The sequence below is a fragment of the Mustela lutreola genome, chromosome 12, assembly GCF_030435805.1.
Source record: "Mustela lutreola isolate mMusLut2 chromosome 12, mMusLut2.pri, whole genome shotgun sequence".
Taxonomy (NCBI): domain Eukaryota; kingdom Metazoa; phylum Chordata; class Mammalia; order Carnivora; family Mustelidae; genus Mustela; species Mustela lutreola.
The window spans coordinates 100,305,259-100,377,347 of NC_081301.1; the positions used below are offsets into that span (position 1 = coordinate 100,305,259).

The 72,089-nt window shown below is 42.2% G+C and overlaps 1 protein-coding gene and 1 long non-coding RNA gene across 2 annotated transcripts; both read left to right on the forward strand.

Annotated features, from left to right (window-relative positions):
- Positions 1-16,887: 16,887 nt before the first annotated feature.
- Positions 16,888-18,504, forward strand: LOC131812401 (uncharacterized). Its single transcript, XR_009346333.1, has 3 exons — positions 16,888-17,102; positions 17,840-17,897; positions 18,443-18,504. It is a non-coding gene; the product is annotated as an uncharacterized LOC131812401 (long non-coding RNA).
- Positions 18,505-18,743: 239 nt separating this feature from the next.
- On the forward strand, positions 18,744-22,751 carry LOC131812680 (spermatogenesis-associated protein 31E1-like). Its single transcript, XM_059142509.1, has 2 exons — positions 18,744-19,028; positions 19,263-22,751. Exons 1-2 carry the CDS (start codon positions 18,860-18,862, stop codon positions 22,721-22,723), a joined length of 3,630 nt encoding a protein of 1,209 aa, XP_058998492.1. The 5' UTR covers positions 18,744-18,859; the 3' UTR covers positions 22,724-22,751.
- The last annotated feature ends 49,338 nt before the right edge of the window (positions 22,752-72,089 follow it).

Genomic DNA, 72,089 nt, shown 5'->3' on the forward strand with positions numbered 1-72,089 from the left:
GCTCAACCAACCGCATAAAGGTTGCTGTGAAGGCTAGCAGGGGAAGAGGAGAGCTGTGATGGGAGCAGAAGGAAGGGTCCGTGCGAGCGAAAGAGTCCGCGGAGTGGAGGAGCTGTAACAGCTCTTGTAAGAGCTATAACCACTCTGAGCGGTCCCCCGAGCCGCGGCCTTCAGCCTCCAGCCGCCTGCAGCTTCCAGCGGCCCCGCCTTCAGCAGCCCAGAGCTGCAGCCTCCGGCAGTTGTGCTGATGATGGTCCCGAGACACTGGCGGTCCAGTGGTCAGCAGTCCCAATGCCTGCAGCCCCTAGAGGCCAGCGGTCCTGAGACCCCAGTGGTCCAGCGGCCCAGTGGTCAGCGGTCCCGAGACACCAGTGGTCCAGCGGTCAGTGGTCCCCATGCCTGCAGCCCCTGGACTCCAGCGGTCCCGAGACGCCAGCGGTCCTGAGATGCCAAGGGCCCCTAGCCGCCAGCAGCCTCACCGCAAAATGCTTCGCCACCCTGAGCCACGAGCAGCCTTGTCCGCAGCGGTGGCTTCCTCTGGGTGGCAGCCTTGACAGAGTGGCATCGTCTGTGTCATCCGGGTTGTCCTCCTTGTCATCGTCGCTGTCATCATTGCCTCTTTGTCGTCGGGAGCAGCCTCGTCTGGGAAGCGGTCTTGTCCAGAATGGCCTTTTCTTGGGAGCGGCTCTGATCATGGAGCGGCCTCATCTGCGGAGCAGCCTCATCTAGAGCAGCCTCATCTGGGAAGCAGTCTTCTTCAGAATGGCCTCTTCTTGAGAGCGGCCTTGTCTGGGGAGCAACCTCATGGAGCAGCAGCCTCATCTTGGGAGTGGCCTCTTCTTGGGAGCGGCTCTGATCATGGAGCGGCCTCATCTGCGGAGCAGCCTTGTCCGGAGCGGCCTTCTTGGGAGTGACCTTGTTGGGATCATCGTCATCGCCTTTTCGTAAGAGACTGCCCTGACCGGTCAGTTTGATTTTTGATGCTTGGCGCGAAATAAAGTTTTGCTTGACCTTCACTCTGTATCAGTCTCATTCCTTTGATCACAGACCCTAACAGTGTACTGTGAGGGACTCACTGAACTTTAGGCCCAAAGTGTATCAGAAGCGACAGTACAATTTAAAAGGCATGCATTACTTAATAGATATTTTATGAAGACTATTTCTTTTCATCTCCATAAGAGCTCTAAAAATAAGACAGCATTTCCACTATGTGAGCAAGAAAGGTACTTCCAAGATTTGGAAGCTCTGCGCCTGGGTGATGAATTCAGATCTGCCTGTTCCAAAATCCTTATTCTTCCCACTTTCCACTGTCCATTGGTGCATTAATTTAGTAAATAGTACAGAAAATACAAAAGGGGAGTGCTTTGCTTCTAGGATTATTAGGTCCTGAAGAAGATTTTCTGTTTTCATTGGATTCTTACTACTTAACCTCTCAGATCTGAATTATAAGTGCAGACTTCTTATCTTCACTGTGAAATTACTGATAGTTTTTGATCAAAGTCAGTAATTCTACATTGTATCTTTTGAAGTACCTAGAACTATGATGACAAAAGAATAGACTTGACAGATGCACAGAGAGTCTTTCAAGGAATACGGGTAGAAGGGAAAAGGAATCAATAATAATTTGACCAGGAAAATCTGTCTTAAACAACATATTTTGTGTAGATATACTCAGTGTAATTGAAATGCCAGTTATTCCCAAGTAAATATATATATTTAAAGGGATCCCAGTTGAAACACCAACAGGTTTTGATCTCCCGTTTTTGTTTTAGTGAGTGATGAAGTCCTTTAGTCAAGCCAATTTAGAAGTTCCCATGGGGAAATAGACCAAATTTTTTTCTTAAAACAACAGAGAGTGACATTGCCTACCAGGTGGTGAACATTTACTCCCCTGTCCCACCTGCAAAATGCCTTCATACTATCCCAATGTTCCCCAAAGTCCTAACCCATTCCAGCATCACCTGTAAGTTCCATATCTCATCCTCTAAATAATCCATGTCAGGCACGAGTATGACTCTGAGTAGAGGCCACACTCAGAAAGACTCCATCTGTGGACCTGTGAAGAGAGAAAATAGCGATCTTCTTCCAGAATAGCATGGTGAGGCAGGTACGAGATAGACATTCCCACTTCCATAGAGGGAAACTGAAAGGAATAGAGGGGTCACCAAGTGAGTCCAAGCTCAGCAAAGCAAGTTCCATTAAGGCTTGGAAGATCCTCTGAGGCTTGGTGCCCTGTCCCCAGGGCCCTTGGGGTGACCCTGCTGGCCTGGCCCTGAGCCTCTCTGACCTGTCTCCATGTCCACATGTGTGTCTTTGGAGTCATTCTTCCTTGTTCCTGAAGGACAGCCCTTGTTTTCCGCAGGTAGCTCTGGAAGCCCACTTCCTGCTTCTAGAATCTCACAGGTTTTGGACAGCCTCCCTTCATTTCTTCCTGTCTCTCTTCTTTCAGGAGAAGCTGGTGGTGTTTCTGCTGATACAACATTCTGTGAAACTGTGCTGGTCTGTGGTGTACATCACGGGGCACCCATGCCATTAGACCCTTCCGGCCAAACCCCATCTCTGTTCCTGGCTCTGCTGAGATGTTTGAGTGGGTCCATGGGGCCCAGGCTCATGTCTTCAGCAGAAGGTTGCCCAGCCTCATGCTTGGCCCTCTCTCCTGAGTGTCCTTCATCAGCCACAAATGGCCTTGTTTTCCCACTCCCAACTGGGATTGGCTTGGGACCTCCCAGTCAAGTGCTAGTCTGTCTTTGCTGAGCAACCCCTCCTCAATTTATCTCCTTCCTCACACATTGCTGCGAGCTGAGTGGAGCACTGCTTGGAAATCTCTTCAGTTATGCTCAGGATCTCCTCAGCTAAATCTCAGCTAAACCTCTCCATATTTGCCACTCATAACTTCTGTTTTCCACCGAACAAAAGAACACAGTTCAGTCGAGTTTTCTGCCACTTTGCAACAAAGATGATCTTTTCTCCAATTTCAGATAAAATGCTTCTCCTTTCCTTTTAAGACCTCACCAGAAGCACCTTTAACATTTGTATTTCTGCCAAGATTCTGGTCATCAACAACTCGATGCTGAGGATGAGAAACTTTCTCTGCCATGCTTCTTCCTGAGTTGTCACCAGAATCCCCCTTAACATCCATTCTTCCTTCCCGGTTCCGAAGCCACTTTCCTCAGGCGCTGCCATAACAAACGGTCACAAACCTGGTGCCTGAACAGAAGTGTTAAGGTTTTGACAGGGTTAGGGCAGGCTGTTCCTTCTGGAGGCTCTGAGGCAATCATTTTCCCCACACTCTCCTGGTTTCTGAGGGCTGCCAGCAAACCTTGACATTTCTTGAACTGTTGATACATTGCTCCCATCTCTGCCCCTGTCTCCACGTGGCATTCTCTTTTGTGTTTCTGTGTGTCCTTTTCTGCCTCCTAAAAGGACAATCTCATCTGATTTAGTGCCCATGCTAATCTAATGGGATCTCATCTTGATTTTTTACTGTACTAATATGTTGCCCAGACCCTACTGCCAATAAAGTCATATTTCAAGGTTCTGAGAGGATAAGAACTTTGAGGGTCACTCTTCAACCCACTAAAGTAAATTAGACTTCAAGCAAACTATTAGTAAAACAATCAAACAACAAACAAACAAACAAAAAACTTGTCCAGAGCTTGCCCATGCAAGATAACACTAGGGCTTGTTTCTCCTGCTGGGATTTTCTGAGCGAGCTCCTCGAGCCTGATTTGGCCCAATGAAAAGTCTTGCTATCCACACAGTGATTTAGACTGATCCTTCCCTTCCATCAGGTAAATTACAATTTTTGTCTCAGGCTCCCAGCATTGAATTTTCCTTTTGCTTTGGCTGACTTCTGGAGTGATAACACTGCAGAGCTGAACATACAGTTGCTGTTGTGTGCATCAGGCTGTATGGCTCCCCTAAGGGGTTTCTGGGAATCATAGCAGCCAATCTCATTCACGTTTTCACACCATTGTTAGGGTCCATAATCAAAGGAGCGAGACTGATACAAAGCAAAGGTCAAGCAAAGCTTTATTTCAGGCCAACCATCGAGAATCAAACTGACTGGTCAGGGCCATCTCTTGCAAAGAGGCGACCCCTCCTCCCAGCCTCAGAGATTAACTTTTATAGAGGTAGTTTAGCTGGGCCATAAACAGGTGGCCAATGAGATTGCAATACACAGAGAACACTGCATAGTCGTGTTAGGTCACACACACAGGCAGCCAATTGACTTACAATTCACCCTAGTAGATATATGCTTGCCCCACTGATTGGCTGTCTCAACCTGGCATAACCCTGTATCTGGGCTTTGCAAGTAAGTTCCTCTGGGAGGGGCAGGGTCAATCTAAGTTTACTGCAGAAACAACAAAATGGCTCCCCCTAAGTAGGCCCTTACACCATGTTTACTACTATTGTCTATTTACTACTTCTACCAATTTGCTGCATTTCCATCAACATAGAAAGTCTATTTCTCCCTCTCTTAGTCTCTGTGGCATACAGGAAACCTGTATCCTAATCTTCCCTTTTGCAGCACTGATGTGACTGGAAAGTCCCTGAAGCAGACCTCCGGGCCTCCTGCCTCTTCCTCCTCAGATCCACCAGTTATGAAGATGTCCGTCTTATGACAGACCTTATTATGAGATCCAGTGCAATACTTGTAGCTTCAGTAAAGCCAGTTTAAAAAGAACTTTAATCTCTCAACATTTTGTGAGATAAGCAGCTGATTGTCTTAAGGATTCTAATACCAAAGGTTGCATCTTACTCCATTGTGCTGTTACTAATGTTAATGTTATTTACAGTGGTGTTTGTTTTCTGATACAAAATCAGTTTTAAGAAACTTATAGTTAGGGGTATAAAAATAATTTTGAGGGCCAACTTCCTTATATCTGTCTTTCCTCAATTCTCTGTACATGTAATATGTATATACCAAAGTGCAGCCATGGGGCGCCCAGGTGGCTCAGTCCGTGAAGTGTCCAACTCTTGATTTCAGGTCAGGTTATGATCTTAGGCTTATGAGAGCGAGCCCTATGCCTAGCCCTGAGCTGGGCATGAAGCCTGCTTAAGATTCTCTCTCCCTTTGCCCCTTCCTCTTTCTCCCTTCCTCTCCTTAAAAAAAAAAAAAATGCAGGCACAAATGTCATATACTGTACTTATCTGCTTCCAGACTCAGAGCTCTGTTCTTTTATCCCAACCAGAGCTGTTTCCATCTTGTCCAGAGCCACATGACTATCAATGCAGCATTTAGGGGGGACTCCCTGAAGATGGTGGGTGCTGCAACCTTCCTTCCGTGAGAGCAGTGTCAGTAGTGTTTGATGCATGAATAAAGTATGTGCGCATTCGGCTTTGATACAGGTTGAGAGAAGACGTGAGAATGGGTGCTGCACCCATTCAATGGAATGAAACATAACAGTTTAAGGTAACTACTACTACTACTAGGGTCCTGCTCGATAGTAGTTGTGGGTTGAGGACACATATGAGAATTGTAGCAAAAATGAGTGGTTTTGGTTTTGAGCTGCTAGAACGATTGTTGGAAAGACTCCTATAATCCTATCATGAGCCACCAGTCCCACCGTGTACCGCCCTCCCTTGTCCTTTTATGTGAAAGGGAAAATAAGCTTGTAATAATGAAAAAAAAAATTGTTTTGGAGCTACTATTTCTTGCAGTGGAATGCAGATCCTAATTAATTCACTGACATTCTTTGCTTCTCTTTCAAGAATAGTTCTTAAGCTTACATAGTAGTTACTGAAAATGTCAATATAATTTCCCTATAATTCTTCCTGAGATGTATATGAATAAAACCAATCAACATTACATTGTATAAGTGTGTGCAATTTCCTTTAAAACAGCCATGCAAAGCCATATATTCTATATTCTCATATAAAACATCAATAAAACAAGTTCTATGTAATTAAAAGACAAAAAAATATTAAAAACTAAATACATATAAGAGTGTGGGAGGTGGAATAAGTTGGTAAACTGTTCTCATTTTTCAATTTAGATAAATTGAATTTTAAAAAGAAATAAAGGGAAAATTTGCCTTAAAACTGTTTCTACCTGTGGGGCACCTGGGTGGCTTGGATGGTTGGGTGTCTGCCTTTGGATCGGGTCATAGTCCCAGGGTTCTGGGATCACGTCCCACATCAGTCTCCTGGCTCAGTGGGGAGTCTGCTTCTCACTCTCTCTCTGTTCCTGCTGCTTGTGTGCTCACTCTCTATCTTTCTCTCTCTCAAATAAATAAATAAAAATAAAATCTTTAAAAAAAAAAAACTGTTTCTGCCTGTAACTTTTAAATAGCTTTAGTTGGGCTAAATTTGAATAGTAAAAAACTTGGAAATGTCCTGATTAAGTGCTTTTTTGTTTGATTCTAATTAAGTGTTCATTTGCTTGTGATTTTCACATATGGGCAGGTGTGTATTTATTAATTGCAAAATCGCTGTTGAACTGGTGCATCTGAAAATGTTCAGGGAAGACCCATGGTTCGAAGAAAGAAGAACTTTTCCAAGCAGTGGGCTTCATTTCATCCTTTCAAGGGACAGTCACCCTGCTGTTTTGGGTTTTCTCCCCCTATGTATGTGGTGATGTCACCTCCAGCTAGAAAGATACTACACAATGATGGTGAAAGTATATTCATGTGTGTGTGAATAAAAGGACAGTGCCAGTGGAGCTGGGTCCAACAGCTGAAAGGCTAAGCTGTTTTCTCTCTCTCTCTCTCTCTCTCTCTGTGTGTGGTCGCTGCATGGAGAAGGGCATGTCAGCACATTTGGCCACATGTTTCACAATGAAAACACAAACTAAATGCTTTTTAGAATAGTCATATCATTTAAAATATGGACCATAAAAATACAAATAAAAGTAAAATAAAATAAATTTAAAATGGAATACAACAAAGTAAAATGTGGACCAAGACACATGATGACTTGCAGAGGGAACATGCATCAGCTTTAGTGATTACACCCATGAGTGTGAGTGAAGGAGCACAGGGCAGAATTGAGGAGATTAAACCCAGATTTATTTTTTTCAGCCTTTCTCACTCCACAACTCCCTCCCCCAGAGAATCCAAAGCAGACTTAATGCACAAAAACCTTCCTATGAATAAAGGTGGTTACTACCTAAAGACAAAATGTCTGATTTACCAGGAAGATCCAACTATGAACATGTCCACACCTAACACAGTCTCAAAATGCATAAAGCAAAAGTTAACAGAGCTAGGCCCAGAAAAGGACAAATAAGGAGACCAACCACCACCACAAAACAGGCAAGAGATAAGCTTCGAATCCTGACAATTTTAACTGAGATATTGTGGAAGAGAAGTGTTCTCAGAAGAGGAAGGGTATGTGAAACAACCCAGAGAGGAGCTTATACACTTATCTGGAGCCCTGATTTTTGAAACTGTCACCAGGGACACCTCCGGATCTCCCAATCTGGAGTCCAACTGGGATTGCAATTGTCACCCCACAAGACTATATATATATTTGCACACTTTAAAAGTTTCTGCCTGAGAGTCTGACTTCCAATCAGCCTAAAACAAAGTGTTAGATTAGATTCCTCTCCTTGGAACACTGACAGGTCTTGAGGACAGATCAGAAATAAATCAGACAGTTTAGACAATCACAAAGTTCCCTTAGGAGACAACTAAGAACCGGGACAAGGGTAAGTGAGAAAGTTCATCTCCCACACATGGCAACTTTTCATCACTGGAAAAAGTAGTTGTTTTGCCAAATATATAAAAACACAGAAGTCAAGCAAAATGAGGAAATAGAAACATGTTCCAAATAAGAGAATAAGACAAAACTTCAGAAAAACGTTAATGATATGGAGATAAGTAATCTACATGTAATGAACTCAATTTGATAGTCATAAAGATGCCCATGGAACTCGGGGGAAGAATGGAGGAGCACAGGGAGAGCTTCACCAGCAACAGGGAGTGTGTGAAAGAACCAACCAGAAATGACAGGGATGAAGAATACAGTAATTAAACTGAAAACTACACTAAAGGTGTTCAGCTTAAGACAGGATGAAACAGAAGATAGTCTCTGAGGTGGAACACAAAGCTGCCCAAACAGAGCAGCAAAAAGAAAAATGAATTCAAAATGTTAAAGATAAGTTAAAAAAACTTAATGTCATATCAAGCAGGATAACACTCAAATTAAAGAGGTCCTAAAGGGAGAGGAGAAACAGAAAGGTGCAGAAAATTTATTTGATAACAAATAGCATGGAGGACAAGGGGATATGGAGAGGAGAAGGGAGTTGAGGGAAATTGGATGGGGAAGTGAACCATGAGAGGCTATGGACTCTGAAAAACAATCTGAGGGTTTTGAAGGGGTGGAGGGTGGGAGGTTGGGGGAACCAGGTGGTGAGTAGAGAGAGCACGGATTGCATGGAGCACTGAATGTGGTGCAAAAACAATGAATACTGTTACCTGAAAAAAAAAAAAAAACTTATTTGAAAAAAATCATGGGTGAAAACTTTCCTAACCTGGGGAAGAAGACACCACACTGAGATATTCAAATCAGAAAAACAATAAAAAACACCCCCAAACACCTCAAATAATAAATAAAATACATCTCAAAGACCCCAACACCAATCCACATTATAATTTGAGTGTCAAAAATTAATGATAAAAAGCAGCAGCAGAACAGCCATTTATTATGTGCAGGGAAATGTACCTAGTAGGCTACCAGCAGATTATTCAGCACATGTTTCACAGGCCAGAAGAGAGCAGTGTGACATATTCAGAGTGCTGAGGAAGGCACCTCAGTAGCACAATTGGTTAAGTGTCCAACTTTTGGTTTCTGCTCAGGTCATGATCTCAGGGTTGTGGGATCGAGCCCTACCTTGGGCTCCCTGCTCAGTCTGCTTCAGTTTCTCTCTCTTTCAACCCTCTTCCAAACAAATTGTTAGGGTCCATGATCAAAGGAATGAGACTGATGCAAAGCCAAAGTCAAGCAAAGCTTTATTTCACGCCAAGCATAGAAAACCAAACCGACCGGTAGGAGCCATCTCTTATGAAGAGGTGATGACAACAACCCCAACAAGGCCGCTCCTCAGACGAGGCCATTCCCTGGATGAAGCTGCTCCCTGGACGACGACCCCGATGAGGTCAACGACTACCCCATCAACTACCCCAACGACTACTACTATTTCCCCCCATGAGGCCTCACAGACTAACCTTTATAGAGGTGGTTGAGCCTGGCCCACACACAGGTGGCTAATGAGATTGCCACACATGGGGAAAACAGCACAGTCCTGCTCAGTGGGCAAAACAGGTGACCAACTGAATTTCAATTCACCACAGTAAGTATATGTGTGCCCCACTGATTGGATATCTCCATCTGGCCTGGTCCGGCCCTATATCCGGGGTTTGCAAGTAAGTTCCTCTGGCTAATGAGGCCCTCATACAGGCCCTCACATTCCCCCCTTTTCCTTGGAAATTAGTCAAATCCTTGACTTTTCAGCCAGTTCTATGTTCTCCTGTTGTAAGGGGTTATATTGAGCATGTAAGACTAACATTTTTATTGCTCTAATTTTCTTTTGTACAATTAGGGCATTTATGATGCAGGGGCTAAAAAGTAACAGTAGTGCACAGTCGGCTGATGAGTTAGCCATTCACCGCTTTGTATAATCTTTTCCATTTTTCCCAATTCCGTTCATCTAATTTCCTGCTTATACTTTACATAATCAGGTAACAATATGAGCAACAATAAACTCACAGTTTTTTTAGTCTTAGCTTTAGTCCACAGTCAGGGGGTTCCGTCAGCTGTAGCTTCCATCTCTGAGGGGCGTCTTTGTCCTCAACTCATTTGACATGACCAGTGTGAATCCAGGCCCTAATGCCTTCTACTTTTACTGCCATGGGGGTGGTCAGGATGACAGTAAATGGTCCCTTTCAGCGAGGCTCCAAGTTTCCCATTTGACAGCAACATATCCAAATCAAGTCCCCGGTGGTTCCACCTCTGTCTCTGTCCCAGTGTGGGCAGTCTAGATCCCTGCATGGGCTTTTTTTTTTTAAAGACAGACTGTAATGCCTGCAGTGATTGGAGTATAGACGGATCAGTCATTTCTGCTAGGGCAACCTCTTGAAGCCAAGGACAGAGTGGGGGGCGGGGTGTGTCTTCCGAACATTATTTCAAATGGGGTCACCTTGTTTAAATGGGGGTGTACATTGTGCCCTAAGGAGGGCGAAAGGAAGGAGATCCCCCCATCCACCACCAGTCTCCAGAATTAGTTTTGTCAAGGTCTCTTTAAGAGTCCAGTTCATTCTCTCTACTTGCCTGGAACTCTGGGGCCAGTAGGCACAATGCAGTTTCCAACTAGTGCCCATGGCTTTGGCCAATGCCTGTGAGACTGAGCTCACAAATACAGGGCCATTGTTTGACCCAATCGCAAGAGGCTGCCCAAATCTAGAAATTATTTCTTCTAGAAGCTTTTTGGCTACCACTCCTGCTGTCTCATGTTTGGCGGAAAAACCCTCTACCTGGCCTGAAAAGGTATCTACAAAATCTAACATATACTTGTGCCCATATTTTCCGGGTTTCATTTCTGTAAAATCTATTTCCCAATAAATTCCTGGTTCCTTACCTCTTTCTCTTTTCCCTCTTCCTATTTTAGTTCTTCCCACATTAACTGCCTGGCATTGAGCACATCTATCAACTACATCCTGAACCATACACCCTAATTTAGAAACCTGGAATTGCTTGTCTATAAGTTCCTTGAGTTTGCGTATCCCCAAATGAGTACCCTGATGTATATGGTCTACTAACTTCTTATCTAGTCTTCGAGAAAGAATTATTTTTCCTGCTTTAGTCTTAGCCCAGTCCCTTTCATAGTCCAATTTAACACATTTTTTTAAATACTTTAAACCTTCTTCTGAATAGTTCAGTTTCTCTGGTAGTACTGGAGATGGGAGTGTAACCAGTTCTTGCACTATTTCTTGGGTTGCTTGCTTTGCAGCTTGATCTGCTAAGTGGTTTCCTTTTGACATCAGATAAGTCCCCTTTTGGTGTCCTAGGCAATGCATAACAGCCACCTCTTTTGGGTCCCAAATAGCCTGGAGGAGGGCCAATATTTATCCTCTGTTTTTAATTCCTTTTTCTTCTGCTGTTAATAGGCCACTTTCTTTATAAATAGCCCCATGTATATGGAGAGTAGCAAAGGCGTACCTGCTGTCCATATAGATGTTGGTGGTTTTACCTTTGGCCATCTGCAGTGCCTTGGTGAGTGCAATCAGCTCTGCTTTTTGTGCTGATGTTCTGTGTGGCAGGGCTGCTGTCCAGAGTTCCTGCTCAGGAGAAACCACCGCAGCCCCCACCTACCTCTTTCCATCGGCCATGTAGCTACTCCCATCTGTGAACAGAGTCATCTCAGCATCCAGGAGGGGAATGTCTCTGAGATCTGGCCTTATTCCTGTGACTTGGGTTAGGACCTACCTGCAGTCGTGTGGGTGGTCAGCCAGCTCCTCTTGCAGCAGCGTGGCTGGATTTAGCACCACTGGGATCCAGAAGGTCACTCTTGGTTCATTGAGGAGGAGGGCCAGATACCCTATCACTTGGGCGTTCATCATCCATTGGCCTGGTGGAGTCTGGAGAAGGCCCTTGATAGTGTGTGTGGTCGTTATGATGAGATTTTGACCCAAAGTCAATTTACTTGCATTGTTGACCAGGGCCGAGGCAGCAATTATGTGGAGGCAAGGGGTGGGGGGAATCCAGCTGCTACTGGATCTAGTTTCTTGCTAAGATAGGCCCCTGGCCTTTGCCAAGGCCCAAGAGTCTGAGTCAAAACTCCTTTGGCCACCCCTGCATTTTCATCCACATACAAGTAGAAGGGCTTGGTAACATCCGGGATGACCAATGCTGGGGCACTCAGTAAGGCTGTTTGTAATTCCCAAAATGCTCCTTCGGCCTCAGCTGTCCACTCTATCATAGCGTGCCTCCCTTTTGCCAGTTCGTAGAGAAGTCGGGCAATCTCTACAAACCGCGGTATCCACAACCTACAGTAACCCACTCTCCCAAGAAACTCCCTCACTTGTCAAGATGTGGTGGAGCGGGGGTATCGGGAGATCACCTGTTTCCTGGACTCAGACAGTGAATGCACTCCTTCATGGAAATCAAAGCCTAGATAAGTGGCATGGCTCTGACAGAGCTGTGCTTTCTTTGTTGATACCCAATACCCTTTTACCTGCAGAGTCTGTAAGAGAGCTCTCGTTCTCCACAAACATGACTCATAGTCCTCAGCGGCTATTAGCAAGTCATCAACACACTGTAACAGAGTGACTCCCAGGTTGGTGGTTCTGTACTCACACAAATCCTCATGTAGGGCCTCATCAAAAATGGTGGGTGAATTCTTGAATCCTTGGGGAATTCTTGTCCAGGTGAGCTGGCCTTGGAACCCTTCCTGTGGGTCGGACCACTCAAAAGCAAAAAGGGGCTGAAATTCCCTTGCTAAAAATATGCAGAAAAGCGCATTCTTGAGATCTAAGATGGCATACTCAGATCTTTCCAGGCCCAGGAGGGAGAGTAGGATATAGGTACCATCGGGTGGATATCTTCAACCCGTTTGTTAAATTCCCGCAAGTCCTGCATGGGTCAGTACTCCCCAGTCTCAGCTTTTTGATGGGCAGCAAAGGTGTGTTCCATGGAGATTTGCAAGGAACTAGGATCCCATCTCCTCAGAGGCAGTTAATGTGTTTTCTGATCCTTCCTTTGTTCCCTGGGGGAGGGGGTATTACCAAAGGTGAACAGCTATAGCCATCACCTTTAATTGCACCACCACTGGAGGTTGTCCCCTGGCCAAGCCAGGGGGCTTCCCTTCTGCCCAGACCTCGGGAAACTAGACCTGTAGGGTTTGGAGTAGGCTCCTCCCGCTTTGTCTCCCCTGGTTTTGAGACTGGCTTGTAAAGGAGGTATTTATCTACTGTTGCCATAAGCACCTGTACAGTGGATTGTCTCAGGGTTACATCCATGTCTCCTTCCAAGAACTGAATGCCAGCTCATAACTTGTGGAGGAGATCTCTTCCCATCAAGTTATATGGGGCATTAGGGAGGACCAAAAATTGATGTTTAATACTCCTGAGGTCAAATTTAAAGTCATTTCTGTTGTCCATTTATGTCTCTCTGTGCCATTTGCTCCTTGTACCCAGACTTCCTCTCCAGATATTTTCCCCATAGGTTTAAGTAATTATGAAAATTGGGCTTCTGTGTCCACCAAAAAATCAATTGATTTCCCCTACACCTCAATTTTTACCTGAGGTTTGGAGAGGGTCTCCAAACCATGGCTCCTTCAGTATCTGGTGGCGATCACTGCTGTCTTCCTTTTGGGGGCACTCCCTGGCCCAATGTCCTTTTTCCTTACAGTAAGTGCACTGATTTGAATCTAAGTCTTCCCACCTGCCTTCTCTGTCCTTAGGCTTTCCTTCCATTTACTATCCCCTACCTGTCTCCTCCCCACCTCATGTAATACGAAAACCTTAACCAGTTTTTTCGTCTGTTTTTCATCCTTTTGTGCATCCCTGTTAAACACCTTTTCTTCTATTCCCACTAATTCAGTCAGATTCTTCCCTTCAAATCCCTCAATTTTCTAAAGTTTCCTCCATATATCTGGGGATGACTGACTGGTAAATGCAAGATTCATTGTCCTCTGATTTTCAGGTGCCTCAGGGTTGATTGGGCTATACATGTTATAGGTTTTGATAAGCCTTTATAGGAAAGCTCCTGGAGACTCATTCTTACCTTGTCCCACGGTACTAATTTTAGATAAATTTATGGGTCTCCTTGCAGCTGCACAGAGGCCTCCCATTAAAGTCTGGCAGTAGAAACGTAGGCTCTCCTCACCTTCATCGGAGTTTGGATCCCAGTCAGGAGGTTCCCTTGGGCAGTAGTCTTCCATTCAGTGGGGATCGAGGTCCCTGCCAAGTCTCTCTCTTATCACCTTATGGGTTTCTCGCATGATGCGATCCCTCTCTTCTGCATTAAAGAGAGCCATAAGGAGCTGTTGAATATCCACCTAGGTAGGTTGGTGGGTAAGAAAGACAGTCTCCAAGAGACTTATTAAATCCTGAGGGTGGACAGAAAAAAGATTTGTGTTGGGTCTTTTAGTTATTTGTGTTAGAAGAGGAGAAAGGGATATAGATTAGGTGGTGGCACCCTCTCCCATCCGATAGAGCAACCTCACGGAGAGGCAGCATTGGAGCCAACAGTAACAGTGAGGTAAAGAGAGGCAGAGGGGGATAGAGGAAAGGGGAAAGATCAGGGCAGTCTCTCTGCTTGGTGATCCCATAGGCTGACCCCCACTGTGTATGAGCTGGACTGGTAAGGGTGTCTCAGGACCGAGAGTCAGGTTTAGGGTACAGATGATGGGGGGATTCCACATCCTCCACATCTGATGGAGGTAGGACAGTCTTCTTCCCTGGCTCCCCCTCATCTGTCTGTTCTGGTTTTGGTGTTTTGACCTGCCTTAGAGGAAGAGAGATGATTTCATTAGCAGGGGGAATGTGGGACTTGAGCCATGACAGTGGCTCTTCTATCAGATATTGCCAGGCCACAATGTATGGTACTTGGCCTCAATGTAGATTGAAGACCTCACTCAGGGTAGAATAGATCTGAGCCTAGGAAAACGTTCCTTCCAGCAGCCACCTTGTGGAGAAAGTGGGCCACTCTAATTGGCAGAGTGTTTTTAGTTTTCCCAGGTAAACCATGTCACCTGACTGGGTGGCTTTACCTTAAAAATCCTTGAAATGTTCGAGAACAAGACCTAGGGGTGTCACAGGTACCTTACTCCCCACTTGTCCCATTTCTCCAAATACAACAAACAACACAACAGACAACAAAAAAACAAGGCAAAGACAACCACAGGCCCAGCGATCCCCATCCAGATCCTGCTACTGGTGGGGACTTTCTTGGTCCCCTACAAACCAGACAATGGACAACAGAAAAACAAGGCAAAAACCACTGCAGGCCCAGTGATCCTTACCCAGAACCTGGCACTGGTGGGGACTTTATCTCCTGACTGCCTAGGGGGAACTCAAGCCCCCTGACCACCTAGGATAACTTGAACCCCCTGGTGACCACCTAGGGGGAACAGAACCTCCTTACCATCCAGGTTAACTCGAACCCCCTGACCTCCTAGGGGGACACGAACCCTCTGACCATCCAGGGGGACTCAAACCCCCTGGTGACTGCCCACGGAAACTCGAACCCCCTGACCATCCAGGGGGACTCGAACCCCCTGACCGCCCAGGGGACTTGAACCCCCCCCATCATTCTACCAGCAGAGGGATGGGGCATCCCCACATCCACTCCAGCCCTGGGGAGCATGGCTGCATCCACTTCCTCCCGGTGTGCTGTACCCTGGAGCTCCACAACCAGTCAGACATACAGGATCCCAAGATCTTACCTCCAGAGGCTTTTCCCAGAAATTCTGTTGCTGGATCAGTTCTTATCATTTGATCCAAGATGAGCCCCCAGTGTTAGGGTCCGTGATCAAAGATATGATACTGATGCAAAGAGAAAATCAAGCAAAGCTTTATTTCATGCCAAGCATCAAAAACCAAACCGACCAGTAGGGGCCATCTCTTATGAAGAGGCAATGATGACGACCCTGGCGAGGCCACTCCCTGGACAAGGGCACTCCCTGGACAACGACCCCGACAAGGCCGATGATTACCCCAACAGCTACCCCAATGACTACTCCCCACATCAGCCTCACAAACCAACCTTTATAGAGGTGGTTGAGCCTGGCCTACACACAGGGGGCCAATGAGATTCCAACACACAGGGAAAACTGCACAGTCATGCTTGGTGGGCATTACAGGTGACCAATTGAATTTCAATTCACCACAGTAAATATATGCGCACCCCACTGATTGGTTGTCTCCATCTGGTCTGGCTGCCCCTATATCTGGGGTTTGCAAGTATGTTCCTCTGGCTAATGAGGCCCTCATGCAGGCCCTCACAAAATATTTTTCAAAAACAAGAAAAAAAAATGCTTGCTGACTGCAACCTGCCTTTTTTCCAGAGTGCAAAAAGAAAAACATGCAACCAAGAATTCTCTACTCAGCAAGGTTGTCATTCGGAGTTAATAGGGAGATTAAGAATTATCTAAATAAACAACTAAAGGATTTTATTAACACTAAACCTGCCTTATAAGAAATGTTGAAGGGACTTATTTAAACTAAAAGGAAATGACATAATTAACAAGAAAATACATAAAAATAAAATCTTAAAGGCAAACGCGACATACAGTGTATGTACAACAGAGGTAGTGGGTAAATCACTTATAAAGCTAAAGTGAAGACTAAAATAGTATGTTTAACTAAAACTACAACAATTAGTTAAAAGATTTATATTTAAAAAAGGTTGTGACATCAAAAACATTAAACATTTGGTTCCCCACAGTATAGAACTTTAACAGTTTACATCAATGAAAAAGTCATCCACACAGAAAGTCAATAAGAAAATATCAGTCTTAAATCAATCATGTATACTGGGGTTAATGGATAAAGATATCACACACATCAATACTATTCAGCCATAAAAAATAATGAAATGGTGATGGTCATGGTAACATGGACAACCTTGAGAATACTATGTTAAATAAAATAAGAGAAAGACAAATACCATATGGTTTTACTTGTATGTAGAATTGAAAGAAAAAAAGAAACTCAGATTCATAGATACAGAAAAGAGACTGGTGTCTGTTGAGGGGAGGAACTTGGAGGCCTGGGAGTGTGGAGGGATGGAGCCGCAGGATGGGGGGAGGAACTGCTTCTCTTCTGTCCCCTCCCCCTCCCTCAGGAGCCCTTTGTGACCAGACAATAACTCTGTGATGTGGGCATGGGGCTTGTGTCTGCACCTCCACACCCAGGGCTCAGTTGCTTGAGGGCAGCAGTGCGATTGGTCACTAATGTCTGATGAGGAAAGAGATGGAGAATTATCTCTTCCCTCAGGAATTCTTTATTGATGGTTGGCTGAGCTCCAGTCCTACTATTTGGGCAGTTAATTCCATCCTTGCCCTCGTATGTGGAATGGGGCTCTTCATATTCTTACTTTCCTATTTCTATCCTGATCCATCCTCACCACCAGGAAAGAAACACAGGAAGAGCAGGAAGGTAAGGAACCCTCGGCCCAGACCCAGCAAAGTGTGATTCTATCTTCTTTTCTATTATTCCTTCCACTTTTCTGAGTCAGTGGAGAAACTCCTGAAATAGGAAAGAATAGAATGGGTATTCTCAGGAGAGAGTAGTAGTCCATTCAGGACAAGCCAGACTCAGCAGGGGTTTGAGGGACACAAGGATTTCTCCCAGAAGATCTCGGGCTGGAGTCCAGGTGTGGTGGAGGGGTCCAGGACAGCATCCCAAACACTGACTGGTGGCCGAGGACCAGAGGCTAAAAGCTGCCTCTCTAGCGGAGGTCAGGCCCCTGAGCACCAGGTCACCAGTTGCTGTCCCAGGACAGGTGTTTCAGGTGAATGTTCCCCTTCTGGGCTGATTGAGGGCAGTACTGAGCCCAGGAGGTCCCAAGCCCCAGCTAGAATGGGGCTCTGGCCTTGGAAAGTGGGGTCCTATGTGAAAAAGTCTAGCTGCACCACCTGGTCTGGGATAGTGTGTGTTTCTTGAGCAGAGGAACAGTGGCAAACTTCTCACATAGAATATCCTTCTGTAAATTCTTCAAAGAAGGAAAACTGGAAATATTTGTATCCATTTTGAAAAGGAAATGAGTAAAACTAAAGGAAATCACAGTTCACCCCCCCCCCCTTAGTTAAATGTAGGAAGTCACACTACTCATGAACAGTGAGCACCTGCTGCTGGGGCGGGGGTCACAGCCTCCCCGTGTTCTCTTATCTCAGTACCAAGCAGGGACACGGAGAAGGAGCAATAGAAGCCAGAAAAGCCAGACTCTGAAAGGTGAGCATCCACCACGCACCCCTGCATGCTCCAGTTACACTGTGCCCGCTGCTCTGAGGCCAAGCCCCACCATCTCCAGGACACCAGGACCTAAGCCCATCTCAGGAAACAGAGCCCTGGGGTGGCGGGTTGGTAGCTCCTGGGAGGGAGAGCACAACCCAGAGGCTTCCCAAATTTTGCGCCAGAACAAAGCCCTGAGGGACTGGAAACAGGTGTCACCCAGCAGGGGCCCCAGGGCCTGGACTGGGGCAGGACCTCCTGCTCCCACTGTGGACAAGGTGTTCAACTCAGCTCAGATTCCTCTGTGATGCCATGCAGTCCTTCCTCCCCCAGCAAGGTCATGAGTGAGAAAACACTTTGGAAAAGACAAAACAATCCCCAAAATGAACCCTGTAATCACCGTGTGGGCATGTGGCCTTGGACAGTGCTGTTTGGGGCTTCCCAGTCCAATCCCCCAAAGGTCTCCCTTAAAGGGACATTGTACCCAGTCTCCTGTAAGACTCCTGGGCCCTGCTTTCCTCTGTGACCTGGTCTCCTGTTTCCAGTTTTCAGAAATTTCCTACAGGATCTGGAAGAGGTTCAGGAACTGTTCTCCCTTCTGCAAAGGTAAAGAATCTGCTCCCTTCTCCCCTGGGTGTGCCTCCCTGAGTCTATGGTGTGACCCCTGGGGCTGCAGGGAATGGCCTCTGGGGCTGTTTGGGGGGCTGGGAGGAGCTGTGGGACAGATTGTGACCAAAGCCCCGGGCTAAGGGACAGCAGGAGCATTGTGATGTGGGTGTGGGGCATGGAGGGACAAGGGGTACCCTCCCAGCCCCAGGCTGCTGCAGAGACAGCTCACACCTCCTGTCTCCCACAGACACCTGGCAAGGCTCTCTGACCAGGGGGGCTTTCACCAGTCCTTACGGCAAGAAGTCCCTGGGCAGGTGCGCCGAGGGGCGCCAGCTGGAGCCCGTCAGCCATGCATGGAGTCTGTGGAAGACGCTGCTCCTGCCATGGCCTCATCACCTGCTCATGTTCTGCTGACAGGGCCCCCTCAGCCTCTGGCCTCCACCCTGCCAGCGAGACCTCAAGAAGAGCAAACTAACTTAAAAAAAATCCTATCAGATACAGTGAGAAAGAACTTTCTTCCAGGTAATTCCTACTGGGACTCTCTCATTCTAGTCGTCTCAGGCCTTGGCCATGCCAGCTACCCCATTTTATCCTTTTCCTGGTGGTGGGAAAGTACCAAGTCCTTGTTCTTGCCGGGCACATTACAGCACAAGTGCCAGCAAGAACATGTGTCCTGCCACCCACAAGATGCCTCGTTCTGGGGTGGCCTTACTAACAGGCAGATAGATACTCATAACCCTTTGTTTGTCAATCCAGATGTCCAGAAGCTCCTTGAACTACTAATCAGCAAAAGGGTAGAACTGAAGAGTTGGAAGGAGAAAGAAAAGGTTGGGTCAGTTTTCAAACAGTGGTGCCCAGACAACCACATCAGCTTCTGGGGGACTCTGTGGAAACTGCTGGGTGTTGAGCAGAAAACCACCACCCCACCATCCTTCTGGAACGTGAAAAACAAAGCAGAGCCACTGGCCCAACCTCAGCCGTTCTCATCTCCCAAAGTCTTTGAAGACCACTTGCAATGGAAATGTAGCCAGCTCTTCTGGGGTCTCCCCTCTCTGCACAGTGAGTCCCTGGTGGCCACTGCCTTGTTCTCTACTCACTCTCCTCCACTACAGTCTCCATCTGTTTTGTTCAATGGAACCTCTAATTGCTTGTCAGTTCTAAACCAGGATCAAATATCTTCCCAGTTTTCCCATGCTCCACCATTGCTCCACCATAGGATCCAACCCCAACACTCAACACTAACCTTGCCCCAGCCCCAGGTCCCCCTTGCACCCTCTGTCCCAATAAGGCCACCTTCTCTCCCATCCCAGGGGAGGACCAGTGGGGTATCTTGTGCTACATCCCAGAATAAGACACGATCCTTCATCCCAACTAAAATGCAACATCTGGAGTGGCAACAAAGAGCAAGGAAGGGGGAAGTGCCAAAGCAACAAGGAAGGGGGAAGACTTTACCCACTATGGATAAAATATCTCCAAAATTCTTTAGCCAAGTCCCTCCCAAGCTTCTGGAGGACCACCAGGCCTCCTGTGCCCACAGATCAGGTTCCACTATTCAAGGGGACTTTGTCATCTTTAATATCCAGAAGCCACAGCTTCAGAGGAAGCTCAGCAGGGATAAACAGCAAAGAAGCTTGCCCCACAAGGTTCAGCTGTCTCTGGATCTGAGGTGGCCTCAGGATGAATCCCCGGGGATGAGTCAGGCACAGAGAGAGCAGGGGCTCTCAAGGCCCTTTGTGTTTAAGGGCAAAAGCAGCCAAGCTACATGGAGGACCAGGTCCAGATACCACAGGAAGTATCAAGCAAGATTCCAACTAGAGAATAATTTTGGTAAGGGTCAATGGCAGTGTCTGAAGAGGACACCAACAGGTCTCTCCAGGATCTCAGCTAGGTTCCCAGTGAAGGTTCTGGGAATCAACTCTGAGAAGGAGTTTGGAAGACCTTTGATAGGGGCCTTGGAGGGTGATCCAGGAAAATACTTAGCCAGGGGCCCAGGTAAGAAACATCTAGAAAAAAGTTTAAATGTTCATTTGCACAGGAAATTGGGACAGATCAGTGAGGGTCTGATCCCTGTGACTGTGCGTCGATCCTGGTTTGTGGCCAGCCATGCGTTTCCCAAGTCCCAACTTCACATGGCTATCAGAAATTTAGCACCCTTGAAGGATCGGAAGCCCTGCATAAACACCTCTCATGAGCTGTCTTTCCTTTGCCCTAACACACAGCAGAAGCTGGAAACACACATCGTAAGTTTTCGAGTGAGGTGTAAGTGGGACCTACCTCTCCAAACTGTTGAGCCCATAGATCTCAAACTACGTGAAGCTCAACACTTGCCCTTTCCCCAGTCCCCCTTTCCATGCTCATCCACCTTTGTACCTGGGGCCCCCTCAAAAGCCAAATTTTACAAGTTCTTGGGGAAACCACCTCAGCCTCATCCAGGAGAGAAGGGTATAACTGAAAAGTCTGATCCCACTTCAAGGAGTCCCCTGCCTGTTCCCTCACTCATATGTGAGGAAATTCAGCAGGCCCTGGGAGGGACTTCACCTGGTGATGGCCATCAGTCCTCAGAGACGTCTTTATCAAGACAGGAGGGCAGATCACCTTCTCAGGCCTCCATTCTCAGTCTCCCAAACAGAGCCCTGCACAGCAAGACTGTTATGGGGGCCAAGAAACACAACCTGGAACCAAGTCCAAGTTTAGCAATGGCCAGGAATGAGCTAAAAGAGGAGAGTGGGGGTCAGGCCTCACCAGACATGGTAGCAACACTGAAGATAAAGCTCAGGTCCCAAACTCCAAGGTCTGAAAGGGCCACAGAGGTGATGGAGGCCAAGAAGGCCCCTTCTTGGAAAGTTATCTTAAGACCCAGTGGGCTAGCCAACAAACCAGCCATTTATGTGGATCTGAGGAGATCAGGATATCCAGATGCTAGGAAAAGCCCCTCACCATCTACAGTGTTGGTTGCTCAAGATCCAGAGGAGGTAAGCCTTAAAACAAAGGTTAGTAAGGTTGAGCTCCAAGAGAAGATAGAATCGGAGAACCAGCCTGAAGACCCTACCACTGGTATGCTTTTTCAAGATTCTCCCAATGACATCCTCCTTCCAGACTTTGCCACTTGTGTGCTTGTTGAAGACAGTGGCACCAATGTGCTTCTGCCAGACTCTCACATGAATGCTGTCCTTGCTGCAGACAGCTTGACCACTCAAGAGTCATCCTCCTGTTCCCAAACGGAACGTGCCAGTGGAGAGACACCAGCTTCCCTGGTGTCACATAACCTTAGTTCAAGTGGATCGAGCAGTGAGGGGCAGCAAGAGCCCCGTGGACCAAAGGTTGAGGAACCAAGTGACAGCCAGAGCAACAGTGAGACCACTGATGAGGGAAAAGACCAGAAGAGACCCAAACCAGAAGAGAATGAAGACAGGTGTGTAGAACCATTGGCAATCAGGGCTTCCCAAGCTAGCGAGATAGGCCACCCTCCCCAGGTCGGAGGATCAGGAGAGAGCCTCGGGAACAAATACCTCTGGCTCATGCCACCAGAAAAGGGACATGTTTTTCCGGAAAGCCACTTTAGACAAAAGATGAATAATTTCCTGCAGTGCCTTAATCCCAGCAAAAAAAGCAAAGGACTGGAAAACCCCCTTCAAAAAGGCACGCCAGCATCGTCTCCTGCCCAGAGCTGGGTGCCAGTCCAAAGCAGATCAGTTATGGACAACAGGGCTGCCGAAACTCAGACGATCGTGACTTCTGTGGGACAAGTCTTGGTGGAAAAATTGGGACTCCACCAAGGAGTTCGGGCCTCAGAGATCTATCAGCACAAGGAATTGCAGGCCCCAGTACACAGGCATTCTTGCCCGCACAGGGCTTTTGCCTCCACAGACCAGAAGAGAATGATGGGAGGGATAGCCTCCAATCAGCAAGGTACCCCCAAGGGTCATAGCTGCCCTAACAAGAGCCAGCTGACCAGAGACAGGAATGGCGAATGGGAAAGCCTCCCCAGGGACCTGGGGCTCCCAGGCAGACCCAGCCAGCACCAGCTGATGGTGGCAGGTGTCTCAGGTCGAGTTCACCATTATCCTACATGCAGTCTTCAAAAATATGTCTCAACCTATCAGGCACAGAACACTTCACACATCTTTCCTGGTCAGAAAGATTTCCTTCAAGAAAAAATTGAGTATATGCAAAGAAAGCCCATTTTTTCTCACATTAGCACATCCTCTGTGTGCTAATGACTTCCCCATGCCACAATGTTTATTTCTCAAAAATATATGTTTTTTTTTCTCATGAGTGGTGCTGGACTTTGTGTATGCCCTGCTTGGGGGGGGGGGGGAGGGTCAGGGTTTTCTCTCTCCGAGGGCCTGCTTTGGCTTCTAGAAAGAATGGGTCTTTGGAGGGCCAGTGACCTTGGGGTTCACCCCCACCCCCTTCCTCACACACCTTCCATTTCCATGACAAGTTGAACAAGACCCAGAGTGGGACCTCGCTCTGCCCATCTTCTCCTGCTTTCCCTCCACCTGAAATTTGTGTGGCTGTACGGAGGGTCTGCTTAGGCAGAAACCCTGCTCAGGCTCCAGGAAGACGGAGTCCTAGATCGGAGTGGGGCGCTCAGTTGGGAGATGCAAGGCTGGATTTGAGAGCAGAGGTGAGAAATCCTGCCCCCAGCCCCGTCTCCTGTGGGAAGTAGAGGATGGCTACCCCAGGAGCCTTCTCTTCCCAGAGAATCCCATCTTAGCTCCATGCAGCCCCTCTTACACTCGGAGCAGCAAGGGACGAGCTCGTTCCCAACGCTAAGGGTATGTGGGGTGCCACAGAGACCCCCAGGCACCAGCCTGCACAGCCCCAGGGCACTGAAGGGGCTTCCATCTGGGAGATGGAGGGGGTGTGGCTGTGGGGGGATCCTGTGCTGGGGGTCAGGACCACATCCTGAGGCCAGGAAGGAGGCCAAGTGACAGGGTAAGCCCATGCCTGGTGTGACAACTGAGGGTCCTTGGTGTCCCACTGCCACCTATGGGCCCAGAGGGGAGAAGTTCAAGGCCCTGGGACTGTCCCTACAGGATTTCCACCCCACTCCAACTGCCAAGTCCAGAGGTAGGGTGGTGGAAGAGGTGGGGTAGGGGTTGTACAGAAGCCACCTGAGCTCCCACATGGAGGGCCAGGTTCCCAGAGGCAGCAAGGCCTTAAGGCAGAGACATTTATTTCTGCACAATTTGATAAGCTTGTAGGACTGCAGGCCCCAGGACAGACTTGTCGTCTGTGACCTTTATGTACACGTGTGGCCCAAGGATAGCTCCCAGGGGACTGATGGGGACTCAGAGGCCAAGAGACTGGCTTGGCTCCTGGTCATGGTTATCCCAGAGCCCAGAAGGGCAGGAGGACAAGATGCGGATTTTCCCACCCCCAGCTGGAAGGGATGTGTCCAGAATGAGGGTGCAGTCCAGGAGGGTCTCCCCCCTACGTGCCCCACTTCCAGCCAAACATCATCCTCCAGGGCTCCTCACACATCACTCACATGGTGGAGAGTCCCACTCCAGGAGGGATCCCCCATCCAGATGGCAGCAAGCATGGCCCTGCCCTCATGTTGTCAGGCTACCCCATGTGGGAATGTATCTGGGGTGGGGGACAAAGCGGGTGCAGTCCTGCTCTGCTGCAGCTTCTCCCTGGATCCAGGTCCTGCCTCCCAGTCCCCAGGGTGGGCCAGCAGTGACAGTGTAGTCAGGACCCAGGGGAGGTGGTACAGGGACAGACAGTGCCCCAAGCCCTTGGAAGCTCAGGAGAGGGTGGCCCAGAGCAGAGTCCTGAACCTGGCTGCTGCTAGGTCCTCCCAGTGGCATCAGTTCTGGGAGTTGAGGAGTCGGACGTGCACCCCATGCTTCTGTTGGTAGAAGTGCTGCATACAGGAGGCTGGTGGAACAGCCAGAAACAGGAAGGAGCAAGTCCCCTTGCCCTTCTCCTGCCAGATGGTACAAGAAGGCCAGAGGGGGAAAGCCCCATGCCGAGAGACCTTGTGCAGAGACCTCTGACAGAGACCCACCAAGACCTCCCACAGAGACTCATACAGAGACCCACACTGAGACTCCCACAGAGACCCACACAAAGCCCACACAGATCCTACACAGAGACCTCTGACAGGGGCCAACATCAAGAGCCCTCATGAACACCATGTCCAGGGATGATCTTCAAGGCCCTCCCACACATACCTTATGCAGAAACTCTCACAGTGGACAATACCAAGAGACTTCACAGAGACCTGTGATAGAGATCCACACGAAGTTCTCTCAGACACACCTCAGAAACCGATCTGAATACCCACACACAGCTCTGCAGAGCCCACACAGGGGCCTCCCAGTGCCCTGCAGACACCAAAGACATACCTTGAACAGAGGCCTCACATCCATCCTTAGGAACCCAAGTAGCCACCCAGTGACAGGCCCCGCATGAATCTGAAGCCACTTAACAAACTGGCAGTGCAGTTGTGCTCTACAGAGAAAAGGCTTGTGTATTTTTTTAATTACTTATGAAAAAGACTTAGATTCCCCCACGTAAACCTGAAAAATCCTTTCCTTTACAGATTTTCATTAGCTTGAGCTCTCACGCAGTTTAAAGAATCAGAAACTGAAAAAAACTTTGCCATCATCTAATGAGGGAAGAACTCTTATTTGTCCAGTTTTAGCTATGGTTTAGTGAAATGGCCTCAAGGGTCACGTTCTTTATTTTGTTAGTGACAAGTCCCTTTACCCAAAGTGACTTCTTCACATTGGAAATGCTGTATGGAGGCCTACAGCCATTGGAATGTGGGATGGAGTGAACCAGCAGAGAGGCCACTGACTCAGCTGTACAGACAGCATGTTCTTTGGCCCAGAGCAGCTTATGGCAGGTTTGTGAGGCTTGCTTTATTTTTAAATCAAAGAACTCAGTGTCAAACACATGAAGCTGTTTCAGAAATTAGACAGTTCAGCAATATTTCTGTTATTGCCTTTGGTTTGTTTATATTTACTGTTAACAACATAAAACAATTATACCTTTCTTTTTGTTCCTTTTAAAATATGATAGTATCCTTAGATGATATCATGTATACATCCAGAATATGAAAAAAAAAAATCGCAAGCTAATGCTCACCTATGGTAGCTTAAACTTCTGGAATATTCAGAAAGTTTCAATTTTTACAGAATCTTAAGGCATGTTCAGTTTCTAAGACTCAGAAAGTCAGGCTCTGCTTTATATTATCAGCTAAAAAAGGACACAGTGCTTAAATAATTTTGAAATCTTATAAAATATTCCATTTAGTTGCTGCTTGAAATATATATTACCTCAATTAAATTACTTGGAAATTGGCATTTTAACATCTGTTAAATTTAAAAAGTATACATTTAATCAGCATTTCATTATAATAACAAAGATCTCACCATCTACCTAATATTTTCCAAACTGGACACGTAGTTGAGACTCCATATTTCTCACTGGTCTTAAGAGTCCTGTTGCCCTGACTTGATAAGATCTAGATAACAGATCTCAAGTGTATGCCTAAATCTCCCAGGTCACCCGTTGAGGTGATGATACCACAATCTTTTCTCTCAGAAGAAAGGAAGAGCTGGTGTCAGTTCTGTGGGTATATATACATTTTTTAATTAAGAAAAAACATAGGGGAGGAGTCAAGATGGCGGAGAAGTAGCAGGCTGAGACTGCTTCAGCTAGCCGGAGATCAGCTAGATAGCTTATCTAAAGATTGCAAACACCTGAAAATCCATCGGCAGATCGAAGAGAAGAAGAACAGCAATTCTGGAAACAGAAAAACAACCACTTTCTGAAAGGTAGGACCGGCGGAGAAGTGAATCCAAAGCGACGGGAAGATAGACCCCGGGGGGAGGGGCCGGCTCCCGGCAAGCGGCGGAGCAACCGCGCACAAAATCAGGACTTTTAAAAGTCTGTTCCGCTGAGGGACATCGCTCCAGAGGCTAAACCGGGGCGAAGCCCACGCGGGGTCAGCGTGGCCTCAGGTCCCGCAGGGTCACAGAAGGATCGGGGGTGTCTGAGTGTCGCAGAGCTTGCGGGTATTGGAACGGGAAAGCCGGCTACAGAGGCAGAGCCGACAGTGAGCTCGCAGCTCCGTGTTACCTTGAACCGGTCGCAGGCTCGGTGAGCTCGGGGCACGGCCGGAGGTCAGGCAGACGGGAGTAACTGGGCGCTGTTCTCTGAGGGCGCACTGAGGAGTGGGGCCCTGGGCTCTCGGCTCCTCCGGGCCGGAGACCAGGAGGCCGCCATTTGTATTCCCGTCCTCCGGAACTCGACGGAAAGCGCTCAGGGAACAAAAGCTCCTGAAAGCAAACCCGAGCGGATTACTCACCCCGGCCCCGGGTAAGGGCGGTGTAATTCCGCCTGGGGCAAAGACACTTGAGAATCACTACAACAGGCCCCTCCCCCAGAAGATCAACAAGAAATCCAGCCGAGACCAAGTTCACCTACCAAGGAGTGCGGTTTCAATACCAAGGAGAGCAGCAGAATTCCAGAGGAGGAGAAAGCCAAGCACGGAACTCATGGCTTTTTTCCTGTGATTTTTTTTAGTCTTGCAGTTAATTTAATTTTTTCTTTTTCTTTTTTTTTTTTTTTCTCGCCTTCGGGTAAAATTTTTTTTTTAACTGTTACCTTTTTATTTTTTAACGATTTTATACTAGTTTATCTAATATATATATTTTTTCTTTTTTACATTTTTCTTAGGTGTATTCTTTTTTTAAAAAATTCTTTTCTTTTCTTTCTTTTTTTTTTCTTTTCTTTTCTTTTTTTTTTTTCTTTCTTCCTTTTTGAACCTCTTTTTATCCCCTTTCTCCCCACTCACGATTTTGGATCTCTTCTAATTTGGTTAAAGCATATTTTCCTGGGGTTGTTGCCACCCTTTTAGTATTTTACTTGCCCCTTCATTTAGTCTTATCTGGACAAAATGACAAGACGTAAAAATTCAACACAAAAAAAAGAACAAGAGGCAGTACCGAAGGGTAGGGACCTAATCAATACAGACATCAGTAATATGTCAGATCTAGAGTTCAGAATGACAATTCTCAAGGTTTTAGCCGGGCTCAAAAAAGGCATGGAAGATATTAGAGAAACCCTCTCGAGACATATAAAAGCCCTTTCTGGAGAAATAAAAGAACTAAAATCTAACCAAGGTGAAATCAAAAAAGCTATTAATGAGGTGCAATCAAAAATGGAGGCTCTCACTGCTAGGATAAATGAGGCAGAAGAAAGAATTAGTGATATAGAAGACCAAATGACAGAGAATAAAGAAGCTGAGCAAAAGAGGGACAAACAGCTACTGGACCACGAGGGGAGAATTCGAGAGATAAGTGACACCATAAGACGAAACAACATTAGAATAATTGGGATTCCAGAAAAAGAAGAAAGTGAGAGGGGAGCAGAAGGTATACTGGAGAGAATTATTGGGGAGAATTTCCCCAATATGGCAAAGGGAACGAGCATCAAAATTCAGGAGGTTCAGAGAATGCCCCTCAAAATCAATAAGAATAGGCCCACACCCCGTCACCTAATAGTAAAATTTACAAGTCTCAATGACAAAGAGAAAATCCTGAAAGCAGCCCGGGAAAAGAAGTCTGTAACATACAATGGTAAAAATATTAGATTGGCAGCTGACTTATCCACAGAGACCCGGCAGGCCAGAAAGAGCTGGCATGATATTTTCAGAGCACTAAACGAGAAAAACATGCAGCCAAGAATACTATATCCAGCTAAGCTATCATTGAAAATAGAAGGAGAGATTAAAAGCTTCCAGGACAAACAACAACTGAAAGAATTTGCAAATACCAAACCAGCTCTACAGGAAATATTGAAAGGGGTCCTCTAAGCAAAGAGAGAGCCTACAAGTGGTAGAGCAGAAAGGAACAGAGACCATATACAGTAACAGTCACCTTACAGGCAATACAATGGCACTAAATTCATATCTCTCAATAGTTACCCTGAATGTTAATGGGCTAAATGCCCCTGTCAAAAGACACAGGGTATCAGAATGGATAAAAAAACAAAACCCATCTATATGTTGCCTCCAAGAAACACATTTTAAGCCCAAAGACACCTCCAGATTTAAAGTGAGGGGGTGGAAAACAATTTACCATGCTAATGGACATCAGAAGAAAGCAGGAGTGGCAATCCTTATATCAGATCAATTAGATTTTAAGCCAAAGACTATAATAATAGATGAGGAAGGACACTATATCATACTCAAAGGGTCTGTCCAACAAGAAGATTTAACAATTTTAAATATCTATGCCCCCAATGTGGGAGCAGCCAACTATATAAACCAATTAATAACAAAATCAAAGAAACACATCAACAATAATACAATAATAGTAGGGGACTTGAACACTCCCCTCACTGAAATGGACAGGTCATCCAAGCAAAAGATCAGCAAGGAAATAAAGGCCTTAAACGACACACTGGACCAGATGGACATCACAGATATATTCAGAATATTTCATCCCAAAGCAAAAGAATACACATTCTTCTCTAGTGCACATGGAACATTCTCCAGAATAGATCACATCCTCGGTCCTAAATCAGGACTCAACCGGTATCAAAAGATTGGGATCATTCCCTGCATATTTTCAGACCACAATGCTCTAAAGCTAGAACTCAACCACAAAAGGAAGTTTGGAAAGAACCCAAATACATGGAGACTAAACAGTATCCTTCTAAAGAATGAATGGGTCAACCGGGAAATTAAAGAAGAATTGAAAAAAATCATGGAAACAAATGATAATGAAAATACAACGGTTCAAAATCTGTGGGACACAGCAAAGGCAGTCCTGAGAGGAAAATATATAGCGCTACAAGCCTTTCTCAAGAAACAAGAAAGGTCTCAGGTACACAACCTAACCCTACACCTAAAGGAGCTGGAGAAAGAACAAGAAAGAAACCCTAAGCCCAGCAGGAGAAGAGAAATCATAAAGATCAGAGCAGGAATCAATGAAATAGAAACCAAAAAAACAATAGATCAAATCAACAAAACTAGGAGCTGGTTCTTTGAAAGAATTAATAAAATTGATAAACCCCTGGCCCGACTTATCAAAAAGAAAAGAGAAAGGACCCAAATAAATAAAATCATGAATGAAAGAGGAGAGATCACAACTAACACCAAAGAAATACAAACTATTATAAGAACATACTATGAGCAACTCTACGGCAATAAATTTGACAATCTGGAAGAAATGGATGCATTCCTAGAAACATATAAACTACCACAACTGAGCCAGGAAGAAATAGAAAGCCTGAACAGACCCATAACCAGTAAGGAGATTGAAACAGTCATTAAAAATCTCCAAACAAACAAAAGCCCAGGGCCAGACGGCTTCCCGGGGGAATTCTACCAAACATTTAAAGAAGAACTAATTCCTATTCTCCTGAAACTGTTCCAAAAAATAGAAATGGAAGGAAAACTTCCAAACTCATTTTATGAGGCCAGCATCACCTTGATCCCAAAACCAGACAAGGATCCCACCAAAAAAGAGAGCTATAGACTGATATCCTTGATGAACACAGATGCGAAAATACTCAACAAAATACTAGCCAATAGGATTCAACAGTACATTAAAAGGATTATTCACCACGACCAAGTGGGATTTATTCCAGGGCTGCAAGGTTGGTTCAACATCCGCAAATCAGTCAATGTGATACAACACATCAATAAAAGAAAGAACAAGAACCATATGATACTCTCAATAGATGCTGAAAAAGCATTTGACAAAGTACAACATCCCTTCCTGATCAAAACTCTTCAAAGTGTAGGGATAGAGGGCACATACCTCAATATCATCAAAGCCATCTATGAAAAACCCACCGCAAATATCATTCTCAATGGAGAAAAACTGAAAGCTTTTCCGCTAAGGTCAGGAACACGGCAGGGATGTCCATTATCACCACTGCTATTCAACATAGTACTAGAGGTCCTAGCCTCAGCAATCAGACAACAAAAGGAAATTAAAGGCATCCAAATCGGCAAAGAAGAAGTCAAATTATCACTCTTCGCAGATGATATGATACTATATGTGGAAAACCCAAAAGACTCCACTCCAAAACTGCTAGAACTTATACAGGAATTCAGTAAAGTGTCAGGATATAAAATCAATGCACAGAAATCAGTTGCATTTCTCTACACCAACAGCAAGACAGAAGAAAGAGATATTAAGGAGTCAATCCCATTTACAATTGCATCCAAAACCATAAGATACCTAGGAATAAACCTAACCAAAGAGACACAGAATCTATACTCAGAAAACTATAAAGTACTCATGAAAGAAATTGAGGAAGACACAAAGAAATGGAAAAATGTTCCATGCTCCTGGATTGGAAGAATAAATATTGTGAAAATGTCTATGCTACCTAAAGCAATCTACACATTTAATGCAATTCCTATCAAAGTACCATCCATCTTTTTCAAAGAAATGGAACAAATAATGCTAAAATTTATATGGAACCAGAAAAGACCTCGAATAGCCAAAGGGATATTGAAAAAGAAAGCCAACGTTGGTGGCATCACAATTCCGGACTTCAGGCTCTATTACAAAGCTGTCATCATCAAGACAGCATGGTACTGGCACAAAAACAGACACATAGATCAATGGAACAGAATAGAGAGCCCAGAAATAGACCCTCAAATCTATGGTCAACTAATCTTCGACAAAGCAGGAAAGAATGTCCAATGGAAAAAAGACAGCCTTTTCAATAAATGGTGCTGGGAAAATTGGACAGCCACATGCAGAAAAATGAATTTGGACCATTCCCTTACACCACACACAAAAATAGACTCAAAATGGATGAAGGACCTCAATGTACGAAAGGAATCCATCAAAATCCTTGAGGAGAACACGGGCAGCAACCTCTTCGACCTCTGCCGCAGCAACATCTTCCTAGGAACAACGCAAAAGGCAAGGGAAGCAAGGGAAAAAATGAACTACTGGGATTTCATCAAGATCAAAAGCTTTTGCACAGCAAAGGAAACAGTTAACAAAATCAAAAGACAACTGACAGAATGGGAGAAGATATTTGCAAACGACATATCAGATAAAGGACTAGTGTCCAGAATCTATAAAGAACTTAGCAAACTCAACACCCAAAGAACAAATAATCCAATCAAGAAATGGGCAGAGGACATGAACAGACATTTCTGCAAAGAAGACATCCAGATGGCGAACAGACACATGAAAAAGTGCTCCATATCACTCGGCATCAGGGAAATACAAATCAAAACCACAATGAGATATCACCTCACACCAGTCAGAATGGCTAAAATCAACAAGTCAGGAAATGACAGATGCTGGCGAGGATGCGGAGAAAGGGGAACCCTCCTACACTGTTGGTGGGAATGCAAGCTGGTGCAGCCACTCTGGAAAACAGCATGGAGGTTCCTCAAAATGTTGAAAATAGAACTGCCCTATGACCCAGCAATTGCACTATTGGGTATTTACCCTAAAGATACAAATGTAGTGATCCAAAGGGGCACGTGCACCCGAATGTTTATAGCAGCAATGTCCACAATAGCCAAACTATGGAAAGAACCTAGATGTCCATCAACAGATGAATGGATCAAGAAGATGTGGTATATATACACAATGGAATACTATGCAGCCATCAAAAGAAATGAAATCTTGCCATTTGCAACAACGTGGATGGAACTAGAGCGTATCATGCTTAGCGAAATAAGTCAAGCAGAGAAAGACAACTATCATATGATCTCCCTGATATGAGGAAGTGGTGATACAACATGGAGGCTTAAGTGGGTAGAAGAAGAATAAATGAAACAAGATGGGATTGGGAGGGAGACAAACCATAAGTGACTCTTAATCTCACAAAACAAACTGAGGGTTGCCGGGGGGAGGGGGTTTGGGAGAAGGGGGTGGGATTATGGACATTGGGGAGGGTATGTGATTTGGTGAGTGCTGTGAAGTGTGTAAACCTGGTGATTCACAGACCTGTACCCCTGGGGATAAAAATATATGTTTATCAAAAATAAAAAATTAAAAAAAAAAAAGAAAAAACATAGGAAGTAAAATATTTTATGGACTCACAGCTATTAATGTTATTAACATTTTGAAATTTGCTCCCTTGATGATACTTTCTCATGTTACTGAATCACAGGAACTATGGAAAGTGGCCCTGGTTAACCTATAATGTCTAATCAGTAGTATTTAATAACCAAGACAAGTCATCATTTCCTGATAGATGCCTGCATCCACGATAACCCATAATCATAAAAAAGATACTTTCTTTTTTAAAGTTTAAGCTACTTCTAAACCATGGTTTTAGAATGAAATTAAATTCTTGTAAGAGGTATAAAATAATGTAACTTCTAACAAAATAAATGGGAATTTTTGAAGTCCTATCATCTTTTGAAGGAAAACATCACTGCCTCGTCTCATCCTGATAACAAGAAATGAGATGACACAACTCTTTGCTCTCAGCAATTTTATGTGTGTGTGTTAGTTGGTTCTATGGATCAGATGCATTAGTATTCTTTTTTTTTCTTTAAAGATTTGTGGGACAGACTATTTTTATAGAAGCAATAAATAGGACATATGTCTTGTTAGTGTCAGTAGCCATTCTTACCCCACTTGGAATAAGGGCTAGTGAGAAACTGACACAAAAATTTTCTGGGAAGTGATTCCACTACCTCGAACCTTTCTCAGTAGAAGAAAAGGTGTGAGGTCTCAGGTAGGAAGCTGAGACACCTTTGCCCCACAAATAAGTACACAATTTATAGGCTATTAAAACTGGGAGGGCTGGGACTCCAGGGTGGCTCAGTTGGTTGAGCAGCTGCCTTCAGCTCGGGTCATGATCCCAGTGTCCTGGGATCGAGTCCCACATCGGGCTCCTTGCTCAGCGGGTAGCCTGCTTCTCCCTCTGCCTCTGCCTGACACTCTGTATGCCTGTGCTCGCTCTCTCTCCCTCTCTTTCTCTCTGATAAATAAATAAAATCTTAAAAAAAAAAAAAACTGGGAGGGCTACTTGCAGGCTGTTGGCTGGAAGAATTTGCAGAGAGCAGATGAAGAAGAACAGGCACGTTTAATGTCTCTTGGCCATAGCCAGGCCACCATTTACAAAATGTGCCCATAATAAAAGTAGGAAACAAAACTTGACCAAAGTATGCTGCATGTCCTATCTTCCCTCAATTTACACAGGGAAGACACTGACCTCCACCACCACCTCCCCCCAGAACCCTCCCTCATTGTCAGACTTACTGCAGATTTCAGGTGAAGAAGTAGGTAAAGAAAGGAAGAAGAGAAGAGAAGAGGGGAGACAAAGAACCATTACCAACATACACACACACACACACACACACACACACACACACACACACACACACTAGTGTTGGTTTTTGCTTTATCCCAGCCACCTAGTTAACAAATGGGGTTCCCATGTCATGGAGAGTCTCCCCAAACCACATGGGTACTCAGTTTCCACATCTGCCTCTAATCCAATGCTTTCTCTGCTACACAACTTGAGCAGTGTGAAAGGATCCCTTTCCTAAGTCAGACAGATGATATTCCTACAGGAAATTACTTCCACCACCACCAGATAATGATACATATCACTATTTCAGAGAGAAAAAAAGGAAGAAAAAGTCATCTTGCCATTTAGATAATGAACATTTCAGAGAATAGAAACCTCTCTGGATGACAGTCTGGTTTTTCACTTGTTTTTTAAATATTTTATTTGACAGTGAGAGATAGTGAGAGAGGGAACACAAGCAGGGGAGCTGGAGAGGGAGAAGCAGACTTCCCGCCCAGCAGGGAGCCGGTTTTGGGCTTGGTCATGGGATCGAGCCAGAGCTGAAGGCAAACGCTTAACAACTGACCCACCCAGGCACCCCAATGACAGTTTGTACTATTTCTTTAAAAAGAAAAGAATGACAAATGGGAACTTAATTCTATTAACTTTCATGAAAATAAGTACAATGGAGTGTGTTCCACTTTTCCCTCTGGGTGGACTCCTTCGTGAGAAGTGTACCTTTCTCCACATCTTGAATCTGCCTGCAATTCCCAGTAGTCCTCACAGATTTGGAGGATTGGAGGCAAAAGTACACAAAACCCAGTTCCTGGAGATACCATTACTGCTTTGCTCATCTGAGAAGCTTAGGGAATCCATTAAGAGTGAGATGGTTAGGGCCAATTTAATGTTAAAACCTGTTTAACTATTAGGGTCTGCTTAGCTAGAGCGACTCCATATTGCCTAGGTAGCCATACATCCACATACTTCACTCCAGGAATAAACACCCCATTAGTTCCTGGTATCAGTTTCAGGTATCAATTCCAGGAGTAAATACCTTAACAATAGAAGTCACATACCTTGAGGTCTGTGGTTATGCCCTATAAAACCAACCTGTGAGATTGGGACGGGGTCACTCTCTTCAGAGGCGGCCCTGGCCAGTGAGTCTGACTTCTAGTGCTTGGCACAGAATAAAGCTTTGCATAACTTTCACTTTGTCTCAGTCTCATACCTTTGATAATGGACCCCAACAGAGACCTTTTTGTAGAGGGGCTCACCAGGGGACTGGACAGGACAGTACACAGGGGTGCAGAAGGAACACATTAGAACTTCCCTTTGGAAACTTTTTCATCTCATTTAAAAAAAAACTATATTTATATAAGCTTTGCCATGGATATAAATTATAGACTTATGATGCATGTAGTTAACTTACAAATACATAAACACACACACATAAGAGTCTACATACTCTGAAAGATTTTTATGGGCTCAAAGAATTGTAGAAATGTAGAGACCACTGACATGAACAAGATTCCTGGTCTTTTCTAAGAAGCTGATCCAGAATCCAAAACAACCATGGGTTCTGGGCTCCATCAGCCAAACCATGTATATGGCTGGTCCAGAAAGAATGAGGACCATGGAACTCCAGAAGAGCTGTTTCACCAAACTTGGCAACCTTGATCATCCCCTCATAGGCAGTGCCTGGGTGACACAGAGGTGAGTGAACCATTCTGCCCCAACTCACCTGCAAACACAGCACAGCTGTGCACAAATAGGACCCCAAGCCTGTGGTGAGGGTTGTGTTGAGGGGAAATGAAAGGGAGCTGAGATTCAGTTAGAGTGCAGTGAAGGAAACTCATGCCCTTCCTGGACCATCAGACCTACGGGAGATGTGGGGAGGGTGCAGAAGCCGTGGGGACCCCGGGCAGCATTTAGCAGAGATTGCACACACCATACTCAGGAGAATGGCTTATTGTTAAGAATGCAATGATTTGCATTTCCATTACATTTTTGCAAGTATCCTATTGCTTTCAAGGTAAAATTTTGAATGTAGTAGTTTTATTTCCCAATGTAAAAAAATGGCAAATCCACTGGGAGATGTTATTTGCTTTGAATCATGTGAATAGTTCTGTGGACAGAAAAGAATGGATTCCTGCAGTCAAGCATATGGACACAGTGATTTGACTAGGAAGCAAGGGGACTAAATACATTGGACCAAATTAAACAGATTGGCTCTTCCTCGGGTGCACAACCACTGATGGTGTATTATGACAGACCTCTAGGGTGCCTGGGTGGCTCAGTGGGTTAAAGCCTCTGCCTTCTGCTCAGGTCATGATCCCAGGGTCCTGGGATCGAGGCCTGCATCAAGCTCTCTGCTCAGCTGGGAGCCTGCTTCCTCCTCTCTCTGCCTGCTTCTCTGCCTACTTGTGATCTCTGTCTGTTAAATAAATAAATAAAAATCTTAAAAAAAAAAAAAAAAAGACAGACCTCTAGCTAACAGGCCAAGCAGCTGCTGTGAGTATACTTAAGCACAGACAGCCCAGGAAACACCATAGGTAAGGGCTGCAAGTGAGGATGCAGCAAAGTCAGCCAATGACCCAGTTCTGGTGAAGGCAGCATCTGCACCGGTCAGCCCTCACCATAGAGGATGATGTGAGAAGCACAAGGGCATAAAAATAAATATATCAACTTCGATGCCAAAATCAATAACCTGAATGTATCACTCGATGTAGAAAATGGACTGAACTGAGAATCTAACCGGTTCATCCACGACGCGCTATGTTACCTGCTTGTCTTCTACAGAAAGGACGTCATTATTTCTCAGACTCTCTGATCCCCACCACACTGGGAGAGTCCGACATACTTGTCAAGGTGAAGCCAGATTCGCAGGAAGTATGAATGTCGTGCAACTCCCCGAGAGACAGGCACCAATGAAACAATTCATGGCATGACATGGTAAGATATGATATATGATGGATGTATTGACAAACAAAGGGATGGTGAAAAATACTATAAATTATAGATGTTAAAAAAAAATGACCTCTGCCATCTCAGGAGAAGTACTCTACTTTTAATTTCATTCTGCCACTCTCAAGGGCTATCATGTCTGTGTTCTTTTTATTGGGGTGACATTTTTGCCTGTACTCAGCATATGGATAATTTATCAGTGAAAAAGTTCTTATTAAAACACTTTGTAGGGGTGACTGGATGGCTCAGTGGGTTAAGCCTCTGCCTTCAGCTCAGGTCATGATCTCAGGGTCCTGGGATCGAGCCCTGCATCAGGCTCTCTGCTCAGCGGGGAGCCTGCTTCCCCCTCTCCCTCTGTCTGCCTCTCTGCCTACTTGTGATATCTTTCTCTGTCAAATAAATAAATAAAATCTTTTTAAAAAAACCCTTCATATTCAAATTACAAGCAGACTTTATATAATAAATGTCTTTTTATTATATAAATGTCATTTATTTTTATGATAATTTATACATTTGTATACATCTTATAAATTTTTATAATAAATGTTGTTATATAATAAATGTTTTGTGAATGTCCTCTTTGTTTTATATCTTTCCACTCAGATACCAGTCCACTAGTTTTCTAGGGAATAACAGTGGATGGTGAAAAGTCAGAGGCTGAAATCTTAAGCAAAGGGAATCAGAGGGCCCAGGCTGAGACAGTGCTTAAGAGAGAGTACAAGAACTGAAATCATCTTGGTGGTTTTAACACTTATGAATTTATACTATGTCAAAATAAATATAAAATTTGGGAGTGGAAGAGTTAAGCCAGTCTTAGAGAATATACCCAAGCCAGTGATGTACTTACCCATTAATCTCCTTCTCCCTATATATTGAACAGGTTTGGCTAGAAGACCTGTACATTTCACTGATTTCTAGAATTCAAAAATTATGTCTCCCAATAAAAAGTAAAAGCTTACCCGTGTTCCCTTTACTGATGGGATGGTGGGGGGGGTGGTTATCCAACCCTGCTAATATCCAGAAGTGGCCCTGATTCACACCAGGGCTGTGTTACTCTCTTCTTGGACATAAATGCCAAGTGGTATCATGGAATACCGAAACCAGACAAAGTTACTCTGAGATCATGATAAAGGGGGACAAAATGAAGGTAACTCATAATTGTTTTCTAAGTATAGAAACAGAAATCACCCCCAAGTACCCCCCAAAATACCAGGCACCCCATTCTCTTTGTTAATATGAGTGACATCTACCTCATTGCAAGTAATGGTTTCTTCCGACTATAATCTTCCCTCCTATAGATAAGATTTTTTGATATCACAGAATTGCCTCTGCCTTCAGCATCCAATTAAATGTGATTAGATTCAGCATCCAATCTAAATCCAATCTAAAGTGACCCCCCACTTTTTGTCCTTCCCTCAAATCACCCAACCAAAACCCAATACAACAGTAGATTTTTTTCTAACACCTCCTCCCCAGACACCTCCTGGTTCCCCATGGTGTATGTCTTCCCTCGCTGCAATGTATAATAAGTGCAGCTTGTTCTGGATAAAACTTGTTCACAGGAGTGTTCCTGGTGGTCTCTGGCTAGAGGATGTGGACTTTGGAATGATCTCAGGGCAACCAGCTGACTCTCCCTCCCCAAGGAGAACACCCCCCATTCTTCAACCCTTCCTCCAAACACCACTCACTCCACAGCACTTTCCCTCCTCCCCCAGCTGAGTCAGGTCCTACATGCTGCATTCTCCAGACCCCTTGCACTCCCTCCTGTGACAGCCACTGCCTATCATGGCAGGCTTCTCACAAGCACATTGAAAGCTCCTTGCAGGCCTAGGGAGGAATGTCTGACCACATTGCCTGTACTTAGTCTGGTGTCTGTTGAAACGGATCAGTAAAAGTTGGCTTATTCATGGACACATGTTGTAGAGCTTTCCAATCTACCTGAAGACTGAATCACAACAGTGTAATAACATCTTTAAAAAGGTTTCCAAGTAGCTAATATTTTGATAAGAATCTGTAAGATAAAATAGGATTAACAGTTGAAATTTAATGATGCAAAGAAAACTCCAAATTATTGAATCTAAGTCTTTTATTTTCTATGTCAAATACAAATATCTTTGTCACTTTTGAAATTAATCACAAAACGTAAGTGTTTACAGAATACAGTTTAAAAAGCAATTTTACCTTAAGGTATTATTTCTATCATGACAAAAAAATCATTTAAAAAACTATTACCAAAAAATATATTTAAGATAATTTAAATATACAACTTGCAACAGCTACATATATTGTAAATCTACTATTCTAAAAACAAGAAACAATTACCTCTTGTTTACTTGAACATTTAATGTGCTGAGAAGTCCAGAGAGAACCATTTGTTTATTAATAAATTCATGTAAAAAAGGGTAGCAAACAATCACAATGCATGCATTTTCTCTCTTTGAAAATTACTTTTGAATTATTGAAAGTGTTTAAAGACATTATTTGAAAAGTTTCCGAGAGAGAGGAAAATATGCCTGCGTGATTATTGCCTACAATTTAAATTACAAATATACAGAGGTACCAACTTTCAGTTATTAGATAAATAAATTTTAGAGGTTTAATGCACAAAATGGTGGTTATAGTTAATAATAATGCATTATATATTGAAATTTGCTAGGAGAGTAGACCTCAAGTGTTCTCACCACAAGAAAAGGGCAAAGACTTAAGGTGGGGTGTATTAATTAGATAAACTGTGGTATGATTTCCTGGTTTCACTTGTGAAATGATTGTGAAATCATTTGACAATATGTAGGTAAGTGAAAACATCACATTGTACAACCTTAATCCATACAATCTTTATTTTCCCATCATACCTCAATAAAGCTAGAAGAAAAAATGCACAGATATATACACACACGTATATCCGTATATGTTACACGGTGTATATACATTTATGCATTTTAGCATCCTTGAATTTGTATTACCTATTCCAGTTTTTGCTGGAAAATACTATTATTTTATATAATACATATTATTCTACATAATATGGAACACTAAGGTTGATAAGCAGATATGATGCCCTAGTAACTTTTTTTCTTTCTCCAGGGGATTCTGCCAGGTCGACCTGAACTTGAGTTTGGAGAATCGCCTCCTTGCTCCACACCAACCATTGCCAGCATCCCCAGCTCATTCCCAACCTTCTGGTTCTCCAAAACTTTCACGAGTATAAAGAGAGTTTTTTTCTTGGGAAAACACTGGATAGCTCTACTATTGAGCACCTATGCTTTTATAATGAAGGATCAATCTGTGTGATTTGTCTATAAACTTGGAAGGGTAAAATGAATGCTTTCCTTTTTACTCAGAATAACTAAAGGTATGAGTGAATATACTATTAAAGGTAAAATTTCATTAAAAGGTGTTCACAAAAAAGAGCTAAGAGTTCTTTGTGTGTCCCTACATCTAAGAGGTTTTCTCCTAGGATTAGTTTTGATCATTTTATAATGTTATGTTTTATAGCTAGGTTTGTGATCCATTTTGAGTTAATTAGTGTGAAGGGTCTGAAGTTTGGGTTGAGATTTTTTGAGCCTATGGATGTCCATTTTCTCCAGTATTATTTTTTTTAAAGACCTCTTTCAGAAAAAAAAAATGGTCAGAGACCATAGTGAGTGAAGAAAAAAAAATAGAAAGGTAAAACTGAAAGTGAAAAGTTTTATTGCCTTTATAAAAATTCTTTAAGAATTGCCATTTCTAAATAAATAACAATTTATAGAGACAGTTACATTAGGCAATAAATAATTGTGAAATTGAATCATGTTCAAAGTTAACCTAGCATGTTTGAGGAGAAGATCTCATTAATCGTATCCATTGCTATGAGATCATCACAACTTTGTGGGTATATTGGTGAATCAGAGACACAACTTGATATTACAGGGCCCAGCTGTCATCCTGGGCCCTCATTCAGGATTGTAAGGCCACCCCCACATTTTCTGTTGTGTCTCCCTCTATCTTCAAGCCAACAATGATATGTCAAATCCCCCTGTGCCTCAAATCTCTCTGACCTTTTCTTCTTTTACCAGACAAAGCCTGTGTAAAGAGCTCACCTGATTGGGTCTGGCCCACCTGGATAACCTCTATGTCTTAAGGTCAAGTGACTCAGAGTTTTAATTGCATCTGCAAAAATTTCTTCACAGTGGTACCTAGATTAGTGTTTGATTGAATAATAACAGGCAGGACCTGAATCTTGAAAGACTGTGTTTAGAATTATTCCTACAATGGGGCACCTGCGTGGCTCAGTCTTGGTTTTGGCACAGGTCAGGATCTTAGGGATGTAGGATTGAACCTATTTAAGATTCTTTCTCTCCCTCTCCCTTTCCCCTCCCCTTCCTCTCTAAAATAATAATACTAGAATTATTCCAACCATTGCTTACATCCATACTGTTCTCCATACTGGCTTCACTAATTTACAGTCCCACCAACAATGAATGAGTATTCCCTTTTCTCCACATCCTCACCAACAATTGCTATTTCTTCTGTTTTTGATGGTAGCCATTATAACAGGTGTGAGGAGATATCTCACTGCCATTTTGATTTGCATTTTCCTAATGGTTACTGCTGGTATGCTTTTTTTTTTTTTTTTTTTTTTTTTTTTTACTTGCTGGCCATCTATATGTATCTAGTGGACTGTTGCAAGTTTGTTTGTATCTGCATGTATCTGTTGGCCATTCTCTTCCAGTTCTACCTAGAATTCACTCAAGCAGGCTACCTCACTACCAAAATACCTGCCTTAGAAATAATTCCTCCTCTCTCTCTTCCTGCTTCTCTGTGATCTCTGTCTGTCAAATAAATAAATAAAATCTTTTAAAAAAATGGGGCACCTGGGTGGCTCAGTAGGTTAAAGCCTCTGCCTTTGGCTCAGGTCATAATCCCAGGGTCCTGGGATCGAGCCCCACATTGGGCTCTCTGCTCAGCAGGCAGCCTGCTTCCTTCTCTCTGTCTCTGCCTGGTTCTCTGTGATCTCTGTCTGTCAAATGAATAAATAAAATCTTTAAAAAAATTAATAATTTAAAAAGAAATCACTGACCACTTTCTACATCCAAAGTTTAATTGAAAATCTTTATCTTAACAAACACTAGAGCAACAATTGACATTGATGGAAACCAAAACATCCTCATTGGAAGGATGTCTTCATTTGCCTTCTAGGCACTCTATTCTCTGGTAACTCTCCTACCTCAGGAGCCACTGTATCTATGTCTTCTTTGTTAATTTATCCCTATCATCTTATTCTGCTATTCTCTAACTCCTTGGAGTTAATATCGTCTCAAGACTTTAGATCCCATTGGTATGCTGTGAGTAACCAGCATACCTATTCCCCTGAACTCCTCATACGTCTAACTCCATATGGGTTGGCTCACACCAAGTGTCTAGAAGTTATCTGACCATTCCTTGTCTCCTATCCTTGCTCTTTGAATCTTTTCCCACCTCTAGTCTTTCTTCTCCCAGCTCATGGCAACTCCATTCCCCTAGTAGCTTAAGCAAAAATTCTTGGTGTCATCCTTAATTTCCAACTCACATCCCATATCTCTCATATCAACCAATCCCACTGGCCCTATTTCAGAATTTTAACTGGTGTCTAGCAATGTCTAACTCCCTCTCCTGCTCTTACCCCAAACTTATCACCTTTTCCTGGGGTTTTTTCATTTTCTAGCTTAGATGACCTCTGCTGCTTATACCTTGAGCTTCTACAGTTTATTCTCACTCCAGAAGGAGTGAGACTTCTAAAACAAGGCAGACAGTGCCACTCCTCTGCTCAAAATACCAGAAGAGCTTCCCAATTCATGCAGTCAAGTCAAAAGTGTTTGCCATGACTAACCAGGCTCCCCACTCTTCCCAGCAATCCCCATTCCTTGATCTCTACCTTCTCTGTGTTGTCTAGTTTGTCTTGGAGTTCTCCTTTAAACCTGTCACAGCTTTTCACTTTATTTGTTTTGGCTCTGTCCTCACGTGCTTCTCCCAGACATTTACATGGCCCTGCCCTCACTAAAAAGGCACCATGATAGTAAAAACTTCTCTGATTAGCCTCTTTTTTTTTAAGACATTGATCCCCACCTCCCCATTTTGCAATCTTTGCCCCCCTTTTGTTTCATTTTATTTAAAAAATTATTTTCAGAACTGGTATAGAAAGATCATGAACTCACCTCCTTCCACAAACATGACAAACCTATGGCTGCATATGCAATAATTCCCTCCTCTGAAAGAATCCTGAAAACTGTAAGGACCTATTTAGCCAGAGTGACTCCATCTCAGTTAAATAGCCATTTTGTTGTTTGTGCAGTAAACATAAATTGACCCTGCCCCCCAGAGAAACTTACTTAAAAGCAAATCCAGAAATCAGCAAAATGTAGTCAGCTAAGGGGAAACCCTCTTAAACTGTTGGTGAGAATACAAGTTGGTGCAGCCACTTTGGAGGACAGTGTGGAGATTCCTTAAGAAATTACAAATAGAGCTTCCCTATGACCCTGCAATTACACTCTTAGGTATTTACCCCAAAGATAAAGATGTGGTGAAAAGAAGGGCTATCTGTACCCTAATGTTTATAGCAGCAATGGCCATGGTCGCCAAACTGTGGAAAGAACCAAGATGCCCTTCAATGGATGAATGGATAAGGAACATGTGGTCCATATACACTATGGAGTATTATTCCTCTGTCAGAATGGATGAATGCTCAACTTTTGTAGCAACATGGACGGGACTGGAAGAGATTATGCTGAGTGAAATAAGTCAAGCAGAGAGAGTCAATTATCATATGGTTTCACTTATTTGCAGAGCATAACAAATAACATGGAGGACATAGGGAGATGGAGAGGAGAAGGGAGTTGAGGGAAATTGGAAGAGGAGATGAACCATGAGATACTATGGACTCTGAAAAACAACCTGAGGGTTTTGAAGGGGCAGGGGGTGGGAGGTTGGGGGAACCAGATCATGGATATTATGGAGGCCACGCATTGCATGGAGCACTGGGTGTGGTGCAAAACCAATGAATTCTGTTACGCTGAAAAGAAATTAAAAAAAAAAAATGTAGTCGGCTAGTTCCTGATAACAGAACCCAGAATACAAGGATGAGTCAGGCCAGATGGAGACATCTAATCAGTACAAAGTACTGTTTGTAACAGTGAGAAGGTCTTGCCCAAACCAAAATGACTCCATCTTGGGAAGGATGACCATCTTATTGTTCACATTGAATGTTTTAACTGACTAAGCCTTCCTGGAAAGTACTGTTTGTAACAGTTCCTAGCATGGGGTAATCTTAAATAACAAGTCACCAGACCAGATGAAACTAGCCAATCAGCAAGAGACACACACACCCTGTGGGTTGAGATACCAAGATATGGGTTTCAGTTTTACCCAATAAAAGGTAGACTGCAAGATTGGGAGGGTCAGAGACAGCCCTGGCCGGTCAGTCTGACTTCTAATGCTTGGCATAGAATAAAGCTTTGCATAACTTTAACATTGTTTCAGTCTTGTTCCACAGGCCGATCAGTCTGAATTCTAATAATTGGCATAAAATAAAGCTTTAAATAACTTTCACCTTGTCTCAGTCTCCTTCCTTTGATAATGGACCCTAACAAAAACTAGATGAACAGTGCCTCCACCACAAATGATAAAAGAGCTATCCTGAGATAGGTAGGAGCAGCAGAGACGTGCTTTCACCAAAACACCACTCCAGGCAGGGAAACACACAATCATAAGGATCTCAAAGATATTGAACTTTTCCTGAGGGGCAAGGAACTTGTCTTCTACATCAGGGACCCCAATCCCTGGGCACTGCACCAGAGAAATAAGCCTCCAAAACACTTGGCTTTCAGAGCAATAGGTACTAAAAAGGGCATGTGTTGTGATGAGCACTGGGTAGTTTTTTGTGGGTTTTTTGTCTGATTTTTTCAACTTTTTAATTATGTTAATTACCATACAGTATTACATAAGTTATTGATATAGTGTTCCATGAAGTGCTCGGTGTTATTCATAACTAACGAATCATTGAACACTACATCAAAAACTATTGGTGTACTATACAGCCATTAACTGAACATACATACATAAGAAAGACACTTGGCTTTCAAAACCAATGGGGAGTATGTCCAGGACAACCACAGAACTGTAGGGAATAGACTATCCATTCTTAAAGGACTCACACAGATTCACTCAGCCTGGGACTGAGCATAAAAGCAGCATTTTAAAAGAACCTCAACCATATGTGGAAGAGACTCACCTACTAATCTTAAAGTGACTTCCAGCAAGATAGAGGCCTGTTGTGACTCTTTCCAGGAACAAAAGTGCTGGGGGTCACCACTGTTGTAGTCCCACTCTACCTATTAATGCTGGTGCTGGCAGGTACCATGTTGGCACTCTGACCTACTAGTGCCACTAGGCACACCCTGCCACCCACATAACACAGCACACAGCAGCAAGCCAGGAGAACCCCAGCTTTACCCTATATGGCAGCTACACCAGAGCCATCCAGGAAAGCACCCTATCCCCCTGTGCTACAGCCATGCCAAGGTCAGATGCCTCATCTATGTGTGGCCTACAAGAGACCAACTTCAAAATGAGGGTGCATGCACTCATGGAAATACATTTAATGTAAGTGAAAACCAAGACAAGCTGTTGTAGTTAGACTCAGACAAAATAGACTTTAAAATAAAGGCTGTAATAATAGTCAAAGAGGGGCATTACATAATGATAAAGTGGTCGATCCAGCAAGAAGATGCAACATTTATAAATACATGTGCACAAAATATGAGAGCACTATAAGACAGAAAGCAAATATTAACAGACCTGAAGGGAGAAGTTGACACAAGAAAATACAATATACTACAATACAAATAGGCAACTTGAATATCCCCCCCCTTACATCAATGGATAGATCATCCAATTAGGAAATACATAGAGAAGCATCAGTCTTAAACAACACGTTAGAACACATGGACTTAAAAAACATGCACAGGACTTTCCATCTGAAAGTAGCAGAACACATACTCTTCTCAGGTGCATATGGAAGATTCTTCAAGATACATCACATGCTTGCCACAAAACAAGTCTCAGTATATTCAAGAAGACTGAAATCATATCAAGCATCATTTCCAACCACAGCGGTATGAAATTAGAACTCAATTACAGAGAGAAAACTGGAAAAATAATTAATATGTGGAAACTAAACATGCTATTGGACAACCAATTGGTAATTGGAGAAGTCAAAAGAGAAATGAAGAAATCCCTAGAGATAAATGAAAATATAAATGAGACCTATCAGGGGCACTTGGTGGGTCAGTCAGTTAAGCATCTGCCTCTGGCTCAAGTCATGATCTGGGGCCCCACATCTCACTCTCCTTCTGCCCCTTCCCCACTTGTGCACTCACACGCATTCTATTTCTCAAATAAATAAATAAATAAATAAAGTCTTCAAAAACAAACTTTAGAAAAAAACGAAATGAGACATATCAAAATCTATGAGATGCCAGAAAAGCAGTTATAAGAGGGAATTTTGTAACAACCCAAGCCTCTTCGATATCAGCCACAGCAACTTCTTTCAGGATATATCTCCAAAGGCAAAGGAAACAAAAGCAAAAATGAACTTTTTGGACTTCATCAAGATCAAAAGCTTCTGATCAGCAAAGGAAACAGTCAACAAAACAAAGAGGCAACCCATGGAATGGGAGAAGATATTTGCAAATGACAGTACAGGCAAAAGGTTGATATCCAGGATCTATAAAGAACTTCTCAAACTCAAAACACACAAAACATAATCATATCAAAAAATGGGCAGAAGATATGAACAGACACTTCTCCAATAAAGACATATAAATGGCTATCAGACACATGAAAAAATGTTCATAATCACTAGCCCTCAGGGAGACTCAAATTAAAACCACATTGAGATACCACCTTACACCAGTTAGAATGGCCAAAATTAGCAAGACAGGAAACAACGTATGTTGGAGAGGATGTGGAGAAAGGGGAATCCTCTTACACTGTTGGTGGGAATGCAAGTTGGTGCAGCCTCTTTGGAGAACAGTGTGGAGATTCCTCAAGAAATTAAAAATAGAGCTTCCCTATGATCCTGCAATTGCACTATTGGGTATTTACCCCAAAGATACAGATGTAGTGAAAAGAAGGGCCATCTGTACCCCAATGTTTATAGCAGCAATGGCCATGGTAGCCAAACTGGAAAGAATCAAGATGCCCTTCAACGGACGAATGGATAAGGAACATGTGGTCCATATACACTATGGAGTATTATGCCTCTGTCAGAAAGGATGAATACGCAACTTTTGTAGTAACATGGACGGGACTGGAAGAGATTATGCTGAGTGAAATAAGTCAAGCAGAGAGAGTCAATTATCATATGGTTTCACTTATTTGTGGAGCATAACAAAGCATGGAGGACATGAGGAGTTAGAGAGAGGAGAAGGGAGTTGGGGGAAATTGGAAGGGGAGGTGAACCATGAGAGACTATGGACTCTAATATACAATATGAGGGGTTTGAATTGGCGGGTGGGTGGGAGGTTGGGGTACCAGGTGGTGGGTATGATAGAGGGCACGGATTGCATGGAGCACTGGGTGGGGTGAAAAAATAATGAATACTGTTATGCCAAAATAAATAAAAAATAAATTTCAAAAAATAAATAAACAAATAAATAAATAAGCACTATCATAAAAAAAAGAAAAAGAAAAAGAAATCTTGGAGGCCAGAATTAGGTGGTTTGCTTTACCCCATATGCTTAAAGGAAGAAAAAACAAAGACAAAACTGTCAAAGACAACTTTGTATCGAGCAAAATTGTTTTTCAAAAATTATGAAGAAATGGCACTCTCAGATTTTAAAACGCTAAGGGAGTTCATTACCACTACACCTTCCCTGCAAGACATGCTAAAAATAGTCCCTGAAGTTGAAAAGAAAGGAAAATAGTAACTGGAAGCCATATAAAAGAAAAGAGTAAAGGTAAGACATGGGCATTGGAAAAGTGATTATTATTATAATGTTGGATTATAATATAAGCCAACTTTCTATTTTCTTCAGCATAAAAAAGACAAATGTACATAAAATAATCACTATATTTTGCAGCACACAATGTATAAAGATGTAATCTATGACAATAGTAACAGAAAGTGAGGGTGGAGCTGTATAGGGGAGAAGTTTTGTATTCTATGGAAGGAAGTTGGCATCAATTCAAATTATATTATTAAAACTTTTAGGATGTTAAACGTAACACTCTGAGTAACTAAAAAGAAATTATGTATACATATAAGGAATTGGGAAGAGAATCAAAGTATTTCACCACACACACACACACACACACACACACACTTAACTAAAAAGAAGACAGTAATGGAGAAAAATGAGGAATAAGAAGACTACAAGTGTGTAGAAAATATTTGTTTGTCAGAAAATGGCAGAGATAATTCTCTCCTTATGAGTGATTAAGTGTAAATAGATTACATTCTTCAATCAAAAAATAAGAGAATGGCAGAATGTATAAAAACACATGATCCAACCATATGCTGTCTACCAGAGACTCACATCATTTATAAGACAAAAATAGATGGAGAGAAGAAGGGAGTTGAGGGAAATTGGAAGAGGAGGTGAACCATGAGAGAGTATGGACTCTGAAAAACAATCCAAGGGTTTTGAAGGGGCGGGGGATGGGAGGTTGTGGGAACCATGTGGTGGGTATTATAGAGGGCATGGATTGCATGGAGAATTGTGTGTGGTGCAAAAAAAAAAAATGAATTCAGTTACGCTAAAAATAAATTAAAAAATTTAAAAAATAGATTAAAAGTAAAAGGATGGAAAAATATAGTCCACACAAATAGTGACCCAAATAGAGGTTCAGTGGATCTATTAATTTTAAACAAAATAGATGTCCATTCTTCAAAGTTTAAAAGAGGCAAAGAAGGTGCACCTGGGTTAAGGCCTCTGCCTTCTGCTCAGGTCATGATCCCGGGGTCCTGGGATCGAGCCCTGCATCAGGCTCTCTGCTCAGCAGGGAGCCTGCTTTCCTTCCTCTCTCTCTGCCTGCCTCTCTGCCTACCTGTGATCTCTGTCTGTCGAATAAATTTAAAAAAAGAGGCAAAGAAGTAAATTATACATTTATGAAAGGTAGACTAGTTCAAGGAAAATAAAAGTTATAAACATCTATGCACCTGATATCAAAACCTCACCTATGAAAAACTCAAAAATGAAGCAAAACACACACACACACACACACACACACACACACACACACAACAATAATAACATAAAAGGGAGGAATATCAGAAGTTTTACAATAATGATTTCAATAATGGACTCATCAGTAAGACATAAGAAAAATTAAGAAAGTAAAAGACATAAGCAACACAATAAATCAACTAGATTAAAAAAATATATACAGAATAGTCTACCCAACAGCAGCAGAAGAGAGGTTCCCTTTTAAGTGTACATGGGGCATCCCATGGGACAGATCACATGTTAAGCCATAAAACAAGTCTCAATAGATTTTAAAGGGCAGCTATCATACAAAGTATCTCCTCCAACCACAACAAGATAAAGGTTAAAATACAGAAAACAGGAAAAGCCATCAATATGTGGAAATTCAGGAACACACTCCTAGAGAAGCATTCACAAGGATAGTTAGAAAACATTTATAGATCAGTGAAAATGAAAACACAACTTACCAAAAGTTAAGGGCTGTGACGGAAGAAGTGCTCAGAAGGAAATCCATAGGTGTAAATGCCTGTATTAAAGAAATAAGGTCTCCAATCAATAACACAACTTCACAACATAAGGAATTAGATATGGGAAAGCAAGCTAAACTCAGAGCTAGCAGGTGGAGGGGGAAGAGCAAGATGGTGGAGGAGTAAGGGACCCAAATTTGTTTTGCTCCCAAGAACTCAGCTAGATAGTTATCAAATTATTCTGAACACCTACAAAGTCAACAGGTGATTGAAGAGAAGAAGAGCAGCAACTCTAGGAACTGAAAAGTGACCACTTACTGGAAGGTAGGACATGTCGAGAAGGGACTCTGAGGTGATATATGAGAAGAAAGACTATGGGGGGGTCTCTGTCAGCTCGGTACTGGCAAGCGGTGGAGCAGTGGAGCATGAAATCAGAAATTTTAGAAGTCTGCTCTGCAGAGGGATGTCACTACAATGACTAAGCAGGTGGTGGAATTCTCTTGGGTCTCAGGATCCATGGGGGTCACAGAAGACTGGGGGTATCTGAGTGTGACAGAGCTCCCAGGTTTGGAGCAGGGAAGCTGGCAGTAGAGATGGAGCCATGCATTGGGCTCTCAGCTAGGGTTGCCATAAACCATGATCCTGGCACAGTCACGCCACTGCTCTTTGAGCAGGAACCCCACAAGTTGCAGATCCAGAAAAACCTCTTCCTTCTTTCTCTGGGATGAGCAGTGCAGGAATGGTGCAACAGGAATCTCCTGGGTTTGGAGACTCCAAACAGGCCATGCACCAGAGAGAAACACTTGGTCACAGGCTTTAGCTCAGAGTGTGGCCAGAGACCAGGGAGATGGGAGGGATTGATGGCTTTTCTCTGAGGGTGCACTGAGGCGTTGGGCCTCAAGCTCTCAGCTCCTCCAGCCAGAGACTGGGTGGCCACCATTTTCATTCCCATCCTCCAAGTGGTACAGAAAGCACTCAGGGAAAAAAAGCTCCCCAGAGTGAACCGGAGCAGATTACATAGCCCGGCCCCTGGCAAGGGTGGTGCAATTCCACCTCAGGCAAAGACATTTGAGAATCACAGCAATAGTCCCCTACCCCAGAAGATCAGCAAGAACATCCAGCCAAGACCAAGTTCACTGACCAAAATGAGAATTGCAGAAATTCAGACCAAGGGGAAGGTAATACATAGAATTCATGTCTTTTTCCCCATGATCCTTTAGTCTTTAAAGTTGATTTTTTTCCTCTTTCTTATTTTAACCAACATCTTATCAATAATACCATTTAAAAAATCTCTTTCATTTTTTAGTTTTGCAGTCATATTCTATCCCTTCATTGTATTTAACCTTATTTTTTGTATTTTTGTAGATAGGTAGGTATATAGATAGATAGATGATAGATGATAGATAGATAGATAGATAGATGATAGATAGATATGTTTTTATTTCTTTTGGGATAAGGTTTCTTCTAACAGACCAAAATATACCCTAACTCTAGTGTTTCACTTTGTTCTAGTACCATGCATGATCACTTTCTTTCCCTTTTTAAAATTATTTTTTTCTTTCTTTTTTCAACCAACTTCTTATCAATTCATTTTTTAAATCTTTTAAAATTTTATATTTACAGTCATTTTCCATCCCTTCATTGTATTTACCCTTTTGTGTGTGTGTGTATACACACACACACACACACACACATATATATACACACACACACATATATATATATATATATATATATATATATACATTATATATATATATATATATATATATATATATATATATATATATATGTTTTTCTTTCTTTAAAATTTTGGGAGGCAGTTACATCTAACAGACCAAAATACACCCAAAATCTAGTGTGTGGCTTTGTTCTATTCACCACCCTGATCATATTTTTCCCCCTATTTTCCAACAGTTGCAGGTCTCTTCTGATTCATTTAGTTTATATTTTTCCTGGATTGTTTTTACCTTTTTAGAATTTCATTCTCTCATTCTCTCATTCATTTATTCTTCTCTGGACAAAATGAAAAAAACAGAAAAACTCACTTTAAAAAAAAAAAAAAAAAGAACAGGAGACAATCCCAACTGCCAGGGACCTAATCGATACAGACATTAGTAAGATCTTGGAACTAGAGTTCACAATGGCGACTATAAAGATACTAGCTGGGCTTGAAAAAAACACTGAAGATACTAGAGAATACCTTTCTGAAGAAATTAAAAAAACTGAAATCAAGACAAGTTGAAATTTAAAAAAAGTTATTAATGAGGTACAATAAAATATGGAGGCTTTTACTGCTAGGATAAATGAGGTAGAAGAGAGAATTAGTGATATAGAAGAACAAATGATGGAGAATAAAGAAGTTGAGCAAAAGAGAGACAAACAACTACTGGATTATGAGGGGAGAATTCAAGAGATAAATGATGCCATAAGATGAAATAAAAGCAGAATAGTTGGGATCCCAGAAGAAGAAGAAAGAGAGAGGGAGGCAGAAGGTATACTGTAGCAAATTATAGTGGAGAACTTCCTTATTTGAGGGAAGGAATCAGGCAACAAAATCCAAGAGGCACATAGAACCCCCCTCAAAATCAATAAAAGTAGATCAATACCCTCTCATCTAATAGAAAAACTTACAAGTCTCAAAGACAAAGAGAAAATCTTGAAAGCAGCTACATACGTGAAGTCTGTAACCAAAATGGTAGACATATTAGATTGGCAGCAGACCTATTCACAGAGAACTGGCAGGCCCGAAAGACTGGCATGATATATTCAGAGCACTACATGAGAAAAATATGCAGCCAAGAATGCGATACTGAGTTAGGATTTCATTGAAAACAGGAGAAGAGAGAAAGAGCTTCCAGAACAAATAAAAACTAAAAAAAATTTGCAAACATCAAACCAGCCCTACAGGAAATATTCAAAGGGATCCTCAAAACAAAGAGAGCCTAAAAGAAACATAGACCAGAAAGGAACAGAGACCATACACAGTAACAGTCACTTTACAGGCAATACAATAGCACTAAATTCATATTTTTCAATAGTTACCTTGAATGTTAATGGCTAAATGCCTAATCAAAAGACAAAGGGTATCAGAATGGATAAAAAACAAAACCCATCAATATGTTGTCTGCAAGAAACTCATTCTTTACCCAAAGACACTTCCAGGTTTAAAGTGAAGGGGTCAAAAACCGTTTCCCATGCTAGTGGACATCAAAAGAAAGCTAGGGTGGCAATCTTTCATGTCAGACAAATTAGATTTTAAACCAAAGTCTATAAGAGATGAGGAAGGACACTATATCATGCTTAAAGGGTCTGTCCAATAAGAAATTCTAACAATTCTAAATATCTATGTGCCTAACATTGGAGCAGCCAATTATATAAGCCAATTAAAAGCAAAGAAATACATTCACAGATCATCAAATAAAGAAACACATTCACAATAATAATACAATACTAGTAGAGGATGTTAACACCCCCCACACTGCAATGGACAGATCATCTACACAACAGATCAAGAAGGAAATAAAGGCTTTAAATGACACACTGGACCAGATGGACATCCCAGATATATCCAGAACATTCCATCCCAAAGCAACAGAATGCACGTTCTTCTCTAGTGTACATGGAACATTCTCCAGAATAGATCACATCTTGGGTCACAAATCAGGTCTTAACCGGTACCAAAGCATTGAGATCATTCCCTGCATAATTTCAAACCACAATGCTTTGAAACTTGAACTCAATCACAAGAGAGAAATTAGAAAGAACCCAAATACATGGAGGCCAAAGAGCCTCCTACTAAAAAATGAATGGGTCAACCAGTAAATTAAAGAAGTATTAGGGGCACCTGGGTGGCTCAGTGAGTTATGCCTCTGCTTTGGGCTTAGGTCATGATCCCAGGGTCCTGGGATCAAGCCCCGCATCAGGCTCTCTGTTCGGCAGGGAGCCTGCTTTCCCACCCCACCCCCTGCCTGCTTCTCTGCCGACTTGTGATCTATCTCTCTCTGTCAAATAAATAAATAAAATCTTAAATAAAGAAGTATTTTAAAAAATTTGGAAAAAAATGAAAATGAAAACATGACTGTTCAAAATCTGTGGGACACAGCAAAGGTGGTCCTAAGAGGAAAGTATATAGCAATACAAGGCTTTCTCAAGAAACAAGAAAGGTCTCAAATACACAACCTAACCCTAAACCTGAAAGAGCTGGAGAAAGAACAGCAAATAAAGCCTAAATCCAGCAGGAGAAGAGACATAATAAAGATCAGAGCAGAAACCAATGAAATAGAAACCAAAATAATAGTAGAACAAACCAATGAAACTAGGAGATGGTTCTTTGGAAGAATTAATAAGATTGATAAAACCCTGGCCAGACCTATCAAAAAGAAGAGAGAAAGAACCCAAATTAATAAAGTCATGAATGAAAGAGGAGAGATCGCAATAAATACCAAAGAAATACAAACAATTATAAGAACAGAGTATGAGCAACTACATGCCAGCAAATTAGATATCTGGAAAAAATGGATGCATTCTAGAGACATATAAACTACCCAGACTGATCCAGGAAGAAATAGAAAACATGAACAGACCTATAATCAATAAGTAGATTGAAGCAGTAATCAAAACAAAACAAAAGCCCAGATCCAGACGTTTTCCCAGGGGAATTCTACCAAACATGTAAAGGAGAATTAATGTCTATTCTCCTGAAACTGTTCAAAAAAAAAAAAAAATTGAAATGGAAGGAGAACGTCCAAACTCATTTTATGAGGCCAGAATAACCTTGATCTTTTTTTTTAAAATATTTTATTTATTTATTTGACAGAGAGAAATTACAAGTACATTGAGAGGCAGGCAGAGAGAGAGAGAGAAGGAAGCAGGCTCCCTGCTGAGCAGAGAGCCCGATGCGGGACTCGATCCCAGGACCCTGAGATCATGACCCGAGCCGAAGGCAGCGGCTTAACCCACTGAGCCACCCAGGCGCCCCCAGAATTACCTTGATCTTAAAACCAGACAAAGACCCCATCAAAAAAGAGAATTACAGACCAATATCCCTAATGAACATGAATGCAAAATTCTCACCAAAATACTAGTCAGTAGGTTCCAACAGTACATTAAAAGGATTATTTACCACAACCAAGTGGTATTTATTCCTGGGCTGCAAGGCTGGTTCAACATCCACAAATCAATCAATGTGATACAATATATTAATAAAAGATAGAACAAGAACCATATGATACTCTCAATAGATGCATAAAAAACATTTGACAAAGTACAGCATCCTTTCTTAATCAAAGCTCTTCACATTATAAGGACAGAAGGTACATACCTCAATCTCACAAAAGCCATCTATGAAAAACCCACAATAAATATCCTCCTCAATGGGGAAAAACTGAGAGCTTTTCGCCTAAGGTCAGGAACATGGCAGGGATGTCTACTATCACCACTGCTATTCAACATAGTACTAGAAGTCCTAGCCTCAGCAATCAGACAACAAAAAGAAATAAATGACATCTGAATCTGCAAAGAGGTTAACTGCTCACTCTTCACAGATATAATACTTTCTATGGAAAACCCAAAAAACTCCACCCCAAAACTATTAGAACTCATACAGGAATTCAGCGAGGTGTCAGGATATAAAATCAATGCACAGAAATCAGTTGCATTTCTAAACAACAACAAGACAGAAGAAAGAGAAATTAAGGAGTTTATCTCATTTACAATTACACCCAAAATCATAAGAATACCTAGGAATAAATCTTACCAAAGAGGCAAAGAATCTTTATCCAGAAAAGTATAAAATACTCATGAAATAAATTGAGGAGGAGGCAAAGAAATAGAAAACATTCCACGTTCATGCGTTGGAAGAGTGAATATTGTGAAAATGTCTATGGTACCTAGAGAAATCTACACATTTAATGCAGTCCCTACCGAAATACCATCAACCCTTTTCAAAGAAATGGGAACAAATAATCCTAAAATTTATAGGGAACCAGAAAAGACCCCGAATAGCCAGAGGGATATTGAAAAAGAAAAGCAAAGCTAGAGGCATCACAATTCTGCACTTCAAGCTCTATTGCAAATCTGTAATCCTCAAGACGGTATGGTACTGGCACAAAAACAGACACATCGATCAATGGAACAGAATAGAAAGCTCAGAAATGGACCTTCAACTCTAAGGTCAACTAATCTTTGACAAAGCAGGAAAGAATGTCCAATGGAAAAAAGACAGTGTCTTCAACAATTGGTATTGGGAAAATTGGACAGCCACATGCAAAAGAATGAAACTGGACCATTTCCTTACACTACCCACAAAAATAGACTCAAAATGTATGAAAGACCTCAATGTGAGAAGGAATTTATCAAAATTCTTGAGGAGAACACAGACAGCAACCTCTCTGACCTCAGCCACAGCAACTTCTTCCTAGAAACATTGCCAAAGGCAAGGGAGGCAAGGGCAAAAATTAAATATTGGGCCTTCCTCAAGATCAAAAGCTTTTGCACAGCAAAGTAAACAGTAAACAAAACCAAAAGATAACTGACAGAATAGGAGAAGATATTTGCAAATAGTATATTAGATAAAAGGGTAGTATCCAAAATCTATAGAGAACTTAACAAACTCAACACTCACAGAACAAGTAATCCAATTAAGAAATGGGCAGAAGACATGAACCTACATTTTGGCAAATAAGACATCCAGATGGCCAACGGAAACATGAAAAAGTGCTCAACATCACTCAGCATCAGGGAAACACACCACACAGTTGCTAAAATTAACAAGTCAGGAAATGGCAGGTGTTGGCAAGGACACAGAGAAAGGGAAACCCTCCTACACCATTGATGCAAATGCAAGCTGGTGCAGCCACTCTGGAATACAGCATGGAAGTTCCTCAAAAAAAAAAAGAAAGAAAGAAAATAGAGCTACCTTATGACCCAGAAATTGCACTACTGGGTATTTACTCTAAATATACAAATGTAGTGATCCAAAGGGGCATGTGCACCTGAGTGTTTATAGCAGCAATGTCCACAATAGCCAAACTATGGAAATAGCCTAGATGTCCATCAACAGATGAATGGGTAAAGAAGATGTTATATATGTTATGTACACACACACACAAACACACACATACACACACACACAATGGGATATTATACAGCCACTAAAAATGAAATATTACTATTTGCAATGATGTGGATGGAACTAGAGAGTATTGTGCTAAGCAAAATAAGTCAGTGAGAGAGGGACAATTATCATATGCTCTCATTGATTTGAGGAATTTGAGAAATAAGACAGAGGATTATAGGGGAAGGTAGGGAAAAATGAAACAAAATGAAACCAGAGAGGGAGACGAACCTTAAGAGACTTTTGGTCTCAGGAAACAAACTAAGAGTTCCTGGAGTGAAGGGGGAGTGGGAGTAATGGGTGGCTGGGGGATGGACATTGGGGAGGGTATGTGCTATGGTGAGTGCTGTGAATTGCATAAGACTGATGAATCACAGACCTGTATCCTGAAACAAATAATACTTTATATGTTAATTTTTGTAAAATGCTAGCAGATGGAAATAAATAATAAAGTTTAGAGCAGAAATAAGTAAAATAGAGAAATAAAATAATAGGAAAAATAACCAATAAAGCAAAAATTGGTTCTTAGAAAACACTAACAAGTTTTACAAACCCTTAGGAGACTTACAGAGAAAAAAAAAGAGAAAGAAAGAAAGAAAGAAAGAAAGAAGAAGAAATAAAAAAAGAAGAATAAATAAAATCCATCACAATGACAGTCGTGGGGTACCTGGGTGGCCCAGTTTGTTTAGTGTATGCCGTTGGCTTGGGTCATGATCTCAGGGTCCTGAGATCCAGCCCCACATCAGGCTCCATGCTCAGTGGGGAGTAACCCTGCTTGTGTGCTCTCTTTCTCTGTTAAAAACATAAATAAATATATATAATTAAATAAATAAATACTTCCCTTCCCAGTTGGAATGATGGTAAGCTTCGGCAGTAGAGCACTCTGGAGTGCTCTAAAGAGACATTGCAAGAGGAAGGGGTTTCCCCTCCCAGTTATTGTATGCTCTTTCACCAGCCTATCTCTAACAGTGCTTACAGTCGTGCCCCATCTCCCTGGTTATGTCTGCCTATAAGCTTCACCTCACCGGGACTCCAGAATTATTGCTGCTTTCCCCATGGTTAGAGGCCAGCTCTAGCTGAGGTGATCCTGCAAACCCCTCTGCCATCTAGGGGTCTGGAGCTACACCTTTTTTTTTTTTTTTTTTTGTATTTTTTTTTCAGTGTTCCAAGATTCATTGTTTATGCACCACACCCAGTGCTCCATGCAATACGTGCCCTCCTTAATACCCACCACCAGGCTCACCCAACACCCTCAACTTGTTTCTCAGAGTCCACAGTCTCTCATGGTTTTTCTCACCCTTTGATTTCCCCCAACTCACTTCTCTTCTCCATCTCCAATGTCCTCCATGTTATTTCTTATGCTCCACAAATAAACAAAACCATACAATAATTGACTCTCTGCTTGACTTATTTCACTCAGCATAATTGCCTCCAGTCCCATCCATGTTGATACAAAGTTGGGTATTCATCCTTTCTGATGGAGGCATAATACTCCATTGCATATAGGGACCACATCTTTCTTATCCATTCATCTTTTGAAGGGCAGCTTGGCTCTTTCCACAGTCTGGTGACCATGACCATTGCTGCTATGAACATTAGGGTACATATGGTCCTTCTTTTTACTCTGTCTGTATCTTTGGGGTAAATACCCAATAGTGCAATTGCAGGGTCATAGGGAAGCTCTATTTTTAATATCTTAAGGGATCTCCACACTTTTTTACAAATTGGCTGCACCAACTTGCATTCCCACCAACAGTGTAAGAGGGTTCCCCTTTCTTCACATCCTCTCCAACACACGTTGTTTCCTGTCTTGCTAATTTTGGCAATTTTAACTGCTGTAAGGTGGTATCTCGGTGTGGTTCTGATTGGAATCTCCCTGATGCCTAATGATGATGAACATTTTTTCATGTGTCTGTTAGCCATTTGTATGTCTTCTTTGGAGAATGGCACCTTATTCAATAAATGCAGATTCCCCTTCAAAGTTTGTACTTCCTTGGGTCCTCTCCCATAAGCTCTAAAGTACCATTTAAGGTTCTTCTTCCATCTCTAGAATCACTCTCCTATACCAGCTTAATACTTGTTATAGATTCCCAAGTCAAAAAATAGTGGTTTCTTTCTCCTGATAGCACTCAACTTGATAGCAAGAGTTGTTCCAGAAGATGGACCCATACAGAGGGGATCGGTGAGTTAGCTTGCTCATGCCTTCAGGCTCAGTGTAGTGCTGAGCTCTTGCCTCGTCGAAGACAAGGTGCTAGTAATCCATGGCATGCAGGGCATAAAATTTAACCAAGCCACACTAATTATCTGTGTTGAATGATGAAAAAGCACCAAGTGACACATACACTTTGGGAGTCCAAGTGGCTGCTGCCCTTGACTAGTATAACAGTGTTGATGACTGCAGTGTGGGATGAATAAATTTTAGTGTAATTAAATTTTTATAGAGAGAAAAGAACAAGCTCAGATCTTTTAATTTTCAGATGACAGTCTGAGAACCAGAGGGGTTTCCACGTAACCCCTTTAAAATACCTATTTCTTGCAGCTACAGGATTGGCATTGCTGGAAATTAGACACAATTCTCATGTTCTGAGTAACACAACAGTGGAATTCACAGTCTCACCTGGAGTCCTCCCAGGGAGCAGTAAGGGCAGACATCACCCTGTTCCTGATCAGATGGGGAAAATATTCAGCCTCTTACCATTAAGTATGATGTTATCTGCAGGTCTTTTTGTAGATCTTGTTTATCAGCTTGAAGATATTAACTTGTATTCCTAGTTGTTGACAGACCAGCTGTTGATTATTGTGAAATGGTTGTTCTGCATCAGTTCATATAATCATCTAGTTTTTTACTTAGACTGTTAACACAGTAGATTACATTGATCCATCTTTGTAAGCACAAAGGAGAACAGCTAAGGCAGAAGAAGAAAGAAGGAAAAAGTAATAGAAATAAGAGCAGAAATCAATGAGGGAGAAAACACACATACAGTTTTAACACTGCAAAAGTTAATTCTTAGAAAGACCAGAACATGAATAAATCCAGTGGTATTTGCTCAATTTTTCTTGTACTCCATAAGACTTCTACCAAGGGACATAGTTAGTCTGGATCTGAAACGAGAGACCCCCTCCATCACACCTGGGGCTCACAAAACTACATACTTCCCCTTGCCTCATACTGTTTTCCATCCCACAATGTATTATTTTAGAATCAATTAATTATTGAAAATCAAGCTGCAACTCATTCATTATGGGTTTATAAATACAAATTAGAATGTCTCAGCCACCCAAAGTAATTAGTTGTGGAGCTAGAAATATAATCCTTTCCTTGAACGTTCATCAGCAGGCATCACAACATTGAAGACATTCTCTTAGCTCACAACTTCTGTCCAGAGCACTTTTCCTGGTTCTAGTTTCAGGAGGTATGGCATAAATATTTTTTCTTATCTCCAATAACTGTCACTTAACATAAAGCCTCCAACAATAACAACAGCAGCAACAACAACAAAGGTAAATGAAAACATAAATTTAGTATATCAACACAGCTTTTAAGTACAAAGCTATTTACTATATTTTCCAAACCCGAACTATGATGCTGTTCAAATTAGTATGGTTTTTAGAATGAAAATATACCTTTCTGAAGCCACTTAACTGATAGAACAAGAAAAAAATGACATTTAATTCAATAAGAGCTGTCAACAAATGAAATGTTGTTAGTCCAATGTATAACTCAGAGCATGTGTTTTGCAACTTAATTTCTGCCAGTCAGCATGGTGCAGGAAGTTGACATTACAGTGCTCTGAAAACAGAAACATGAAAACTTTGCCTCTGTAATAGCTGTCACATTTGTCGCATCTGTCACAAAGAGTTACAGACACACACATATGCACAAACACACTTACTTACACAAATACACTCACATATGCATGAATGTGCATGCAAATACACACAAGCACAAATAAGGAACATACACGTGCATAAATACATACACACATATGCACACAGATACACCCACTTACACACCTACACCCCCATTTATATACATGCACGCATTTACATATATACACACCAACTTACACATAGATACCCATGCATGCATACATATACCTACACGTGAACACGCACACCTACAGTCATACATACACATACCCAACCACACTATAGAGTGTGTGTACGAGATCCAAAAACTATTTTTAAAAGTGGGCTTAGAAAATATGAAAGCATCCTAATAAATCTAATAAATGTTGCATTAAAACCAAGTAAAATGTGAACCGTGCTTATTCGGGTAACAGAACCTTTAGCAAAAGAAATGTCCTTGAAAATTTTGTGATTATTATGAACCATGGGTACAAATATACCCTATTATATTTAGCTCAAATATTCTCATTTGTAAAGCTGCTCCATTTCACCCCGGCCTCTTTTCCTTTTCCTTCTATGCCCTAATTTTCTCTTCTCCTCCCATCATGTGATGCTCCAACCCTGACTTGAAAGTAACATAAGTTTAATGCTGAAAGTAACCAGCATCCTACAGGCTGATTGGAATTGCTGGGCTATTAGTAGGAATAAAAATGGCTCAATAAATTCTCGTATTCCAGTCTTGTTAATGTCACCGCAGATGTAGGGAGAGATAAAGAATATTCAATATCTTCACTGTAATAATATCAAAACAAACTACTGTGTTTTGATTCATTGTTGGAAACAAGCAGACAATGCCATTAGAAGCAAGCTTGAGAAACATTAGGAAAATGTTTTTGAATACTTCCTCCTGCTCCTTTTTGAGGGAGCAGGCTCTGTTTAAGGAGATAGGCTGCTGCCCCAGAGCCCCATCTTGACCTCAGCAAAGACCATCACTGGCTTGCCGTGGTTCCCTCCACTCTGTAAAGGAAGCAGACTGCAGGGTGAGGAGACACAGAGAGCACCAGGTTGGGCCACTGCATGCCACCACTGGGCAACCAGTGATTGGGAAAAAAAGGCTAATTGCTCTAATAATCAACAATGCTTAGTCCTTTGTGTTCCAGACATACCTCACTGTGAACTGAGATGCTGCAAGGAAATGCACCATATTAGCTTCCTTAAGAGGGATGTCCTTGGGCCTGGACACAAATGCACTGTCTTATGTCATTTTGCATCAATCTGCAGCACTCAGAGCAGATCCCTGAGCAATTAAACAACACCAGTAATCTTATTTTTCATTTGAAAATTCTAAAATTCTACCCATGTAGCTTGACTAATAAATTGGAAAAAGAAACAAACATATATATTCATTTTTTCCAAATACTGCAATGTTTTAGAATAAATTTTTTAAGATTATTTATTTATTTATTTATTTATTTGACAGACAGAGATCACAAGTAGGCAGAGAGGCAGGCAGAGAGGGAGGGGGAGGCGGGATCCCCGCTGAGCAGAGAGCCCGAAGCGGGGCTCGATCCCAGGACCCTGGGATCATGACCTGAGCTGAAGGCAGAGGCTTAACCCCCTGAGCCACCCAGGCGCCCCTCTAGAATAATTTTTAAAAGCAAAATTCCTCCCTCTTTGGTATCTTAAATAGATTGTACACTCCTATAACCACTATTTAACATGTAAGTTAACAAGACATTTGTTATCAGTTTGAGTTGAAATAAAAGCTTGCTCTAAATTCAGACTTGAACCCAGGTGAAAAGCTCAACTTTGGGGCCATTCATTTTGGAGATTGAATTCAAGTAGAGCTGAAGTGGCAGATGTGTGGTGTGGGGAAAAGTAGAAGTGAGCAACAAGTCCTAGCAATGCAGAGGAAGAAGAGGTTCCCACCTGTCTTGCCCTGTCCCCTCTATCCTCCTCCAACATACCATGGACCAATTGAATGCCACCATTTTGCACCGAGATGACTCATCCATCCCACAACTGCCTCCTTAGTCAATGCTTGGTGCCACTGCTATCACATTCACCCAAGTCACAGATACCCTCTTCTTTATGTGATATTTTCATATTCTTAGCAATCCTACATGCAAGTCAGTTTTATTGACAATTTAGGATGAACATGGAAATTGATGACTGCCCAACAATTTCTAGGGATGATTCATATTCTCCGTTAATTTTTGTGTATGTATTCTATAAACATTCTACATACTGGGGGAAACAAAACAAAAACAAAACAGAACAAAAAACAGGAATAATCCCCAAGCTGTTTGTTGGCTATCTGATGATCTCCACTGAGGACTGTACATAGGCACAGTCATCTGCTTTGTGGGGGTCATGGGACTTGATCCCTCATCTAGGTAGAAACATATTACCCCAATTTCAGAGAGGCTGTAACACTATTCAGAGACGTTTCCTTCTGACAGTATAAAATTGGTAGTCAGATAGAAAGAAGTGCTGATGAACATGGTTGTTTGTTTTTTTTTTTTTTTTTTTTTTTTTTTAGGATTGAATAAAATGGCTTATGACAACAACCATTTGGGACACAAAGAAAAAGCTCAGAACATTAACTATGTGAATATTGAGAAATACATTTTCTGATCACTGTAGAATTATTCTGCTTCATTTTCCCAGATTTTTGTTTCCTTCAGTCCTTGGCTGGACCATATGGTAATTCTATTTTTGAAGATTCTAGGAGCCTCCATACTATTTTCCTTTACACTTTACACTCCCTCCAACAGTATATAAGTGTTCCTTTTCTCCCCACCCTCACTTTCTGGCACTTTGACGCAATCCACAAACCTCATGCCTGCACTGTGTGTATGTAGTTAGGGTAGAGGTGTTAGGAATTGAAATATAAACTACCTCTTTCAATCAGCATCTCCATCTGGAAAGTGTGAGGGGGAATGCACCTGCCATATTTTTTTAAAGGGCAGTAAAGTTTTCTCATTACCCACAGGTGGGATGCTTAGAGCAAACCCTGTGTGCAGACTAAAAAAGAAAGAGGTTTTGCCTGGCACTTGTGTGAAATTTATCACAAACCATGTCCTATCCCTTAGGTATTTGTCTTCCTAACCTGGCATGTCCAGAGGCAGTTCCATGAAGCAGATGATCTATCCCATGCTTATTCCTCTGCTTCACACTCAGCCAAAGCCTTAACCACATGGGTTAAGTCCTTAAGTAAAATAATTTATTCTAAGATGACTGTCATCATCTTACATATGAAATGTCAACATCTCATCAATCCATTAAATAAGAAGCACAGATTGGAAGCAGTTTCCAGGCAGTTGTGAGAATATAGTCATTCTCTAAAATGTGGTAGAGGGAAGACGGCTTCTTCTCCATCTAGGATGTGCATTACCAGCCTTCCTGGTGGCTCTTTCCAGGGATCTGTGGGCAGCTCCTCCACTGCCCCACAGCCCTAAAGCCAGAGAAATCACATCTAGAGTAAGAACTAATTTTTATTTTTAACATTTCCTTAGCAATTCAGGGTCTCTTCTGATTCCATACAAATTTTAGGATTATTTGCTCCAGCTCTTTGAAAAATACTGGTGGAATTTTGATCAGAATGGCATTAAAAGTATAGATTGTTCTAGGCAGTATAGACATTTTAACAATGTTTATTCTTCTGATCCAAGAGCATGGAATGGTCTTCCATCTTTTTGTGTCTTCTTCAATTTCTTTCATGAGTAAAACTGGCAGCATCATGTTACCTGATTTCAAACTTTTCTACAAAGCTTTGATCACCAAGACAGCATGATGGTACTGGCATAAAAACAGACACATAGACCAGTGGAAGAGAGTAGATAGCCCAGATATGGTCAAATAATCTTTGACAAAACAGGAAAAAATATACAGTGAAAACAGACAGTGTCTTCAATAAATGGTGCTGGGAAAATTGGGCAGCTATATGGAGAAGAATGAAACTCGACCATTCTCTTACACCGTACACAAAGATAAACTCGAAATGGATAAAAGACCTCAACAAACTTTTTTTCTAATAACTTGAAGCTTTTCAATAATCATTGCTGAAGAAAGACCATGAGATACAGTTTATGAATGGAGAAGATGTCAGGATCATCCTAACCCCAAGATTCCACCTGAGCTTTGGCTCCTGATCCCCTGACAGATAACTGTATGAGAAGGAAATAGGTAGCAGACATGCACTGAGCACCTCAGAAGCCCACATGTTTCCCCTAGGATCACCTCTCTCCTGTGAGGCAGCTTCTGGGAACATTTTATGGAAGTTCCCATGGGTCCACAAAATGGCCCAAGGCCTTCTGCCTTGAGGATGTTGGAAGAGTAATGAGCTCCAAGTGAATGCCTATTCCCTTGTCCATTCATGCCCACTCCTCAAATGAAATGTAAGAGCGGTGCCTGGATTTTGCAGTTGGTTGAGCGTTTGACTCTTGGTTTCATCTAGGGTCATAATCTCAAGGTCATGGGATCAAGCCCCGCATCAGGCTCCTTGCTCAGCCTGGTGTCTGCTTGAGGTTCTTGGTCTCCCTCTGCCTCTGCTCCTCCTCCCACTCATGCTTGTGCTCTCTCTTTCTCTCTCTCTCAAATCAATAATTGTACAAGATCAGGAAGGAAGGGAGAGAGGGAGGGACACTGAACTGCCATTTGGGGAAGGTGGAAGGCAGGCCAAAATGGCAATGCTCTTGGCATTACAGAACAGTGACTTATAAAACAAACTATATTCTGAAGTATATGCCAATACCAGAAGAATTAGAGGGACCTGAGAGAACGCCCACACTGACCAGCCCAAGGTGATCTGGACACCTTTGTGCCATGGCTCAATGTGGAAAAATGGTATCACAATGTCAAGACATGGTATTATGGTACTGAAGGCATGGACTAGTGACTCCTTTCCACCCCTCACCAGCTCCACATGTCCATAAGCCCCTCACACAACAATTGCACAAAGAACTTGCAAGATTTCCTCAATGAATTGAGAAATCTGGAATTGATGAGATTATTTACTGTCAAGCAGAAATGGGATTTTATGATGGAAAATGAAATATTTTTTTTAAATTACACTTTTGGGTATTATAGAGGGCACGGATTACATGGAGCACTGGGTGTGGTGAAAAAAATAATGAATACTGTTTTCTGAAAATAAATAAATTGAAAAAAATTTTAAAAATTACACTTTTGGTTTTGGTGAGTGCTGTGAAGTGTGTAAACCTGGTGATTCACAGACCTGTACCCCTGGGGATAAAAATATATGTTTATAAAAAATAAAAAATTATATTAAAAAAAATTACACTTTTGCCTTCTTTAGTAGATTTTTCAGATTGCTACTATGAAACTTTAACATGACTTTAGACCTTATTTTCAAAGCAGGAACATTTTTAAAGCATTGTTGAAGTAGAATTGATTTTTGTCAGCTGCCAAGGGAAAGTATATGATCTTCTCCTTATCCCTTTGTTTTTCTAGTGAAATGTATTCTGTTTTCACCTTGAAAACTGGACCCCCCTGCGCTTTAAGACTAAAGCATTGTACTGACCAAAGCAGAAATCATTAAAAAAAAAAAAAAAAAAAAAAACCTCATCCCTTTTAATTTTATAAGCTTATTGTTATTACAAGCTTTTTTTTTTGGGGCGGGGGGGACTTGTCAGAAAGCTTTCCTGTGCTATTCCAGGTCCTCAGATGTTGGAACAGGATATTGGGATATTGTATCAAACAGCCTCACAAGGAGACAGGACATTCATTACCAAGACAGGAAAAACTCTGGCCTAATTATTAATTAATCCTAGTCCATTTCTGTTCTAGAAAAGCAGGGGGCTGTGAAGGACAAGGAGCATGGGTATTCACAACATCATGTCCCTGTTAAGCAACTAAGGACCTATTTCAATTGTTGTGTCCAAAGAAATATTTTCTGATTCTACCAAATGCCTGGGGTGGGGGGATAGTTTTTCTCCTACTAATTTTATTTTTATGGTCCTCAGAAAATTCTATCATATTAGGCAATACGATGGTATTTTTGAATTCCTCTGCAGGGTCTTTCTATGACACCTGCTTCCTGTGAAGTTCAGCAGCTGATTACTGACTGGTGAGCAAGAGTCTCCGGAAAATGGGTGACACCCCCAGGCTAACATGAGCTTGTTGGTCCCCTTCACTTCCATTATTTGGCAGATCCTCTAAAATAGGTTTCCTTCTGTTTTTCCAAGATTCACACCATAGTGAAAGAAAGGATAATCAGTGTCAAAGTTTTCATTTGCTTTAGTTAAGACCAAAATCAGGAACAAATCTAACATTTGATTAATATTTTGTTCTTCCTTTCTTTTTTAACTTAAATGATATTTATACTAATCTTCTCCCATGGAAGGTGATTGTTTCTGCTCATAATTTGGATTGTTTACACTTTTCAAAACAAATAAATGCAAATCTTAGCTTTAAGATAAGCCTTGGGTTTAAATCCAAACACTGATGACCACCTAATGGTAGTGATATAAGCCACAGAAACTCTCTGAGTTGCTCTACAGAGTAATATTATTCTGTAGAATAATAATAATATTATATTATTATAATATTATAATAATAATTTATAATAATATTATAATATTATTATTATTCTACAGAATAATATTACTCTGTAGAACAACTCAGAGAGTTGTGATATTATATTATTATATATAATTATATATAATATTATAATAAAATATTATTATATTAATATATAATATTATATTATTATAATATAATAATAATTATTCTACAGAATAATATGATACTGCCTACTATAAAGCTCTATGAGGGCAGGTAACAGGCCATTTTGTTCACTACCATATGTCTGGTGTCAAGAATTGTGCCTGATGTATGGTAGGCACTAAATTAATAATAGTTGAATGCGTAGAACAAACAGCAAGTATAATAATATGACCACCTTTGAATGATTTACTATGCTAGGCTAGTGGATCAACAATAGTATTTAACTCACCATTATTCAGAAAAATACTTTACCCACAAGAGAGTGAAGTAAATTATGCTTCCGCCACTGGAGAATTTAGAGGGAATGACTTCCAGGGAACCAAGACCCTGGGATCACGTAGCCCACATGAAAATCTATCCTGAGGAAGTAAGAACTGTACACATCATATTTTCCAGTTGTTAAACAAGCAAGAGCCACTCCTCAGGGAATGATCCCCAACTTCATTCTAGTAAAGCGGTCAGGACACAAGGCTTGAAGCAATGTCCAAATCACCCAATGTGTGGCCAGAACCATAACTGAAATGTCTTCCCAATTTGGGGGTAGAATTACTTATAAAGACGGAAAGAAGAGAGCACAGAGACACCCTCAGGAGAAACAAACAAACAAAAAGAATCAAGCCATGAGGTGGGTCTTGCTGGGTTAGGAGTTTCTAGGTAGAAACACGGCACCCCTTGAATGAGTTTTGTCCGGCATCTTACTACTTCTTGAAACTCCTGTCAGTTCTCTAGCTCATATGGATAATAGTGGCTCAGAATGTGCAATGGACCCAGGAATCAACAGAAACCATGGCCCCAACCCCTTACCGAAGAACAAGGCAGCAGGTACTAGCACCTTGAAAAGCAAAATGCCTTCCTGAAATGCAGCAGGATGACAACTTGGAATCAGCTTCTGATGATGCATATTCTTCTGTTGTTTTGGGGGCATTCTATTTGTAAAACCATGGAATAAGGATCAATGAAAAGATATGATGAATAGAGCAAATCAATAGACCAAGAACCCCGGTTTTGTCACCAGCCTGAACCCCTGAACTAGGAAATTTCTAGTAGGAAGTTCTGTTTAGATATCAATGCTACCTGTTAGAACAGAACCGCATTTGAGGAAGACTCCTTACCCAGATGAATCAGAAAGTGCCAGAAGTGACCAACAGTTCCCTCAGCCTCATTATAATGTTAAAAGCTGCTCCTGAATAGTCATCCCTGACTAACAAAAGGAGCCTGCTTTCCCTTGTTTGGGGCTTTGGAAATAATTCCCAGGATCTCCTTGTTAGTACAAATAAAGGCAACCTGGTGAGGCATAAAGACTGCCTGTAGCTCATTCCCCCTGACCCTTATTCCCAGGACAAAGCCTGGGGAGCTGCACTGAGTGTTACAGGACAATGGTAGGTCTTCTGGCTGCCAGGAAAAGTTCTGCGTACAGATGCCACATTGCCAAGCACTTCTCTTACTCCAAAACTTGGAGCAGCTCTGTCCTGGCTGATTTTTAGGAGGTCTTTTTACTCTATATACCCCTGAGGGACACAGACTCTCTGCACAAGTGAGATAAAAGGGAAAACAAACAAACAAACAAACAAAAAACAGGAGGCACTGTCTCCTGAAAAACTACTATTCCTGATGCCTGCCTTTATGCCCTGAAGATGAGAGAACCCAGTCACCAGGGGCATCTTGCAAAGTAAAGTGCCTTCTGGGATGCCTGGGTGGCTCAGTCAGTTAAGCAGCTGCCTTAGGCTCAGGTCATGATCCCAGTGTCCTGGATCCAGTTCCACCTCTAGGCTCCTTGCTCAGCAGGGAGCCTGCTTCTCCCTCTGCCTCTGCCTGCCACTCTGTCTGCCTGCTTGCTCTCTCTTTCTCTCTCTCTCTGACAAGTAAATAAATAAGATCTTAAAATTTAAAAAAAAAGTAAAAGTTCCTTCTATTTTTATAGAAACATTCAAAAGACATTTACCCTTCTAGGTTCCCTTTTGCTCTCTTCCCACCTTCTCTCCCCTGATCAGGGTGTCTGCCCCCAGGTGCATATGTTCCAGAAACAGAAGTGAGGGGAGCCAAACCCCCTGTGTCCACAGTGCTGCAGGCTGGGCCCAGATTAAGCTGTCCTGCATGAAGACACTGATCACCCAACTATGTTCACATGAATCCTGATGAAAGCCAGGATTCCCTTCAAATATGAAAATGTTTTTTAAGCTATTTTAATTTTGTTAAAGTTCCCTTTATTCTTTTAGTGATCTCTACACCCAACATGGGGGGCTCAAGCCCACACCCTGGGGTCAAGAGCTGCATGCTTTTTTGATTGAACCAGGCAAGCGTCTCTAGTGTTTCTTCTTCCAGCACCTTGCTTCCTACCTGTGTGCATGGGCCACTTTTGCAAGGAAAGGCAATTCTTTCTTGATTACTGTGCAGCAATTTCTGTGTACTTCTTCTGTTAATGGGGTTTAACTCATACAACCCTCCAAGGCAAATACTACTATTTCTATTTTAAATATGCAGAAGCTAAGACTCAGTCACTCCAGTGCCAAAGAAAAGAGCCAGGTCTATCCAGTTCTAAAAAACCCTGATCTTCCACTATGCCAGGCTCTCTCTATGAGCAGGCAGAACAGGCATTGATCTACTAAATGATCTAGAATACAACACAACTAAGCCAGGACAGAAAAGGGCTTATAAATGGACTAAATAAATTCTTCATCTATATCGTATGATCATAATTGGTAGAGAAAGGTTTTAACGTCACAGGAATAGAACTCCCCAAAACAATGAACTCATAAAGCCAGGTGAGAATTTTAAGAAAAGTTCCTAACCAAAGTACATTGGCATTTGGAATTGTTTTTCTTTTGAAGAAATTTCATTCCATCTCTTAATTAGTGGCAATAAAGATAAAAGATAATCATAAAGACATCATACACCCTGTCCCTTCAAACTTTAAATCCAGAAGTGTTTTTTATCTTCTACTGTAATAAGCAAAGTGAATAATAATGACATTCTTAGTTACGCTGAAGGAAATGAAGGCAAGTCCATCAATTAGCTCTAGATTGGTAGCTTTATCTACTTTAGAGTTGATGAAATAACTCATAAAATAATCTAAAGCATCTTTAAAGAACTTTAGAAATACATGTCTGGCACAGGAAGAAAGACATTTACTGAATGGCCAGTACAGAGCAGCTTTGCTCTGGACCTCCGTGTGCAGCTGGAGTTGAAGGTCCTGATCTGTTACTGGTAAGAGCACTCCATGGAGTAATCTAAGAAAGTGCAGAGCAAACAGTTCTAGGGACAAGCAAAAAGGAAAGAAAACACCATGTCTTAGCAAATCTTATGATATTTACCAAGGGAGATCTTTCATTTTATTGGTATTCTATGACCATCTGATCCATTAAGTCTCCACTGCATCTACTAACTCCAGAGAAGGCAAAATCCCATCTGGGACAGAAAAAACAATAAAGGCAAGACATGGTCTCTGTCCTTAGAAACCCCTCTCCCCTGGAGGGGCAGACAGCTGCTTGTCAATGTACTTGCCAATGTAACAAGAGGTGGTTGTTTGCTAAGGAGGGTCAAGAATCTCTCATTTAAGGAGATTATATGTTAGAAATTATAACCCATGGATCCCAGCTGTGTCCAAGGCTCCAGATCACTTACACAAATTGCTCATGGTATAAACTGTTATCAGTGAATCCTTTGATAGCCACCAGCACCAACAGACAAAAATAGATATGATCACCATGAGATACATTAGAATTTTTACTGCAACATGTTTTGAAATAGGCAAAAACTGGAAACTATGAAATGCCCATCAGAAGCATAAAGGAACATAAATTGTGAATGCAAAGTGAGCAACAAGGCAGCAGTTAGCATATGAAGAATCCGCCGACATGACATTGTGTGAGAAAAGTCCACGACAAACGAGTACGTGCTTCACAATGCCACTTTTAAAAGACAAGAATGAAAAAGCAAGCTATGTACTGCTCAAGGACAAAGGACAATCATAGGAGGAGCCAAGAACTTGCACAGATTCTGTTCCAAAGAAGACTTACAGATGGCAACAAGCACACAGAAAGAGCTTCCACATCATTATTCATTAGGGAAGTACAGATCAAAACCACAACGAGATACCACTTCACACCCACTAGGATGGCTATAATCAAAACAATGGGAAGTCACAACTGTTGGCAAAGATGCCGAGAAATCAACACCATCACCCATTGTTGGTGGGAATGTGAAAATGTGGTGTGGAAAACAGCTTGGCGGTTCCTCAAAAATTTGCATGTAGAATTACTGCAGTTCTATTCCTAAGGCACCTACCCCAAATGGCTGAACACAAGTATGTAAATAAAAACTTTCATATGGAGATAATGGCAATGCTATTTACAATAGCCAAAAGGCAGAAGCAACCCCCCCACCAAAAGAGGTTGGAAGTACTATTCTTAATATCAGTCAAAAGAAAACACCTGTTAGATTTGGAATTCTGCTTTACTCCCAGTATCCTGGGGTCAGCAAACTGTACTTCCCACACACACTAAAAATCTGTGCAGATGGTGCTTATCCCCTTAACACATACTGAAATTAGAACATCAAGCAAACTTGTAATTTTCCTATTTCAAACATCTAAATCTCACAACCTAAGTGAGCCTGACAACGTATTTTAGGCTTCTGGTTATACTGACTTCATAAAAGGGATACTTTTCCATCTTCGGAGGTAGCTTCTCCAACCTCCTCCTCTACTGGCTTGATGCTGATGCATCATGTGCGTACATTAGCTTCTTTAGGGGGTTCCCAGAACATGCAAATCCCGGGAAAGAACATCTGCTTCTAGATCCTTCCTAAATCTCCACCATTGACACCTTTACCTCAACCCCAATGGTTAAACTACATAAAGTGTATGACGCCTAAGGGGCTGTGGGCAGTCTCTACATTACACGTCACTCACAGTCCTCCCTTCTTCAAATCAGAGGTCTGTTTTGTCTCTTTAAAAAACATA

Excerpts from the sequence above, each read along its gene's own strand:
- LOC131812680 (XM_059142509.1), top strand. The coding sequence starts at position 18,860 with ATGGAGTCTGTGGAAGACGCTGCTCCTGCCATGGCCTCATCACCTGCT. Across the intron at positions 19,029-19,262 it reads GAGAAAGAACTTTCTTCCAG|ATGTCCAGAAGCTCCTTGAA; the intron begins GTAATTCCTACT and ends TTGTCAATCCAG.